General features: G+C 44.0%; 1 protein-coding gene, 1 long non-coding RNA gene and 1 pseudogene across 4 annotated transcripts; 1 reads left to right on the top strand and 2 right to left on the bottom strand.

Moving 5' to 3' along the window:
- Positions 1-11,838: 11,838 nt before the first annotated feature.
- On the bottom strand, positions 11,839-18,169 carry LOC124706341 (RNA pseudouridine synthase 7-like). Of its 3 annotated transcripts, none has more exons than XM_047238000.1 (12): positions 17,914-18,169; positions 17,786-17,829; positions 17,429-17,539; positions 17,068-17,168; positions 16,119-16,206; positions 15,476-15,554; positions 14,221-14,300; positions 14,026-14,091; positions 13,290-13,346; positions 13,094-13,219; positions 12,272-12,492; positions 11,839-12,129 (listed from the first exon to the last, which is right to left on the bottom strand). In XM_047238000.1, the coding sequence occupies exons 1-12, from the start codon at positions 17,996-17,998 to the stop codon at positions 12,000-12,002; spliced, it is 1,188 nt and encodes a 395-aa protein (XP_047093956.1). In that variant the 5' UTR covers positions 17,999-18,169; the 3' UTR covers positions 11,839-11,999. The 3 variants fall into 3 exon arrangements, with proteins under 3 accessions (XP_047093956.1, XP_047093955.1, XP_047093957.1); XM_047237999.1 differs by having other exon boundaries at positions 14,221-14,303; positions 17,914-18,166; XM_047238001.1 differs by having other exon boundaries at positions 14,221-14,303; positions 17,462-17,539; positions 17,914-18,166.
- Positions 18,170-38,818: 20,649 nt separating this feature from the next.
- LOC124647808 lies at positions 38,819-40,113 on the bottom strand (annotated as a pseudogene).
- Positions 40,114-45,970: 5,857 nt separating this feature from the next.
- Positions 45,971-51,041, top strand: LOC124706527. The gene is made up of 2 exons (XR_007004455.1): positions 45,971-46,131; positions 50,675-51,041. It is a non-coding gene; the product is annotated as an uncharacterized LOC124706527 (long non-coding RNA).
- The last annotated feature ends 21,048 nt before the right edge of the window (positions 51,042-72,089 follow it).

The raw sequence follows: 72,089 nt of genomic DNA, 5'->3' as shown, positions 1-72,089 counted from the left end.
GATGATACCTACATGTTTTATGCACACTTTATGTCATATTCGTGCATTTTCCGGAACTAACCTATTAACAAGATGCCGAAGAGCCGGTTCCTCGTTTTCGTTGTTTTTGGTTCCAGAAATCCTAGTAAAGAAATATTCTCGGAATTGGACGAAATCAACGCCCAGGTCCCTATTTTTCCCGGAGCCTTCCAGAACACCCGAGAGCCGCCAGAGGGAAGCCCTGGGGGCCCCACACCACACCTCGGCGCGGCCGGAGGGGGGCCGCGCCGCCCTATGGTGTGGGCCCCCAGGCCCCCTCCGAGGCTGCCCTTCCGCCTATTTAAAGCCTCCGTCGAGAAAACCCTGATACGAAGAACCACGATACGAAAAACCTTCCAGAGCCGCCGCCATCGCGAAGCCAAGATCTGGGGGACAGGAGTCTCTGTTCCGGCACCCTGCCGGAGCGGGGAAGTGCCCCCGGAAGGCTTCTCCATCGACACCGCTGCCATCTCCACCGCCATCTTCATCACCGCTGCTGCTCCCATGAGGAGGGAGTAGTTCTCCATCGAGGCTCGGGGCTGTACCGGTAGCTATGTGGTTCATCTCTCTCCTATGTACTTCAATACAATAATCTCATGAGCTGCCTTACATGATTGAGATTCATATGATGATGCTTGTAATCTAGATGTCATTATGCTAGTCAAGTGAGTTTTACTTATGTGATCTCCGGAGACTCCTTGTCCCACGTGTGTAAAGGTGACAGTGTGTGCACCGTGTGGGTCTCTTAGGCTATATTTCACAGAACACTTACTCACTGTTATGAATGGCGTAGTGAAGTGCTTATTTATATCTCTTTATGATTGCAATGTATTTTGTATCACAATTTATCTATGTGCTACTCTAGCAATGTTATTAAAGTAGTTTTATTTCTCCTGCACGGTGTAATGGTGACAGTGTGTGCATCCGTGTTAGTACTTGGTTTATGCTATGATTATGATCTCTTGTAGATTATGAAGTTAACTATTGCTATGATAGTATTGATGTGTATTATTCCTCCTACATAGCATGAAGGTGACAGTGTGCATGCTATGTTAGTACTTGGTTTAGTCGAATTGATCTTTCTTGCACTCTAAGGTTATTTAAATATGAACATTGAATTGTGGAGCTTGTTAACTCCGACATTGAGGGTTCGTGTAATCCTACGCAATGTGTTCATCATCCAACAAGAGTGTAGAGTATGCATTTATCTATTCTGTTATGTGATCAATGTTGAGAGTGTCCACTAGTGAAAGTCTAATCCCTAGGCCTTGTTCCTAAATACTGCTATCGCTGCTTGTTTACTGTTTTACTGCGTTACTACTGCTGCGTTACTACTGCTTGTTTACTGTCCTGGGCAAAACACTTTTCTGGTGCCGTTGCTACTGCTCATATATATTCATACCACCTGTATTTCACTATCTCTTCGCCATAGTACACCTATTAGGTGTGTTGGGGACACAAGAGACTTCTTGCTTTGTGGTTGCAGGGTTGCATGAGAGGGATATCTTTGACCTCTTCCTCCCTGAGTTCGATAAACCTTGGGTGATCCACTTAAGGGAAACTTGCTGCTGTTCTACAAACCTCTGCTCTTGGAGGCCCAACACTGTCTACAAGAATAGAAGCTCCCGTAGACATCAATTTGCAATGCTCATGAGGCCATGTCAAGTCCATTTTTTAAAAAAATAATTTATATACAAACTTCACTTACTTATATATATTTGCATTTTTGCCCCATGGAAAAGCACGTACATTATCTATACATACACTACTTAAAAAGGAGGAATTTTGTCCGGTCGTTGCGTTGATTCAAACTTTTTGTTATTGCTTTGCCCTCCCACCAAATCCATTAATACTACCATGGTACTGATTCAGTTTATACCCACTCTCGCTAAGGTGCCACTCGAGAACAGTTGGTTCCTACTCGCCAAGTGCGTGAGAAGAGCCGCTAGAGGGCCTTCAACCTCTAGGAACGGTGAAGAGTGGGACGAGGCATCGTCCTAGCATGACGGTGTTGATGGCGTGTATTTCACACGTTCGTTGGGCAACCCCAAGAGGAAGGTATGATGCGCACAGTAGCAAGTTTTCCCTCAGAAAGAAACCAAGGTTTATCGAACCAGGAGGAGCCAAGAAGCACGTTGAAGGTTGATGGCGGCGGGATGTAGTGCGGCGCAACACCGGAGATTCCGGCGCCAACGTGGAACCTGCACAACACAACCAAAGTACTTTGCCCCAACGAAACGGTGAGGTTGTCAATCTCACCGGCTTGCTGTAACAAAGGATTAACCGTATTGTGTGGAAGATGATTGTTTGCAGAGAAAACGAGTAAAAACAAGTATTGCAGCAGATTTGTATTTCGAGTATTAAAGAATGGACCGGGGTCCACAGTTCACTAGAGGTGTCTCTCCCATAAGATAAAAGCATGTTGGGTGAACAAATTACGGTCGGGCAATTGACAAATAGAGAGGGCATAACAATGCACATACATGACATGATAAGTATAGTGAGATTTAATTGGGCATTACGACAAAGTACATAGACCGCCATCCAAGCTGCATCTATGCCTAAAAAGTCCACCTTCGAGGTTATCATCCGAACCCCCTCCGGTATTAAGTTGCAAAGCAACGAGATAATTGCATTAAGTATGGTGCGTAATGTAATCAACAACTACATCCTCGGACATAGCGCCAATGTTTTATCCCTAGTGGCAACAGCACAACACAACCTTAGAACTTTCTGTCACATCGTCCCGAGTGTCAATGCGAGGCTCGAACCCACTATCGAGCATAAATACTCCCTCTTGGAGTTAAAAGCAAAAACTTGGCCAGAGCCTCTACTAGTAACGGAGAGCATGCAAGATCATAAACAACACATATGTAATAACTTGATAATTAACATGACATGGTATTCTCTATCCATCGGATCCCGACAAACACAACATAGAGTATTACGGATAGATGATCTTGATCATGTTAGGCAGCTCACAAGATCCAACAATGAAGCACAATGAGGAGAAGACAACCATCTAGCTACTGCGATGGACCCATAGTCCGGGGGTGAACTACTCACTCATCACTCCGGAGGCGGCCATGGCGGTGTAGAGTCCTCCGGGAGATGAATCCCCTCTCCGGCGAGGGTGCCGGAGGAGATCTCCGAATCCCCGAGATGGGATCGGCGGCGGCGGCGTCTCGGTAAGGTTTTCCGTATCGTGGTTTTTCGCCTCGGGGGTTTCGCGACGGAGGCTTTAAGTAGGCGGAAGGGCGAGTCGGGGGCCCGACGAGGGGCCCACACCATAGGGCGGCGCGGGCCCCCTTGGCCGCGCCGCCATGTGGTGTCGCCACCTCGTGGCCCCACTTCGTATGCTCTTCGGTCTTCGGAAGCTCCGTGGAAAAATAGGCCCACGGGTCTTCGTTTCGTCCAATTCCGAGAATATTTCGTTACTAGGATTTACGAAACCAAAAACAGCGAAAACGAGAGCCGGCACTTCGGCATCTTGTTAATAGGTTAGTTCCGAGAAAATGCACAAATATGACATAAAGTGTGCATAAAACATGTAGGTATCATCAATAATATGGCATAGAACATAAGAAATTATCGATATGTCGGAGACGTATCAAGCATCCCCAAGCTTAGTTACTGCTCGTCCCGAGCGGGTAAAACGATAACAAAGATAATTTACGAAGTGATATGCCATCATAACCTTGATCATACTATTTGTAAACATATGTAGTGGATGCAGCGATCAAAACAATGGTGATGACATGAGTAAACAGGTGAATCATATAGCAAAGACTTTTCATGAATAGTACTTCAAGACAAGTATTAATAAGTCTTGCATAAGAGTTAACTCATAATGCAATAAATCAAAGTAAAGGTATTGAAGCAACACAAAGGAAGATTAAGTTTCAGCGGTTGCTTTCAACTTGTAACATGTATATCTCATGGATAATTGTCAACATAGAGTAATATAACAAGTACAATATGCAAATATGTAAGAATCAATGCACGGTTCACACAAGTGTTTGCTTCTTGAGGTGGAGAGAGATAGGTGAGGAAAGTAAAAAGAATGGTCCTTCAAAGAGGAAAGCATCGATTGCTATATTTGTGCTAGAGCTTTTATTTTGAAAACATGAAACAATTTTGTCAACGGTAGTAATAAAGCATATGAGTTATGTACATTATATCTTACAAGTTGCAAGTCTCATGCATAGTATACTAATAGTGCCCGCACCTTGTCCTAATTAACTTGGACTACCGGATCTTTGCAATGCACATGTTTTGACCAAGTGTCACAATGGGGTACCTCCATACCGCTCGTACAAAGGTCTAAGGAGAAAGCTCGCATTTTGGATTTCTCGCTTTTGATTATTCTCAACTTAGACATCCATACCGGGACAACATGGACAACAGATAATGGACTCCTCTTTAATGCATAAGCATGTGGCAACAATTATTATTCTCATATGAGATTGAGGATATATGTCCAAACTGAAACTTCCACCATGAATCATGGTTTTAGTTAGCGGCCCAAAGTTCTTCTCTAACAATATGCATGCTCCAACCATGAAGGTGGTAGATCTCTCTTGCTTCGGACAAGACGGACATGCATAGCAACTCACATGATATTCAACAAAAAATAGTTGATGGCGTCCCAGAAGCATGGTTATCGCACAACAAGCAACTTAATAAGAGATAAAGTGCATAAGTACATATTCAATACCACAATAGTTTTTAAGCTATTTGTCCCATGAGCTATATATTGCAAAGGTGAATGATGGGATTTTAAAGGTAGCACTCAAGCAATTTACTTTGGAATGGCGGATAAATACCATGTAGTAGGTAGGTATGGTGGACACAAATGGCATAGTGGTTGGCTCAAGTATTTTGGATGCATGAGAAGTATTCCCTCTCGATACAAGGTTTAGGCTAGCAAGGTTATTTGAAACAAACACAAGGATGAACGGTACAGCAAAACTCACACAAAAGACATATGGTAAACATTATAAGACTCCATACCGTCTTCCTTGTTGTTCAAAACTCAATACTAGATATTATCTAGACTCTAGAGAAACCAAATATGCAAACCAAATTAGCAAGCTCTAAGTATTTCTTCATTAATGGGTGCAAAGCATATGATGCAAGAGCTTAAACATGAGCACAACAATTGCCAAGTATCAAATTATCCAAGATATTTTAGTTACTACATGTAGCATTTTCCAATTCCAACCATATAACAATTTAACGAAGAAGAAACTTCGCCATGAATACTATGAGTAGAGCCTAAGGACATACTTGTTCATATGCTACAGCGGAGCGTGTCTCTCTCCCATAAAGTGAATGCTAGGATCCATTTTATTCAAACAAAACAAAAAACAAAAACAAACCGACGCTCCAAGCAAAGTACATAAGATGTGACGGAATAAAAATATAGTTTCGGGGGAGGAACCCGATAATGTTGTCGATGAAGAAGGGGATGCCTTGGGCATCCCCAAGCTTAGACAGCTTGAGTCTTATTAGAATATGCAGGGGTGAACCACCGGGGCATCCCCAAGCTTAGAGCTTTCACTCTCCTTGATCATATTGCATCATACTCCTCTCTTGATCCTTGAAAACTTCCTCCACACCAAACTCGAAACAACTCATTAGAGAGTTAGTGCATAATAAAAATTAACATGTTCAGAGGTGACACAATCATTCTTAACACTTCTGGACATTGCATAAAGCTACTTGGACATTAGTGGATCAAAGAAATTCATCCAACATAGCAAAAGAGGCAATGCGAAATAAAAGACAGAATCTGTCAAAACGGAACAGTCCGTAAAGATGGATTTTATTAGGCCACCAGACTTGCTCAAACGAAAATTCTCAAATTGAATGAAAGTTGCGTACATATCTGAGGATCATGCTCGTAAATTGGCTTAATTTTCTGAGCTACCTACAGGGAGATAGACCCAGATTCGTGACGGCAAAGAAATCTGGAACTGCGCGATAATCCAAATCTAGTACTTACTTTTCTATCAAAGACTTTACTTGGCACAACAAAACATAAAACTAAGATAAGGAGAGGTTGCTACAGTAGTAAACAACTTCCAAGACACAAATATAAAACAAAAATACTGTAGTAAAAACATGGGTTGTCTCCCATAAGCGCTTTTCTTTAACGCCTTTCGGCTAGGCGCGAAAGTGTATCTCAAGTAACATCAAGAGACGAAGCATCAACATCATAATTTGTTCTAATAATAGAATCATAAGGTAACTTCATTCTCTTTCTAGGGAAGTGTTCCATACCTTTCTTGAGAGGAAATTGATATTTAATATTACCTTCCTTCATATCAATAGTAGCACCAACGGTTCGAAGAAAAGGTCTTCCCAATATAATGGGGCAAGATGCATTGCATTCGATATCCAAGACAACAAAATCAACGGGGACAAGGTTATTATTAACCATAATATGAACATTATCAACTCTCCCCAAAGGTTTCTTTTTAGCATTATCGGCGAGATTAACATCCGGATAACAATTTTTCAATGGTGGCAAGCCAAGCATATCATAGACTTTTTTAGGCATAACGAAATACTTGCACCAAGATCACATAAAGCATTACAATCAAAATCTTTGACTCTCATTTTAATGATGGGCTCCCAACCATCCTCTAGCTTTCTAGGAATAGAAGTTTCAAGTTTTAGTTTCTCTTCTCTAGCTTTTATGAGAGCATTTGTAATATGTTTTGTGAAAGCCAAGTTTATAGCGCTAGCATTGGGACTCTTAGCAAGTTTTTGCAAGAACTTTATAACTTCAGAGATGTGGCAATCATCAAAATCTAAATCATTACAATCTAAAGCAATGGGATTATCATCCCCAAGGTTGGAAAAAATTTCAGCGGTTTTATCACGGGCGGTTTCGGCGGTTTTAGCGGTTTCGGGTAATTTTGCGCGCTTTGCACTAGGAGTAGAAGCATTGCCAACACCAATTATTTTACCATTGATAGTAGGAGGTGCAGCAACATATGAATCATTAGCATTGCTAGTGGTGGTAATAGTCCAAACTTTAGCTACATTTTCCTTTTTAGCTAGTTTTTCATTTTCTTCTCTATCCCACCTAGCACACGAGTTCAGCCATTAATCTTATATTCTCATTAATTCTAACTTGGATGGCATTTGCTGTAGTAACAATTTTATTTTCAATATCCCTATTAGGCATAACTTTCGATTTCAAAAGATCAACATCGGAGGCAAGACTATCAACTCTAGAAACAAGAATATCAATTTTATTGAGCTTTTCCTCAACAGATTTGTTAAAGGCAGTTTGTGTACTAATAAATTCTTTAAGCATGGCTTCAAGTCCAGGGGGTGTATTCCTATTATTGTTGTAAGAATTCCCATAAGAATTAGCATAACCGTTACCATTATTATAAGGATATGGCCTATAGTTATTACTAGAATTGTTCAGATAAGCATTGTTGTTGAAATTATTATTTTTAATGAAGTTTACATCAACATATTCTTCTTGGGCAACCAATGAAGCTAATGGAACATTATTAGGATCAACATTAGTCCTATCATTCGCAAGCATAGACATAATAGCATCAACCTTATCATTCAAGGAAGAGGATTCTTCAACGAATTTACCTTCTTACCTTGTGGAGCTCTTTCCGTGTGCCATTCAGAGTAATTAACCATCATATTATCAAGGAGCTTTGTTGCTTCACCAAGAGTGATGGACATAAAGGTACCTCCAGTAGCTGAATCCAATAAATTCCGCGAAGAAAAATTTAGTCCTGCATAGAAGGTTTGGATGATCATCCAAGTAGTCGATCCATGGGTTGGGCAATTTTTAACCAAAGATTTCATTCTTTCCCAAGCTTGAGCAACATGTTCATTATCCAATTGTTTAAAATTCATTATGCTACTCCTCAAAGATATAATTTTAGCAGGGGGATAATATCTACCAATAAAAGCATCCTTGCATTTAGTCCATGAATCAATACTATTCTTAGGCGAGAGATAGCAACCAATCTTTAGCTCTTCCTCTCAATGAGAAAGGGAACAATTTTAATTTTATAATGTCACCATCTACATCTTTATATTTTTGCATTTCACATAGTTCAACAAAATTATTGAGATGGGCAGCGGCATCATCGGAACTAACACCGAGAAAATTGCTCTCTCATGACAAGATTAAGTAAAGCGGGTTTAATTTCAAAGAATTCTGCTTGTAGTAGCAGAGTGGAGCAATAGGTGTGCATAAGAAATCATTATTATTTGTGCTAGTGAAGTCACACAACTTAGTATTTTCGGGGTTGGCCATTTTAGCAGTAGTAAATAAAACAAACTAGATAAAGTAAATGCAAGTAAACTAATTTTTTTGTGTTTTTGATATAGAGTGCAAGACAGTAAATAAAGTAAAACTAGCAACTAATTTTTTTGTGTTTTGGTATAATGCAGCAAACAAAGTAGTAAATAAAATAAAGCAAGACAAAAACAAAGTAAAGAGATTGAGAAGTGGAGACTCCCCTTGCGGCGTGTCTTGATCTCCCGACAACGGCGCCGGAAAATATGCTTGATGGCGTGTATTTCACACGTTCGTTGGGCAACCCCAAGAGGAAGGTATGATGCGCACGGCGGCAAGTTTTCCCTCGGAAAGAAACCAAGGTTTATCGAACCGGGAGGAGCCAAGAAGCACGTTGAAGGTTGATGGCGGCGGGATGTAGTGCGGCGCAACACCGGAGATTCCGGCGCCAACGTGGAACCTGCACAACACAACCAAAGTACTTTGCCCCAACGAAACGGTGAGGTTGTCAATCTCACCGGCTTGCTAGTAACAAAGGATTAACCGTATTGTGTGGAAGATGATTGTTTGCAGAGAAAACGGTAAAAACAAGTATTGCGAGCAGATTTGTATTTCGGTATTAAAGAATGGACCGGGGTCCACGGTTCACTAGAGGTGTCTCTCCCATAAGATAAAAGCATGTTGGGTGAACAAATTACGGTCGGGCAATTGACAAATAGAGAGGGCATAACAATGCACATACATGACATGATAAGTATAGTGAGATTTAATTGGGCATTACGACAAAGTACATAGACCGCCATCCAAGCTGCATCTATGCCTAAAAAGTCCACCTTCGAGGTTATCATCCGAACCCCCTCCGGTATTAAGTTGCAAAGCAACGAGACAATTGCATTAAGTATGGTGCGTAATGTAATCAACAACTACATCCTCGAACATAGCGCCAATGTTTTATCCCTAGTGGCAACGGCACAACACAACCTTAGAACTTTACGTCACTTGTCCCGGGTGTCAATGCGAGGCATGAACCCACTATCGAGCATAAATACTCCCTCTTGGAGTTAAAAGCAAAAACTTGGCCAGAGCCTCTACTAGTAACGGAGAGCATGCAAGATCATAAACAACACATATGTAATAACTTGATAATTAACATGACATGGTATTCTCTATCCATCGGATCCAGACAAACACAACATAGAGTATTACGGATAGATGATCTTGATCATGTTAGGCAGCTCACAAGATCCAACAATGAAGCACAATGAGGAGAAGACAACCATCTAGCTACTGCTATGGACCCATAGTCCGGGGGTGAACTACTCACTCATCACTCCGGAGGCGACCATGGCGGTGTAGAGTCCTCCGGGAGATGAATCCCCTCTCCGGCGGGGTGCCGGAGGAGATCTCCGAGAATCCCCGAGATGGGATCGGCGGCGGCGTCGTCTCAGTAAGGTTTTCCGTATCGTGGTTTTTCGCCTCAGGGGTTTCGCGACGGAGGCTTTAAGTAGGCGGAAGGGCAGAGTCGGGGGCCTGACGAGGGGCCCACACCATAGGGCGGTGCGGGCCCCCCCTTGGCCGCGCCGCCATGTGGTGTCGCCACCTCGTGGCCCCACTTCGTATGCTCTTCGGTCTTCTGGAAGCTCCGTGGAAAAATAGGCCCCTGGGTCTTCGTTTCGTCCAATTCCGAGAATATTTCGTTACTAGGATTTACGAAACCAAAAACGGCGAGAAAACGGAGCTGGCACTTCGGCATCTTGTTAATAGGTTAGTTCCAGAAAATGCACGAATATGACATAAAGTGTGCATAAAACATGTAGGTATCATCAATAATATGGCATAGAACATAAGAAATTATCGATACGTCGGAGACGTATCAGGTGTCGACGGCCGCCGGAAGGAGGAGAGGCGCGACGAGGGGATCGTGGAGGGACGAGATGGAGGCGGCATCTGCCATCCGTTCCTGCTCACCACGCGTGCGAGATGAGACGCTAGAGGGTCGTCGCCTCCGGGAAGGATGAACAGAGGGAGCATGCGGGACGGCGTCGACGGATGGCTAGGAGCTTGACTTGTGATGCTGGCAGAGGGCGTGGTGTAGGTGGTTGATGATTGGGAGCGCCCACGACGACGGCGCTGGTCGCAGGTTGCTCTCCTCATGGGGATGCAAGAAAGGAAGAGCATGAGAGAGGAATTATCTCAAGGTCAATCTGGCAGCCTCTGACTAACCTACAACTCCAAAGCTGACCTATCAAAATAACTAACAGCTTGAAGTTTGGATCCCTTCACTCATATTTGCTTCTTTGCGCTGGAGACGCTTATGCGGTCATGAACTTCATGTTAGTATGGAATTATTCTCTCAAATCTAAATCTCAATTGTGAATGATAGTTGGAGTATTATTTATGTGTAATACGTGGAGTGTCTAGGTTGTCCCCCTTCAACAAGTGTCTCTTTGGCAATATAACTATACAAGTGAGGAGGAAGGAGCACATGTTTTCATCAAGTGCAAGGAGGTTAACCTGGTGTGTGGTGAAAGTATGGACTATAGCATGCTGATATGACACTACATATCGTATGGAAAGTATCGGAGCAATTGAAGATTCAACTGATGACTGCTTGTTGGGATAACCAGAATAGTACCCGTGTTGGAGATATTCCTTTCTCGGTTAAAGATGTTGCTCACAAGGCTTGATGCTATTGTATATGTGTGCATTGAGAAATAAAATTTGAGACCCGTAGCAACGCACGGGCATTTGTACTAGTCAACATAGAATGACGAAGGCGTCGACTTGACGGAACGTACACAGGCGATGGGCAAAGGAAGCCACATCAGCCAACCTTGGCTTTTTTTTTCGTACGTCCAACCCATTTTATTACTGTGCGGTGGCAATCTTTGTAATTAAGTTTGAACAATAGGGATGAGTCAAAAACGGAAAAAAAAAAAAGGAGAAACCTTACTTTCTTTATTAGTAGGTAAGATACAAAGATTACTTTTTATTTAGAGCCAGTGAGCCAGTGAGGTGACGAAGAGGTGGTCCTAGCCCTATGTTAGCATAGCAGTCAATGCTATTGACCAGAATTTTCTATGGAAATAATGGAAAAATGTCCAATCAATAGCCATGTCGGATCATCAAAATTTGTCTTTTCTATGGAAATAAAGAATTTTCTTTTTTCAGCAAACTTGTGTGTGCTAATGAACACATTTTTTTTATTTTTTTTACATTTTTTAGGGGTTTTTTTCACATTTTCTTTGTTGGATGGGCCAGGCAATGCGACCCAAGAAAATAATGCAAAAAGGATGAAGATTGGCCCAATTCAAATAATGTGAAATTGGAGGAAAATGATTATGGATTTTTTAATTGCCAAACCTTTTTCCAAAAAGCTCAGAAAAATCCAATAAACCAAAATAGTTATATTGGTCTTAGGAATATAGTTTTCAGCCCAATATAATTTTGTCAAAGATCATTTTTTATAGAAAAGGTTTACATGCCTTTCATAAATCCCCATAATTAATTCATAGAAATATTAGCTACGCACATTGTAAAATTAGCTCCACCTATTAATGACAATATAATAGCACTAGCATCATAAGCATCTCAATATTTCAGCCATACTACCTGGTGGGCTACAATACAATCAGGACCTCGTTTGCTTTCTTGACTTTATCTTTAGCTGGTCCACGAATGAGCAAAGGTTACATCAGGACTTCATTTTCTTCCTCGAGACATTATCAAGGGAGGTCCAGTCAGGATATGGGCATTCGAAGCTCCAATCAGGACCAGTATATCTCACACAATGCAGCCATAATCCTTCCTCATCTCCGTCATAACTGCCAAAATAAAAAATATTACAATGACCACCTGAAGAATTCAGAAGACACCAGCCTACTACAGCTGATAATTCTCGTAAACACTTCTTCATTTGAGCCATTTATTAACAAGTGAACTTCTTAAGCAACAGTAGTCACTCACCCGACAGGAGCAAGATTTGGGCAATTCGTGCACATTGCATCAATATCAAATTCCAGATCAGCTTCAGCAACACAATCAGGATCTGATGATAACGATGAGCATGCTAGTGAGGTTGCCCTGTTTATACTTGTTCCCTTTGATGAACGCGGACAAAAATTCCCCGAAAGATACAGCTCATCATTGGCTATTGGGTAACCAATGTGTTTTAGATGTACCCTTATCTGCATTTTCACAATTTTGGCCAACAGAAATAATGCGTCAGCAATACATAGAACTCTACAAACATAACACACATACAGTAAAGAATACGCAGCACAATTGACTTTTTTTTGGAAGTAACATATCCAATATAAAGCTTGTTAAACAACCAAGTGAGAGCTTTGAATCATTTGAATGGAACTTATGAAAAAGTCTAACATTGCCAGGTTCTCCACCATGAAGGCCTTCTCCACAAGTTTTTTTTTTTTTTTTTTTTGAGGGAAGAAGGCCTTCTCCAAAAGTTGATTAAGATATGATGTGATTGACATAGTACAATGATATAACAGGTTCCGGCAGGCGGCAACCATCAGGACTCTGTGTGTAGCGGCAACCATCGTAGTGCCTTGGATCTGTCCATCTTCCACAGGTTAGATTCATGTAAAATGGGATCAGCCAACCCCCAGATCCCATCATTGTACACACGAGCATTGCGCAGCCTCCAGATTTTTGAAGGGTTAAGATGATTAAAGAGCTGGGTATTTAATTTTTATTACCGGGATATTTAATTGTGTGAATGTAGGCAGACCCATACGCAATCATAAAGGGTAAAACAGGATTAGATACCTGGTGAGTTCGGCCAGTCACAGGTTTGCACAAGACAATGCTGTGGTTCCCATCAGTGCAAATCCTCTGAAACTTGGTACATGCTTGTTTTCCACTTGGAAGGGCCTTACCAGAACCATCACAAACCTGTAGTAATGGTGAGTACAGCTTCAGTATAAGACTTTTTGGACAAAAATAATTCACAACAATTACAGACCTCCACAGTGCTCCTTCCTTCCCGTGCATTGAAGTTTACATTAGCGTCAACAGTTCGCTGCAGAGAAATTATTTTAGATAAAAATTCATGACACAGAATAAACAACCAAGCAAATAGTTTGAAAGGTTTCTTCTGTTTGTAAGGGATTTCCAGTTTTCCACTGAGAAATTCCCTACCCGGTGGTCATAACTATTAATTAATAAATAAATATTTACAAAAGAACTAGGAAATTCCCCTCCAAGTGAATGCACTTGCTTTGCATTCAAGAAGTATGAATTCTCTACTGCCGTCACGACATATCCGAGTTAGCGTTCAGCTACGAAGCTAACGGCTAAACAGAGCGGAGTTTCCTTTTGTAGAATGTTATGTAATTTACTTTCAAAGTTACTCAATTCGGTCACAAGAGATCTCTAGAAGTTTTAAAAGCTTTTGCAAAGTACAAAATTCGGCTGTACAGTCACTTCTATGTTTGTTTTTACTTTTTGGTTCCTTTTTCTTTTCCTTTCTTTCTGAGCTGGCTCCATCTTGGTGCTCCCCTTCTAATACAAACGGCTACATGCTCGAGAATAAAAAGTACGATGTTCGGAATATGAAGAACTAAACATGGGAAGTAACATAAACCTTGGACAATGCAAGAAACTGTTTAAAGTAGACAAACCATAAAATATATTCAACATATTTTAAAACGGGAATAAATTCTGCTCTTGTATCCAAAGAAAAACAACCAATACTGTACCTCGCCGTCAGGAAAGACACCAACAACTTTGGCTACATATTCTTTTTGCAGCAGATTAGCTTCAATCTATGGCAAGAGTAATTCAAATGAACAAATTGTGTTAATACGATAAATATCTCAATGCCCAGAATATAAGGCGAGTGCATACACAGAAAGAATATGTGTATAGTAATAAAAGAAGGTGACTGGTATCACCTGTTGCCTGAAAGATTCTGCTCGAGCAGCACTTTTAGCAAATATAAGGAGACCTGAAACTAGCCGGTCTAACCGGTGCACTGCTGAGAAATAATAGAGGTAGTCAAGGAATTTCAGTATGTCTACAAATAGCAGAAAAAGTACAAAGCTAGTAAGGTACAGCAGTTAACCCCCCCCCCCCTTGTGTTATAACTTTGTGCTCACTTAACTCTCTAGTAAGGGATTGCTGCTGACATGGCCAGGTTTAGGTTTGCATGACTAAAGGCCACTTAAGCAGGGGTAGGTTCTTATGTTGTTTCGGGACTGCCTCATGCTATGCCTCCTTGGCCAATCATGTGAAGCTTCAGGTCCAGGTACAGTCGTGACTTAGTCTGGTTACTCGAGGAATGCCTTCACCATGGATACTGGAGCAGGCGCTTGGGATGGAGCTGTTGGGCGTGTGCATGTGGCAATGAGTCTGAGCAGTGAGAGGTGACCTTGAACAACCGGTGAGATCAAGCCATCCCATCCCCACTCTGAATCCCTAGACACATACGGCGATAAGGCCCCTCAACAAATTGAGATTTCAAAGCACTGCAGCACCAGCAGCACAAATTGAAGCAATCCCAACGATGTTGCCTGTGTTATTCAAACTTTATCTTCCTGGGTGACTTCTAATCCAATCTACGGTTCCTTTTATCTTCCTAATTGTTCCTATCACGATCCATGAAGAAGAAGAATCAGTCCTTTGCCAGATTCATAACAGAGGAGAATCAGTGAGAGCTCATGAAACTCATGAATCATGTGGGAGGACCATAGATGGGCCATATGGAGGCTAGGTGGCATGCATGGATGCACTCCAGCATCCGTCAGGACACAGGTGCAGACCTTACATGGTGGAAATCTGAGGTATGGGTTTGGAGTCTGACGCAGTGGACAGGCAATGAACAGGCACATCTTCCAGACCTTACCACAAGAGGGAGAGGCGCCATGAACTGTCTCTGTTTTCCTGTTACAGCTGGAGGCAGGCGAGCACATAACCAAGAGAGGGGGATATGATGGTGATGATATGCCCTCTTTGCCACATAACTTCCCTATTCGCGGCGTTTAAAGATTATAAAATTGCTTATTGGATGGCAATTCGAAGTGGGTTAAGTGAAGCGAAAGTGAACGCGACAAATAGTTTGACAGAGAAAACAGGCATTTCCTGAACAACAGTTTGAGGTAGTATAATGGAAGCCATTATCCAATGATGCATAACTGGAGGAAAGGATACGAAATAGGGGTGACAATCCATGCTCAGCCTGCATAATGCCTACTACAGTGTTTTTACGATACTGTCCACAAGGATGAACCTACACAAGAAAAACACTCCTGTTTTGTAAGTACCAATAAGTGAGCGAAGCTGAACATAGCTGAACTAGACTTTGACACACTGAATACTGAAATTAGAATTCTAGTTCTTAAATGCAGCATCTTGAACATCCAGGAATCTCATCAATTGAATAGGTGCTTCGTAACTATTTATCAAAACAAATTCGCACTTCATCATGAGTTCACACATGACTACCCAAAATTAATTGCATATCATAGAAGGGTTTACCGGTTTAGTGATTAGTTTTCCCTTTTTTCTGAATCATGGTTCTAGAAATTAGCAACTACAAGAACAACAAACCATCTAATAGTAACTAAAAAAACACGTGTATAATATAACTTCAGAATTGGTAGACCCTAATTGGTTGTAGTTCAGCACTTCAGCTGTTCAGGCAACATATTTTGATGAACGAGTATCAATACTGTAATAGTATTATGCTATACAGGCAAGTTTCATGAAAAATGTTAAAAGAACAATGCTGCATAGTCTTCTTATCATTCATCACATCTTCCATGAACATTACAATCATAACTTATAAGCTTACTGGAACAGATGCCGGTTTGCAAACAGTTACGACATCAACTTCATTCTGAAGGATTACAATATTGCCACCCAAGACTGGTGGCTCATGCCTGAAAGAGCAACAACCTTAAGAATATGCCAAGTCAAACTTTGTACATAAAAAATATGCATGAGTTGAGTTCTCTATGTTAAAGCAAGAGTAAAGAGCTTCCTTGTTAAAAGCTAAGGGGATCGTGTACAAGTAATAGCTACATCAAAGATGGAAGAGACCACATAGAGAAACCTGGTGACTTAAGACCTACATAAAGGAATGACAAGCATGAATGTTTAACTGGCAATCATAATTTTCCTGAAAAAAACATTCGTTAGCACTATCCAGAGTAATCCTATTTTTAATTTAGTTCAGCTAAATAATCCCATGATCCCATGAATGAAAAAAGATAAATACAATATTGAAAAGTAAATCCATTAGTTGCTGAACTGTTTTGTTTGGATTTTCTTTGGTTTGTGTAAGAGGAAACCATGTGCAGTAATAAATTATGTTGCACCCTATTTCGGACCACTTGTTTGTAGTGCAAGAAAAAAAAATCTGAGCTACATTACTGCTCCGTTTGTTCAGGAATATATAACATTTCCAACATCACCACCAGGGCTCCAATAAGCACCACTATTTTGTATACAAGTTAAATGCAGTACATTGCTATAGAATTAATAAATGTAAATCCACTCACCAGCACATATCTCCATACAAATCCAATGGTCAGAACAAATTGACCAAGACTAACAAATTATACACATATCATACTACGAATATACACATAACTTATGTATTAGTGGTTAGAGCTAGAGAAGTTTAACTACATATATTTTCTAAAACTTATATTTTTATGAAAGCGAGAGAGTAATTAATTGAGCTAAATGGACCACTACAAAAGAATAAGCTAAATGCTACCCAAAAACCATGAACACACCTGTGCAAGAAATGGCTTATCTTTTGTGATGATTTCACAATATAGTCCGCATGAACCATTTGCTCATCCACCTGAAGCCTCCCACACTTCACTGCATGAGCCTAGCAATATCATCATTTATTTCAGATACAGAAATGAAGATATTGCCAAAGAGCAAATAAAGCTTCTCATAATTCATTGTACAAGTGCTAAAACATTGGAGGACGCTTCGCAGTTTCAAGATAGTGAAATGCGGGAAACGGCTAGAAAAATATCAAGAAGCGGGTTCTAATGATCAGTGTGCACTTGTACAACTAAAACGGAATGACTTTATGGAGAGAAAAAAAAAAGCAAAGCATACGAGCAAGGAATAGTTTGGTACAAGTATTATTAAAAGGGAATGTTGCCTGCCTACATAGTATTCACGGGGGCGCCCCTTGAATTCTTCTGTGAAGAGGTCTACAATGGTCTTTCCAGCCCATCTGTTCTTGGCCTGCAAACCAACAGTTATTTGGTAAGACCACCTGTAGCAAACCCACCTTTAATGGTATCCCATCACTGGAGCAAAATAGAAAATTAGGCTAAAACTTGAGAGTTGTGAATGATTGTGTAGTTTGATTATCCACAACTAATGGACGTACGCGGTACGCCCTAAGCAACTAGAACTGTAAGCCGAAACAGAACACACAAGATCTAACAAGCAAGACATAAAAGGTTGACGAAGAGAAGGTTGGGTTACATGGGATATGAACTCGAAGTAATAGGGCCTCACGTAGCGCCGACCTGCGAAGAGAAGAGGACCGTTCAATGGTTAAGCTGGAGCAGGGTTAGAAACTCAGAGGTGGAACAATGTGAGGTTGTGGTTACCGTTGTGGAAGATGTAGTCTTGCGCCTCTGGCGGGTTGGCCGGCGTCTGCCACACGATCCCAGCTCCCGCGAGCGTCCCTGCCATCTAAGGCGAACACTCCCCAGTTCACCGCCCGAACCTAGAAGAAAATGGCGGCGGCGCAAGACGAGGGAGAGAGCGCGGGGAGGATTTGCGGAGGGAGGTGTAGCCGTGTGTGAAGCGGTGCGGCGGTGGGGTTACGGCCGTTGGATCGCGAAAACCCTCCCTTGCGGTCGACCCAAGCGGTCTGTTTCGCGCGGAGTCCCTTTCTGGTTTGTCGTTTTTGGGAGGTAGCCTATGCAGATGGGAGACCGGAGCCCCTGCTGTTGTCGAGAGGAGGACCGCGTCGGCGTCGGCGTGAGGAGTCCCCTAGGCTGAGACTGAGAGCGATGATAATGGTCGAGGCCAGCGCCACCGCATCTGCTCGGTCGGCGGCGAACGCAAGGTGGTGGAGCGGCAGTGATTTGAGCGGGGGAGAGAAGGCGCGGCCAAGCGAGGGAGCAGGGGCAGGGGCGGTTGGCGACGGCGAGTTTGCTCGTGCGCGCAGTTGGCGGCGGCGAGCTTGCTCATGTCCTACAGGGACCCGACTTGAAGGGAAGGTGCTCGTCGGGATCCATGGAGGACGCGGGAAGGAGGGTTCACCGGGAGGAGTGAGTTGGAGCGGCGGGATTGCTGGGCAGCGCGGAGGTTGGGGACTTGGGGGCGTGGTGGCCAGCGTGCGTGCAGTTGGCGGCGGCGTGCTCGCGCTGAGCTCCTGCGGAGGGGATGGGATAGGGTTGGGTAGTGGGGCTGCACCCTCCGCCCTTTTGGGCCTTTGCTGGGCTGCACAGCGCAACTGAGAGCTGATTTCTCTTACAATTCCCTTTATTCAATTCCTTTTTAAAATAATTCGACAATTCAGTACCAATATTTATGTTAGTTTTGTTTTACAATTCTCTTTCTACAGTTCCCTTTTTTACATAATTCTACATTTCGCTTGTTTGTGTTATTTGTATAAAAAATCCTATTATTTGGACTATACTAGCTAGATCTTTTCAATTCACTTTTTCGGGCAAGTGGATTTTATGGGGGTAACGGGGTGGGGAAACCACTTGAAACTCAAATAAACTATTACTTGCAACTTATTGCAACTCAAATAAACTACACTTGCAACTTAAACAAACTACTACTTTTCATTCAAATAAACTACTACTTTTCCGATCGATCGGTAGTTTTTCACATTTACCGTTGATAAATAACGGATTGAGGGGGTTGATAAATCTGAGAGCTAAAAATGTCCGAAAAATATTCTAAATATAATTAGTTTTTTGGGTCGATAAATTTTTATATTTACTGTTGATAAATAGCTGGCAGAGCGTTTGTGAGCTAAAAATATCCCCAAATATTCTAAATAAAATTAGTTTTTCGGGTCGATAACTTTTCACATTTATCATTGACAAATAACGGGCAGAGGGGTTGATAAATTGTGAGCTATTAATGTTTTCAAAAATATTCTAAATAAAATTAGGGTTTCGGGTCGATAAATTTTCACATTTACCGTTGATAAATATAATGGGCAGAGTGGTTGATAAATTGTGAGCTAAAAATGTTTCCAAAATATTCTAAATGAAATTAGCTTTTCAGGTGGATAACTTTTCATATTTACCAATGATAAATAACGATTAAAGGGGTTGATAAATTGTGAGCTAAAAAATTCGCCAAAATATCCTAAATTAATTTTGCTTCAAGTTGGTACATATTTTCACATTTACCATTGATAAGTTGTGAGCTAAAAAGTAACCAAATATTCTAAATTAATTTGTCTTTTGGGGTCAATAATTTTTCGTATTTACGTTGATAAATAACGCGGGACGGGGTTGATAAATTGTGAGCTAAAAAATTCGCCAAAATATTGAAAATAAAATTAGCTTTTCGGGTAGATGTTTTTTCAGATTTACCGTTGATAAATAACGGGACAGAGGGTTGATAAATTGTGAGCTAAATAAGTAGCCAAATATTATAAATTAATATTTCTTTTCAGTTCGATAATTTTTCACATTTACCGTTGATAAATAATGCGGCACGAGGTTGATAAATTTTGAGCTAAAAATCGTGAAAAATAAAAAATAAAATTAGTTTTTTGGTCGATAACTTTTCACATTACCGTTGATAAATAATGGGCAGATGGGTTGATAAATTGTGAGCAAAACATGTTCTCAAAATTTTCTAAATGAAATTAGCTTTTCGGATCAATAACTTTTCACATTTACCGTTGATAAATAATGGGTAGATGGGTTGATAAATTTGAGAGATAAAAATATCTCAAAAATATTCCAAATAAAATTATCTTTTGAGGTCGATAACTTTTCGCATTTACCGTCGGTAAAGTAATGGGACAGGGGTTGATAAACTGTGAGCTAAAATATCCTCAAAATATTCTAAATAAAATGTTACCGATCTGAAATATTTGATAGAGATTTGTAAAAACAAATTTAATTGTCAAACACACTAAACTTACTTTGTCAAGAATTATAGTTGAAACACCGGGATTCGATGAACTAAGGATTCATTAGTTTGTTCGCTAGTTTTTTCTAATATATATATACGTACAACAAGTTGAAGTTTCACTTCTACCTACAGTATCGATTATATGGTACAAATAATATTCGTCCCACAAGCAGTCAACACTCCGTCTTGAGTTAGACTATTCATAGTGGGAGTAACTTAGCTAGTAACATCACACAATCCAAGGCATTTTGGTGACATGACATAGCAATGAATGAAGAAAGTGAGTGAGGTGGTAACTAGCTATGTTACCATAACATCACACACCCCAATATAAGTTGAGTCTACACCATAGTAAATGATACAATGCATGACACCACATATTAGTTACTACCCACTATGGAGGTAGTAACTTAGACTAGTAACATATGTCATGTTACTAGTCTAAGTTACTCCTCACTATGACTAGCCTTAGTTGATCAGCAAGGAGGATGTGTTGTACTCGACCCCGTGAGCTCGTGAGTTCAAACCCGCACGTGAGGCTGTCGGAAATTGACCGCTATCTAGGAACGCCCCTAAAATATAGTTGTAGTGGCTAGAAATTTTTAGGAGAAAATCGGGCGAAAACCAACAACACACTGAGCATTCCGGCCAACCTGGCTACCCACACGAAGCACACACGTCATCGAGTGGCATCATTGCCACGGCTCCGACTTCACCATCACGGCAGGGGTGACGAAGGACATGTCGCAACTTCGATCTGCTCACCATTATCATCGTTGCCACGCAGCCCACGACGCCAACACCAACCATCTTCCACGGGTCCCTCTGACCTAAGCAACTCCAAATTGATGCCCTCAAGAGGGAAGACGACACAAAAGCGCTACCATCGACCGATCACGGCGGATCTAGGGATTTCCCCGGAGCTTTACCAGACAGGATGACAAAACATCACCTCGGCGATGCCTTCAAAAAGGAAGCGGTGCCCGAAGCCGTCGCCATTGCCGGCCTCGGCCAGCTGCTGGCCGGCCAGCTACCGAGCACAAGGCGTTAGCCCGGAGCCTGTCCCTCCATCCTGCTTCGTGCTCCTGACCAGACCCACCTTCATTCCTCAATCCCCATCTCACCACGTCCGCCACACCTGCCCCGGTCCTGGGCAGCACCACCGGCCGCCCTCCGCAAGCTGCCGGAAAGGCCCAGCAGCACCTCCCAACGTGAGGCCGACCACCGCGCCCCGGACACAGCACTGCCATCGCGCCCACCCGCCGCCCGCATTTTATTTTTGCAACCCGCACGTGAGGCTGTCAGAAATTGACCCCTATCTAGGGGCGCTCGCTAAAACAAAGTTGTAGTGGCTAGTTTTTTTTTTTGAACGGAGGCAAAAGCTTTGCCTCATCCATTAATTAAGGAGAAAGTGCCCAATTTTTAGGAGAAAATCGGGCGAAAACCAACAACACACACTGAGCACCCCGGCCAACCTGGCTAGCCACACGAAGCACACACGCCATCGAGAAGAAAGACCATCGTTGAGGATGTCATCAAGTGTCATCGTCGTCACTCCTCCACGAGCCAGCGATTCCGACTTCACCTTAGACGACCGCCACCGAGACCCTCGCCGCAAATGACATCAGAGCCCATGTGAGCCTATGCCAAACAGTCAGACCCCCAAGCACGTCGAGGAGGAGGCATCTCCGACTTCAACCGCGACCTTCAAAGGAGGAAGTTGCATGCCTTGCACTGACGCAAGCACCAATCAAGTGGCATCGTTGCCACAAGTCGCCTTGCAGCTCCGACTTCACCATCACGGCAGGGGTGACGAAGGACATGCCGCAACTCCGATCCGCTCACCATTGTCATCGTTGCCACGCAGCCCACGATGCCAACACCAACCATCTTCCACAGGTCCATCTGACCTAAGCAGCTCCAAATCGATGCCCTCAAGAGGGAAGACGACACAAAAGCGCCGCCATCGACCGATCACGGTGGATCTAGGATTTCCCCGGAGCTTTACCAGACAGGATGACAAAGCATCACCTCGGTGATGCCTTCAAAAAGGAAGCGGCGCCCGAAGCCATCGCCATCGCCGGCCTAGGCCAGCTACCACGGGTCCATCTGACCTAAGCAGCTCCAAATCGATGCCCTCAAGAGGGAAGACGACACAAAAGCGCCGCCATCGACCGATCACGGCGGATCTAGGATTTCCCCGGAGCTTTACCAGACAGGATGACAAAGCATCACCTCGGTGATGCCTTCAAAAAGGAAGCGGCGCCCGAAGCCATCGCCATCGCCGGCCTAGGCCAGCTACCGGTCGGCCAGCCACCGAGGACAAGGCGTTAGCCCGGAGCCTATCCCGCCATCCTGCTTCGTGCTCCTGACCAGACCCACCTTCATCCCTCAATCCCCATCTCACCACGTTTGCCACACCTGCCCCCCGTCCTGGGAAACACCACCGGCCGCCCTCCGCAAGCTGTCGGAAAGGCCCAGCAGCACCTCCCAACGCGAGGCCGACCACCGCGCCCCGGACACAGCGCTGCCGTCGCGCCCACCCTCCGCCACACAGCACGCGGCCCATCGCGGCCCAGATCTGGCCCGGATGGCCTGCTCCGCCCGCCGCCACCATCAGCAGCACCACGAACCCGCACGGCCACCACGCGCCGTCCGCAGCCAGCCGCGCCCGCCGCCCGTCGCCGCCGCGCCCGCCGTCGTCGCCGCGCTCGAGTGAGCTCCCTATCACCAGGGTCGTGGGAGGGAAGAAAACGCCCCACCGCCACCTTCCTCGGGGTGCGCGCGGCTTTGCCAGCCCCCCTCCGGCGGCGGCAAGGCAGGGGAGAGAGGGGGTGGGAGCCTAGGGGCGACGGCGGCTAGGGTTCCCCCCTTGGGCGGCGGCGGGGGGGGGGGGTCTGTTCTTCCTCTTCGACATGTTTCACACATAGAGCTCTTGTGTTCTTGGTTGTAGTGGCTAGTGAGCTAGCTAGCCATCAATGGGAAATCAGAGAAATAAAAATTTCGCTCCTTCTTCTGTCCGTTCCTAATAATTCTTAAGTAACCAATCGTCCCGTGTATCTGAACTATTGCTGAACCTGAGTGCGTAGGTAAATCTTCAGTTGATCTTGGAAATGATTTCTGTAATGATCAGAATAGCAAAATGGAGTTAACTTTCATCTACCGCCTGGGAACACTTCTATAGAACGTTTTTGAAGTTATGTTTGGTGGACATGTAAGAATAATAAGCCTATATGAACTTGTGACTAGGTACCGCAAAGAAGTTGTACAACCGTTGTGCGTGCACATTTTATTATAAAATGTTTACGAGTTATTATTTTTATAATTTCTCATTGTGAAGCAATTTTCAATGGATAAGAGCTTCATTTATTTTTGCAAAAATATACTATATTTATTCAAATTTAGGAAAATCTAAGAAATCTTTTTATGGACGGAGGGAGTATTATGAAAGATTTTGTATTTTGCAAATGCAATTATTATGTAGTTTAATGGCTAAAAAAATGTCTCCTATAAATGATACTGCAGTTTGTAAAATTAAGACGTGCGTCGCTTTTTTTTTGGGAGGGTAACGTGCATCGGATGTGCACACTAGTAAATTTGGCCCGCGATGAGCAAGGAGGGGAGCAAAGTCCATTTAGGCCCAGTGGCCAGTGAGCTCTACGACCCATCCTGCTTCCCAGTTGGCGGTTGCAGATTCAGCATTCAGTCCACCGGGGCACTTCGACAAAGGAGAGCAGGAGCGGCCTGGTTAAGGTCACCTGATTATCGGCCAATGCTGGAACGTACTTGGGAGTCAAACAGTGTTGGGTCGGTTTCCTTGCAGAGTACATGGACCAAGTTGCAGCGAGTGAGTACCTCGCTGGCCCAGTGGAGCAAGGATACTTTTGGTGCTGTTCGGAAGGAGATTCGGAAATTGGAACGACATTTGAAATACCTTCGTTTGGCGCCTTGGAGCACTCATTCCGAGGAGATCAAAGTGGTGGAGCGAAACCTCTGTGAACTGTTCGAGAGGGAGGAAATAATGGCTCGCCAACGCTCTAGGGTCGAGTGGTTAAAGGAGGGAGACCGTAATACGGCTTTCTTCCATGCACGAGCCTCGGCTCGGCGGCGCACAAATAAAATTAAAGCGCTGGTCCGAGAAGATGGATCACGGTGCTCGGAACTGCCAGAGATCAAGGACAGAGTGGAAAAATTCTATGAAGCGCTATTTTCCTCTGAACCTTGTGATGGTACCGATCTAGTCCTTGATGCAGTAAAAGGGAAGGTCACTGATGATATGAACTTTGAACTCTGTAAGCCCTATACTGATGAAGAAATAAAGTGTGCTCTCTTTCAAATGGGTCCGACTAAAGCGCCAGGGCCGGATGGGTTCCCTGCCCTTTTTTATCAGACTCACTGGGAGTTTATCAAAGCTGAAATTTGTACTGCGGTACGAGGTTTTTTGAACGGAGAAGCTATCCCGGAGGGGTTATGTGATTCAGTTATTGTCTTGATTCCAAAGGTAAATAACCCGGATAATCTCAAGAATTTTCGTCCAATTAGCCTCTGTAATGTACTTTACAAGATAGCTTCTAAAGTTCTGGCGAACCGCCTGAAGATTATCTTACCTCATGTTATCTCGGAAAACCAAAGTGCCTTTGTACCTGGCAGGTTAATAACGGATAACGCGTTGATCGCTCAAGAATGCCTGCATACTATTCGAAAGCAACGTGCGAAGAAACCCTTCTTTGCACTAAAGATCGATATGATGAAGGCTTATGATCGTGTCGAATGGAGCTACCTTCATGGTTGTCTTCTCAAACTTGGCTTCGCTGCTCCCTGGGTTGAGTCAGTAATGCGCTGTGTTACAAGGGTTCGATATGCCGTCAAGGTAAATGGAGAACTGACAGAACCTGTAATTCCAACTAGGGGCATCCGCCAAGGGGACCCCATTAGTCCATATTTGTTCCTCCTATGCACTGAAGGTCTCTCATCCTTGTTGCATGATAGAGAGGACCTGGGACAGATTCAAGGTATCCGCAATGGTCGATAGGGGCCACCGATCTCGCACCTCCTCTTTGCGGATGATAGTATTTTCTTTGCAAAAAGTGATCAACGCAGTGTGGAATCTCTGGTTTCAACTCTGAAATTGTACTGTGATGGGTCGGGGCAGAAAATAAACCATGAAAAATCTACAATCTACTTTGGTAACCACTGCCCAATTGCAAGGAAGAATGGTGTCATGGGAATTACTGGGGTTCATAATGAAGCACTCCAGGATTCCTACTTGGGAATGCCGACTGAGGTAGGCAAGTCCCCAATTGGTTGTTTCCGCTTTCTTACTGACAAATCGTGGAAGCGGATGAATGCATGCTCTGATCGCCCTTTGTCAAGAGCAGGCAAGGAAGTTTTTCTTAAGTCTGTTATTCAAGCTCTTCCCACCTTTGTCATGAGCTGTTTTCAGATTCCAATAGCAACTTGTACCTCTTTGCGCCGGTCAATTGCTGACTTTTGGTGGGGTTTTGAAGACGGAAAAAAGAAAATGCACTGGCGGTCATGGGAATGGTTATCTGCACCTAAATCGTCAGGGGGTATGGGTTTCCGAGACTTGGTGCTTTTCAACCAGGCGATGCTTGGTAGACAATGTTGGCGGCTCCTAACTGAACCCGACTCGCTTTGCGCCAGGGTTCTGAAGGGCAGGTACTATCCCAACTGCGAGTTCTGGAATGCACCGAAGCCACGATCATCTTCGTACACGTGGAGGAGCATTCTGTTTGGGAAAAAATTGGTTCAGCATGGGGTTAGATGGGGCATTGGAGATGGTGCCCACATAAGGATTCTGAGGGACAATTGGATCCCAGGGATTCCTCCTGAGCACCTCAAGCCGCTCTTGCCGATCAACCCTCAAGCCACTATCAGTTCACTCATGGCTGATGATTCTAGGACCTGGGATGAGGACGTGGTCACAAGTTTTTTTGAAACTTCTGTGGCGTCCAAAATTCTACAGATTCCCCTGAGCAGACATGGAGGTGAAGACTTTCCTACTTGGCCTCACACCAAGTTTGGTGTATATTCTGTCAAATCAGCCTATAACTTGGCAAGATCAGAGGAGTTTGTGGCATGGCGTAGTCTGAATAAAAAGGGGCTGCCGATGAACACTTCCGCTGAGGAGAAACTCTGGAAGAAGTTGTGGAGTATTAAAGCGCCAGGGAAAATGAAAATTACTCTGTGGAGACTAGCTCATGACTATCTTCCAAGTGGTACTCAGCTCCGTCGTCGAAACATCCCGGTGGAGGGTGTATGCCTCTTCTGTGACAGGGAAGAAAGTGCAGTGCATGCCATTGTTTTCTGCCCGTATGCAGCAGAGGTATGGCGGGCGGTTAAATTGATGTATCCAATCCATTTGCTCAGGAAGCACTTCTCAACTCCTAAGGCATGGGTGTTGGATTTTCTGGCTCGATCTGATGATCGAGAGCTAGTTACGTTGGCGGTTACGGTGTGGCATTTGTGGGAGGCGCGCAATGGCGTCCGTAATGGAGAGAAGAGGAAGCACCCGGCCAGCCTAGCGGAACAGATTAAAGCCTATACTGAGATGATTCTGCTGCATCTTTTCAAGCCACTGACCAGCCATAGCCGTGAGACCTTGGCCACAACATCTCGATGGTCTCCGACACCGGTTGGCTCGGTAGTCATACATGTTGATGCAGCATTGTTCTCTTCTTCATCAAGGATGGGGGTCGGCATTGTGATCAGGAACCACATGGGCAATTTTCTGGCTGCGTGCAGCCGGTTACTTGATCAGGTCACTGTGCCCGAGATAGCTGAAGCACTCGCCATTCGAAGTGCAGTCTCCCTCGCGAAAGATGAAGGCTGGAACAATGTCATCATGGTATCGGATTGTTTATCAGTCATCCAACGGATCCGCTCACCGATCCGGGATCGTTCGATGGTTGGGGTTGTGGTTGAGGACATCAAAACCATTGCCGCAACTTTGTTGGCGGTGAATTTCCGTCATACTAGTCGTCTCTGTAATAGTTCAGCACATACTTTGGCTCGCCGAGCTGAGAACTTTGGTAGTATTTTCTATCGTGATGTTGCACCGGATTGTATCCGGGACAAACTTTGTATTGATGTTATTTGATCAATAAAGTGCTGAATTCTCAAAAAAAAAAAAAAAAAGTTGGCGGTTGCAGATTCAGCATTCAGTCCACCGGGGCACTTCGACAAAGGAGAGCAGGAGACAACTGACGCCGACACCGGGGCGGGGCGGGGCGGCGCTGGCACCAGCGGCAGACTCGCCTCACGTTTGCTCCTCTGCATTGCTCGCAGCCTCCTCTGCGCCGGGTTGATGTCGCTCGTCCAGTGTCCAACCCCTGCTGGCAGCTCCGACGCCGGTCACCTGCTCGACGGAATGCCTGACAGTGCGGCGGCCGCCAGGGAGGACCGCATCGGGGCCCTCCCGGACGATATCCTCCGTTTCGTGCTGTCTTTCCTTCCCTCGCGCGAGTCAGTGTGCACATGCGTGCTGGCGCGCCGCTGGCGCAACCTTTGGAAGTCTGTGCCCACCGTGCTCATCTACGATGAAGAACAGGCCCGGTTTGTCACTTCCTTGCTCCTCCTCCGCGACCGAGTGCCTCTCCATGAATTTGTGTTCACATCCTTTCTCAATGATGAGACACCCCAAGACGTTGAGATGTGGCTCCGGTATGCCGCGTCGTGCCATGTTAGGGTGCTTCGACTTGATGTGGAGTCATATGATACCACTGCGCGTCTGCGGATACCCAACATGACTCTCGTCTGCCAGCACCTGACAGCCTTATATTTCAGCAGTCTGAAGCTCCAGGGAGGCACTCTGGATTTCTCGAGCTGCCCGGTACTGGAGAAATTACAGATGGTCAATTGTGAAATCCACGCTGAGAAGATCCTGTGCCAGTCGTTAAGGCGTCTGGTTACGTACATGTGCATTTTCGATGCCTATGCTCGCACCCGTATCTCTTGCCCAAGTCTCGCCTCCTTGGAACTAGATGAGAATGTGGGCTTGACTCCGTTCCTTGAGAGCATGCCATCATTGGTAACTGCGTTTGTTGAGTTTGACAGAGAGTGGTCTGAACGTGAAGAGCTCTACGATCATTGTCTTGACGGTGGTTACTATGTGGGCTGTGGTGAATGGGATTGTATTCCTTGCCATCACATCGACAGGGAAGGCGATGGTTGTGTGCTTCTAGATGGTTTGTGTGGTGCTACCAAGTTGACGTTGATAAGTGCTCCTACAATGGTACGCTCTTTGACATTCTGTCTCCTAGGGTTGATTGTCACCCCATCTTGTACACGTGTATCCATCAGTAGGAGTATAGAAGCATAGGCAGAGCTACTTATGTGCATTGGATGCTTGATGCCAATTCTCCTTTTGAATCATTATATATGTTTCTATGAGGACATCACCTCATAGTTCATCTTTTAATGGAAGTACATTATGCATATGTGTTTTTAATATTGCTACTCCCATCCGATCCATAATAATTGCCGGGGATTTAGTACGACTTTGTACGAAATCCCCGATACTTATTATGGATCGGTGGGAGTAGTTGATACTTATGAGTTCTGACATTGTGCTCCCTGCCAAGAGCTTCTATTCAATTGGGTATTATTAATTCAAGTACTGACAAAGCTAGACCTTGAATAAAATTTAATTCTTTTCACTTTGTCCAGATTATTTGCACCAGGGATTTCAAATGGCGCCATATATTTAGCAACTTAAAAACATTGCATCTCAGTGAGTGGTGTCTGGCTGCTGACTTCAGTGGACTGGTTTACTTTCTTCAGCACTCACCAATTCTAGAGAGGCTTACTGTCCAACTTAGCTATTATGTGGTATGATGTGTTCTCTAATTACAACTACTTTTGTCTTTGAAGTCACCATTTACCGCTTATTGGTTTCAATTAATTTTTTTCTTTCTACAGCAACAACCTATTGATAGAAAAGATGAAACCTACGGGCCAAGAAAACAGTTCTTGGTATCGAAGAATCTCAAGGTAGTCAAAATCAAGCATAGCAAGAATGATGAAAGGATTCACCAAATTGTTGTGATCCTTGTTAGCCTTGGAGTGCCTCTTGAGAATATTAATTGCTCTGATTGTAAGTACCTATTAACACTCCTCACTGGTTATTATGTATCAGCACCTGTGTATAAAATTTGGCAATATAAAAGGGTATTATATTAATTTAGACAAAGTAATGGTTACTACTCCGTACTTTAAATTTGGAAAAAGTAGGCACTCCAACCTTTTTCTTCAGTTTTAAACAAAAATTACATATCTTTTTTCAATAAAAACCTAAAGCTAGGTTTATGCAGCACTGCGCACTGTATCATCTCGCGCCATATTGCATCCTTTTGACTGTTACTGCCACCATGCATTGCCTAGCACCCACATGGGTGTGTGTTTTTTTTTTGCGGGGAAACAAGGTATATATTAACTAAACAGAGTTACAGTCCTTGTGGACAACATCCGTTAACACTTCCGGAAAGTTTCTAAACCAAAATTGAGTGACTTTGCCTTCTCTCCTCATTTTTGCCATGATGTGTCCAGCTTCGGTCTGACTTCTGTCTATAAGTCTATTTGCTTGATAGCAATATCCCTCTCTCCAAAACATGTTTTTATGTCGCGGATGAGATGCACTAGAGATGAGTGATTGTTCTCCTTTGACAGGATCATGCACACAGTCGTCGCGCAATCCATCTCCAGATCAATTGGTTCTGATGACCAACATAAGGCTAGTTTCAGGCCTTCATTGCTTGCTGTCAGTTCAGCCTCTAGAGCTGAGGCACAGTTTTGCATGTTCCTACAGGCTGTGAAGACAACCTCCCCTTTGTCATCACGGAGTACCATGCCAGCTCCTGCCTCTCCTGCATCGGTGCATATAGCTCCCATCTACATTCAGTTTCAGTCGTCCTCTCGGCGGTTGACATGGGTATACCATATCGGGTCCTAAGTGTTGCTATCCCTGGTACAAAACCCAGGAAGGAATAGAGGAAATCCCACGAAGAAGTAGAGGAAAGCCCACAAAGAAGTCTGGAGGAATCCAAAGAAATCTCATTAGGAAAGCTAAGCCCATATCGGGTGAACCGACATGTACTGAAACTCGACCTCGAGGTGGACTCTTGGACCCAGCCCGCTATATAAGGGCTGGGAGGAGCCACCGAGAGGGGACAGATCGAGTCAGAGCAAACACCCATGTAACCCTAGTTCCACATATTGTAATCTCGGCGATTCGCCCTTGATAGTAATATTCGTCGGCTGCCTAAGTTTGGCTGACCGGTCTGTTGATTCGCCGGTGTCCTCCTTCCTGAAACCCAAATCCATCATGATGGGCATTGACGAAGTTAACCCTTTGTCAGCGGTCGCGACCATAGTTTCGTGGTCTTTGGCCCTTGATTCTTCTCCTTGCATGTCGCCATTCTTCCTGAGTATGATTTCACATGTTTGCCCTTGCAAGTGTCAGCTTCTGGAAACTGTTTAATCATTAACAAAGTGTCAACATAATTGCACAGGAAATGCCCACGCTCTCCACAACACCATCATGACCATCATACGTTGAGTCTCATTTATCCTGGCTTGCAGCTGGAGGGCCCATTCCTCCTATCTGTTGCTCCGACGCTTGGAGTGGGAAGTGATGGAACTTTGGTTTTCTACGCTCAGCGCATAGCTAGGGTTAGGTTTTGGTATTATGGTGGAGCCGCTCAGATGGCGGTAGCAGCATTGAATCAAATGATGGTACCCGGATTCAACCCCAACGATGTCTATGGCCAGCTTATAAGAGTTTCTCTCCTCCCTTTAGTATGGGATTTTTGAATGAGGTAGGCTCTCCGCTCGTAGCTAGACCATTTTAAACATAAACGCTTGAACATAGGCTGGACTGAGTGTTAGATTTGGTCTGAGTGAATGCTAACAGGCGATCACTGGGAAAGCAGAGAGATGGAATAATATGTAAATGGAAATGCAATCTGGAAAATAGAGTTAAAAGGAGTTGGTTTGTTGCTTTATTTACAAAGGGGCTGAAAACATATTTCGAGGAAAAAGGAGTTAAATTGTTAAAAGGGCCGCGTACTGGTTATAGCTGGTGACTAGGCTACTAGCTTGCACTTGGAAATCAAGAGATGGGAATTTCTCTGCTGCTGGTGCTGCTTTAAAACGTGTGGGGATTCACTCAAAGGTGGCCGGAAATCGACGGGAAAAAGGCTGAAAGGGTGTCCAAGAGATAAGAGTGCCGAAGAGAGGCTTACATTGGAAGCTCACCTCCCCGCTCTGGCCGGCCGAGGACCTCAACAGCGTCTACCCCACCATCTTCAGTTGGGAAGCCACATGGTGTCGTATCCATGTTCCACAACAATCGACGACACCTTTAACTTCTTCTTCTTCTTAAGGAAGCATTCATACATGCACTGGGTACCAATTGAAAACAAGGCATCAGTATTAGCAGCGACGGCATACGGGTGCGCGTGTTGTGGAATGAAGGTAGAAAGAGAGGAGATGCATCTCACTCACACTCATCAACCATGGACGCGGTCGACGGAGAGTACCCTCGTCGGCCGCTCGCCTCGCCTCTCCTCTCCTCTCCTCGACAAGTAAAAGTCAAAGTCTAAGTCACACACGTAACCCGCACGCGATCGGTCACGATGGGCTAGTATATATAGAAGGAGAGGTAGACAAGCAGTGTGAGTTTTGAGGGACAAGAGGCATGGCAGGAAGAAGAGAGTACTTCTACAATCTCCTCCCGTTCTTCATTCAGCAAGCGATGGACCGCTGAGATGAGGTGTGCCACGGATCGGTTACTGGACTGGTGTTGCGTCTGGTACATAGTCAAAACTAGTCATTGCCGACGGCTCTGTATTCTAGAGGTAGTTATGATACTGCATGCATGTTGGGTTGGCATACCATCTCTACTGGAGTATCTTTATCTCGCCCACATAAAACACATGATTTTTTGTGTCTCTCGGGAATGATCAAATTAATGGCACGTGATTTGTTTTACACCCATAAGTAAATAAATAGCGAGCACTGTCTTTATCTCGGCCAACAGAAAAAATCTCATGCATTGGTCCTTTTCTGTTGACATGGATCTAATCGATACACATAGAGATTTTCTATCAAGTTTAATCGAGGCTACTCCCTTCATCTCGGTTTAACAGGCACGCACGCCAGTTTAAGATAAACTTTGACTATTAATTTGGTCAACAAAATATAAATCTTATGTCTACAAAATATATATCAGTAAATTCTTATGCAAAAATCTTTACAATGATATAATTTTTGTACGTATATTTCATATTTTATTAATCAAAATAATGGTTAAAGTAATTTCTTAAACTGCGTGTGTGCCTGTTAAACCGACGGGGGGAGTACTGTTAATCTTTGAAGACCTGGATTTAACCTCATGCGAGAAAAATCACAGGCTTTTTGACGATATCGGTCAACTCACGTCGACGCCATGGACGATCTACTACAGGAAAACTACTAACGATGTAAAACAGGGCACAGAATAATTTGGTATAGAGAGTTAATGAGCATCCAATGACCTGATGCTAGCCAGATTTTCTTGTATCAAATACAAGTGCTAGTTAAACGTTAAATGATTACCAACAAAATTCGACATGACCTGCACTTAGTTCTGAACATTTACATCATATATGGCCTGTAATGATATATACAATTGACCACAGCACAAAAAATGGGAATGGAAACTACCTAGCCAGCTACCAGTTTAATGCACCAGAAATGCAAGTTATTAAGATTACACAAGGAAACTACTTCTCACAATCCAGCTGAATACAAGATGCCTTCCGGTAGCTAGGAAACAGTGACCAAGCCAGCAACAAGCATTGCACATACATGTTTCAGGCTAGGCAACATCGACCTATAGCTCCCTAGAACCTAACCGACTCCCAACAACCGTTGACGAAATACACCCATCATCCAAACTAATGCAGCAGCAGCCGCTTAAAGTTGAAATCGTAGGACCACTAATCATCCCCGCAGATCACTTCAACACTCGTGCCCATGGATGCACCCATTGACAACGTGCCCAGGCAGTTCAGCTTCTCGTCTGCAACTGCTTCTTCAGTTTGTAGCGGTGCTTGTGTGCACCAGAATAGCAAAACCCAGCAACCATGAGCAATTGATGCATGAACTTGAACTACACCAATGAAAAACTGGTTATTAGAAATTACTACAACAAGGAAAATACTACATGGCCATAACACCAAGCTACATACGTGTCCATCTTGCAAACCTTAAATAGCACTAAATGGTCATAAGAGATGACAAACTCTTCTTGCATAGTGAGAATACGCAAATAACAAAAATGAGAATTCAAAACTACTACACTGATCAATACCACACAATACCAATACAGTACTTGTTATTGTTGGTATTGGCAACATGATAACAGCAAGTTCATACCATTAACACAAAATCTTAAATTACCAGAAATACTACAGCAGGGCCTCTAATAGCTAGACCAAGATGTCAAGCTCTAAAATAATTAACTAGGTAACCACAACATAAGTACAGTTGTGGTATCGCATACCACATGGGAGCTAGATCGAGGTCAAATGGGTATAACAGTAACTCACTAGGGATGTTGTAGCCGAGTACAAGCATCACGGTTGCGGCGTGGTGAACTCGCCGGGGAGGTAGTCGAAGCCAGGGCAGCAAAGCCTAGCTACAACCTCGCGCAAGGCACAGGTGGCCACGGCCAGCACAGCAGCAGCACAGACCTTCATCTTCAGGACTCGTAACAGAAACAGCGTGCGCATCCATTTAGTACTAGAATTTAGACCATGAAAGTGGTGATTTATGTGATGCAATAGCAGCAAAATGCTTGTATGAGAGTGCTACAATTTAGGCAGTGCGGTCCTAATTTATGAGATGCAACCGGAAATAATGCAAGTGATCAAGATATATAATGCAAGCACGGATATAATTTGAAGCAAGCTCAATTCACTAGCAAGACTTGTCCCAGCTTCCCTGACTTCCATAGAGGACTGCATATCTTCCAATAGCTAATATGGGTGGGTATTAGAGAGCATACCGACAATGCCGTCAACCATGCAAACCACTCAATTCATTTGCTTACCAGAAACTCACCTAAACCGCAACGTTGAAAAAGAAGCCACCGTTGCCACGATTGCACCATGGTGAACTAACTTTACAGTGACAAGATACATGTGACAGTACTCTCGATATCAGAACGGGGCAGCCTTGGGTGTGGTGAAAAAGATCGTGACTTTCAGATAGAACTCTATATGTCTAATCAACAAACAGAGCCTGAATGAGAGTAGCATCTAGTATAGAAAGAGCATAGTCTAGTGTGACGTTCCAGACTTTAGTAACCTTAACCCAGCCCAACCATGGATCCCTCTAGAGCACACACAGAAGACGAAGTCAGATGCTCACCAGCAACAACCTTCATCTAGAACAAACAAACAACCGAGAAAAACGACAACACATTTGAGCATGCATCAAGGAAGAAGTAGCTTATAATCAGCACATAGACCCAAGTATCATTCTTCCCCAATGGATAAAAAATAACCAATGTAAACTAGTGTGACTGTGAGGGCACCAGATCCAAACAAACATCAGATCATAGCAGCACCTCCGTAAAGAAAACGTTCCTTAAAAATTGGGGGAGGGGTGCTCGCAGGCCCCTTGGCTCTTGGTCTGCGTGGTGGGTAGGCCCGAGCAGCAGGAAGTGTGGCGTGGCAACAACACCGACAAGAGGGTCGTTGTGGTTGCCATCCACTGGTGAGCCAATCCCGCTCAATCCCCATGTTCCCAAAATAGATCAGATAGGGTCCATGCTTCCTCTGCTTAACCAGAATACAGCCTGACACAATCCTGTAGGCACGGTTGATATACGGTTAAGTGATTTTTGCAGTTACCAACCTATCATGAAACTTGATCCACAACAGGATATCTAGTATCTAAGAATGAAACCATAAGCCCAAAATGATTTTACGCCACAGTAAGAAAGAAAAAGTTGAACTCTCAGCATTGATTCAGAATCAGCAAAGAAACAAGACAAGAATGTGTACTGAAATAACATCTAATTTGATTCCCAGAAGATTTCCAAATCAAAACATATATGCTCAACTTCATGCATATGAATTGCATCATTAACAGTATCATTCATGCTGATTCACTTTTGGGCGAAAAAGATTCATATCAGCAAGTACTCTTAGAGAATGGTATGGATCGTTGATCAAGGCAATATGGTTGTTCCTTATCAAGGTAATAGTATCAGGCAAGGCTTCTCGAACATATAAGAACAATTGACCAAATTAGTTCTCATTTTTCTCTTTAAACTTGTTATCTTCATTTTCAGGGAGGTCAAAAGCATACATGAATGCATAAACAGGAATTAAACAAAGACTTAATGTTTACACGGAATCTAGTCACTGCCGCATTGCACAGACGAGTCAAGTGTCATCATAATTCAAAGCACTAAACTTGATGTAACTGAGACTGCATTAATTCGTTACATTTAGTATACTGATAGAAAATAAATTCATGATTCTTCCTGCAGCCCCAGTTGACTAATCACGTAGCATCTGAAGAGAAGGTAACTGCAGAACTAAGGTCAAGTAGGCAACTAATAAAATGATCTTCTGAAGACTGCTGAACTAAGGTCAAGTGGTGGACCACCAATTGCAAAACCTTGTTGAATCGCTAAAAGAGCAACCACTTTGATACACTATCTAGTCCAGCTAGGCTCCAAGAAGTGCACCAACCCACAAGTATAGCAATACAAAATCAGCAACTAGTGTCAACACCGCTACTAAATCAGAAACCAACAGCTACAACATCACACAAGGTATATCTAGCATTAATTAGGAGGTCACAACAAACCAACAAAAGTAAATTTATATCAAATGAGTCCAAACAATGCTTGTTACAGAGCTCAGCTAAAACTGGTAAATACCTTGGGAGACAGGAAAAGTGGTTAGTGCAGTCATCTGCTACTCCAGCATGGTGGAGGGGTAAGTTTGGTTCAAAATCAGATGTACCTTTAGGAACAAAACCTCTTCCTCCAGCTTCTTGTGCGCCCGTGCCGCACTGGCATACTTCTCCTGGAAACAAGCCACAAAAATAATTCAAACAGAGAAAACAATTCAAACATGAAGACATGATATGATTATTCAGGTCGAACTTGGCACCTTGGCATACAATTTTAGCAAGATAACTAGCCAAGTATGATCAATTTAGAAGGAGTTGATCCACCTAGTCTACTAGCAACAACATGAAGAGTAGGGCTACACTGGTACATATAAACTGGAACTAGATAGCACATCAAAGTTCCACCCAAACTGAATTTGCAGTTACAATCGAACCAGTGCACTGTAACGTGAGGGAAGAATAAGATGAATTGGTCTCACCTGCAGACGTGGTGACCACCAACAGGAAGAAGAGCAAGGAGGCCTCACAGGGCCGTGCGAGGAGGCCATGGGCTGGCGATGTAAGAGTTTCGGTGAAGGCACAGGTCGGCCAACCGGGGAGCCACACCGTCGATGAGCCCCAAGCATTTGTAGACCGAAACGGGCGCCACATCAAGCTAGGGATTGTCAGGCACCCTCAAAGCTAAGACAACGATCGACACGAAGAGATCGCGACGTCAAATGATCATATGATGTGTACTTATTCATCAACTGATGCGGTGCTTGTTAATGATCGTTAATGACCACATCAAACTACCTCTCACTTTCTCCCCTCAAAACACATCCGGTGCCTACAAGGAAGGAACCAGGAAGTCAAAACACATCGGCAAAGGACATAAGAGGAATACATACAAAGTATAAAACAGGGGAAAAGATCTTGCCCCATTATTCTCAGAAAAATAGTGTACGCATATACTATTCTTCGTGTGACCATTTTCAACTTATTTTCGTCGCATCTTTGACTTACTTAAATATGATATCAAGATTGCAACCGAAGTAACTGCAAAATATAGCAGATCTATTGTTTCTTTAAGATTTTTATGTAAACAAAAACTTCGACATGTAAAAGAACAGATTGCATCCTCAATTCCAGTAAGTAGATAATAAAAGCAACAAAGAAAAATGGGTGAGTATGTATTTCTCTCTTACGCGTGCATGAGGACCCACATGAACTACCTGAATGCAAATCATCATCAAAATTTCTATATTTCAAGTTCCAATCTTTGGTACTGCCTTTGCTATTGTGTTTGTACTGTCCTGTATTTTGATACAATATAAAATGGCCCTTTTTGACAACTGAGAAATCCAGATCAAAATACAATCTAATGCACAATGAAAGGAATCGACCACCCTGATACTGAAGAAATGAAAATCAAAATAAATTCTTGTATGGTTTTATTGGACAAAAAACAATTTCAAAACTGTTGGAAGTGTAACCATCTCTATTAGTAACTAGACATGTTATTTCATCATTATCAGAAGTTATTATAGCAGAAAGTAATGAAGTGATATTTCTACTAAGGCCTCAAACAACTATCAAACAGCAGGCATATATAAATGGTTCCCAAATAAGTAAATGAAAAAATTACAGATTCTCTAGAAGACATCTCGTATTCTCGTCCCAAAACCATGAAAGGAGCCGAGCATAGACCAACAACAAATAACATCAAGGCCTTTTTTCCAAGCAAGTTGGGGTAGGCTTGATATGAAACCCAACATAAATAAAAGGAAACCAAAACAAGAAGGAGAAGGAAAAAAGACGAGCATAAACTGTTCGCCTCTATTTTGTTGTTTGCTGGGTAGATTCTTGTTCAATCGATTGGATATTATGTCATCATTTTATATTATGTCATACTGAGCTCCCATTTCTTTTTCCCATTCATTTCCTACACGAATACATATTACTCGCTGAAAAGAGAACAAAGTTCATAAAACTGAGCTCTTTATCCAAGATAAGGCATACTTATATGAAAGGCTATCACAGGCATAAGGTGCAAAAAAATACAAAACCTTTCAATACAGATGCTTAAGAGTAGAGACAAATTCATATCAACTCCATAACCTGACTGCATTGCAGATGGATGAACTAGACCAAACTGTAAGTCTGAGTGTCTGAGAAGAACTCACCAAACAATTTGGCTCTCCAAGCTGCCAACCGGCATGTACCCATACACAAGTAACCTCTTGTTTCCATGCTTGCAGAACCCGGCCAGGCTGGCGAAATTTGGGTGGGTGTGCACCGTCAACAACAACACTTCACCCGGAACTCCTTCCCCCCATACACACTCCCGCACCAGATGCTTCACCGCTACCATCTGCACATCGGAAACGCCCTGTAGGAATAAATTATCATGGTTAGCAGCAAAACAGAAATCGGGTACCAATACAGAAATCATACAAGTAGCAGAATACTGAAGAGTTGATTGGATTACATTTTTGCAGATTGCCTTCCTTTACCTAGATCAGCACAAATAAAATTCTGTCAAAATTCAATCATTAAGTCATAGTGCATATATAAACAAAGTTTTCTGATCGCTGTGAAACTAAACTTTCGTAATCACATCCAAGAAATATACATATGTGCCACCTACCCAACATATCCCTTATTTGGTCCTAATAAGTCACAGCAGAAGGGAAGAACCACCATGAGTTAGAGGGAGAACTCACAAATGAGAGCCCTGGAGGATCGATCATATATAGTTGTGGTCCATCCCTGTCATAACTTTCAAGAATAACTCCGCAACCAAAAGGGCTAAGGCAAAAGGAGTTCCAATTGTATCAAACAATCAAGTAATGTTTCGAAGAAAGCAACTAGCTTCTTCAACAAAAACATGATGGCTGTCTTACCTGAGCCACTAGTAGTGTGCACTGACAAACATAGCTAGCTACATGATCAGCTAATTCCTGTACAGGCATGGATTCTCCGTAAGTCCTGGAGGATTACAACTTTGGTTACAGTACTAGAATTTGGTATGCAATCACTAAGTCTCTGTAACTCTCACTTTTCATAATTGGCTGCCTTTGAATTTGCACCTGAGACTATCTGCCTACCATTTGCAGCTAACCCAGCCACCTCCTGAATATGAAAATAGGAATTATCTTACTTACGAAATGCAATGAGTTCCAAGAACAAGAATGGTAATTAAGTAACATAAAAGATAACAGTAATTGAACACAAGACTTCCCTCGCATCTAAGCATAATGTAATCCCAAAATAGTGCTAAAACATAGCATAAAATGTATCTTATAATATTGCTAGGCAATATAAGAGCCTGACCACCATATATGTCAAAAACAAAAACAAAAGTGGAAGATGAAAGATGGATTACCAAGCCAGAGTTGTGGTGCACGGACTCAAGTCTCCGATTCCACCCGGCAAGTATCATCTTAGATGTTATCAGCTTATCCACACCTTGCAGACTAACATCATAAGAGGTTGTCACACAAAACATGCAGAAAAGAATACCACATATGGGTAAAGTAAATTTATCAATAACCACTTACAAGGACGATTCCATCTGTGCATTTGATCCCAACGATCATCCTAGACAAAAAAAAACATCCAAATTACAGCATGAAGTCACATAGAAAAAAGGTACAAGAAAATAGTGAAGGGAACACGCTGTTTGTAGACGCCTCGCCAACTTACTCGACCTGGAAGACATGTCCATCTAGGAAGAAAGTGGTAACGGACAGATCCTACCCGGTTCCCAGGCTACTCATTGTTGTGTCAACCTCTAAACCAATATAGAGTTCTCTCCTGGAAAGCACAATAGCAACAATCATATTGAGAGTAAGCAGGACAAGCTTCATGGAACAAGCAATTGCAAGAATTATTCAAACAGATGTACTACGCAAGGCACTTTGACAGGGTTGCAAGTAGCATAGAGAACTTTCTATCGTAAAAAAACGACTAGTAATTGGGACGTGGTGTCCAAATATTTGCAAATAAAGCTAAAAAAATCCAGAACATGCTCGAGGTGTAGCACACTTGGTAAAGTATGTTACTGTAACTTAATTCAATCATCAAATCCATACACAAAATTAGATCATGTAGGAACTTAAAAATCGTAGATGTGAGAGTGCAAATCTACCACACACAAACTTATACTTCTCTATATGATCTGTACATAATCACAAGCTTTAGTTCATAGAAACTATATAAGCTGAATCCCAAATGCGTTCTTGTGATATATTTGACCAAACTTCGCAAGCATGATTAAATCCTAGATTTAGGATGCTACTGCCTAGCATATGTGTGTGATCCAATTACCTTGGGTAACAAGAACGTGTACACCTCCATCTCCATGCGCCGGTCGGCTATCCAATCCATGGCTCGTCGTCGCGTCCTTGGAGGCCTCACCGTCGTGCATAGCCCTCCGTCGGCCAGCATGCGCGCTGACGCGGGCAAGCGAGCTTGACCAAGCACCGCGTGTCGTGATACCGACACACGCGCGTGCCGGCAAGCAAGACATCCGCGACGCCATGGTTGCTGGGCGTGACGTGGCTGACAACATTAACAAAAATGAACACATTCAGTTAAGAAAACCAGGCTCAGCAGCATCAAAAGAACCAAATGGCTCCATCAGCCAACATAATGTCCTAATTCATAAACAGCATGGTGATCGTGTACATCCAATTGCAATGATTTTTATTGTTGCACTAGCCACTAACCCGGTAAATAATGAAGATTGAATAGCAGAAAAAATTAAGGATGTGAAAAACGATGCAATCTGAGATAAACAGAAATCTTGTGAACTCACATTCCAATAAGTACTTGTCTTGTAGACTGATGGTTAATATGGACCATACAGATACAGTGCAGCACACTACAATGACACTATAGTACTCAGACCATTAGCTTTATGGAACACAACTGAAAGTTCCCGCATTTGGTATGAGGGAGTGATTTCATAGTCCAGACCACTTCGCTCTCAGCACCGACTGCCGTGAAAAGCTTATCTTTCAGTCACTACACGACCTGGAAATATTTCCAGAGTGGAAGCAAGCCTAAAATAATTGTTTTGACATATACGATCGACGCTATAATTACTAGTTGCAAAACGGCAGTCTAACTTCAACTTGTGCTTCAAACTTGTCATGTGCTGGATGTAACTGAATGTGTACTCAGAGCAGAGTAAATTATCATGTGTAATCTGAAACAAGCAAACCTGCGAAGCACTAGCATCCTATGAAACAAAAGATATCCCTATTATTCCCCTTTCTAGCTGTTTTCCTATTCTTGCTAGCATTCACCCATTAGGACGGTTGCTAGTCCATGTCTGTACAACTAGTGGAAAAACTCAGCACCTTTGATAAATATGCAAGGTTCTAAGCACGAAAAGAACTCCACCGTCTGAACCCACCATCTGAATATGCGGGAATGAGAGGTCTCACCGGCTATGCGGCGGCGGCGGCGGCGGCGGGCAGTACGGAGCTGAGCCAGCCTGCTTCGACCGAGGAGGACGCGGGAAGGAGAGCGCCCTGCCGTGGATGGAAACTCCGAGCCGCGCGTGGCGAAGGAGATGGCGACCCCGGCAAGGGAATCGACAGGGGAGGATGTCCCGGAGCTGCGCCGTCTCGACAACGCCTGCTACGGTTAGCGACTAGAGGCGCGGGTGGATGCGGTGTTTGCGAGGGAATCCGCTGGAGGGGAGGATCCGGAGCAGCGCCGGCCGGCAGGTGTGGGGGAGGGCGGCGAGGGGCAGAGCCGGAGCAGCGCCGGCGCAGGAGAGCTGGAGCGCGGACGGAGAGAATGGAGAGCGAGGCGTTGGGTGATTTTCGTTTTCCTTTTTCCTTTTGGATCTTTGATTGATTGGCTGGATTCGTTGGGTGATGGCGTCCCATCGGCTTTTGAACCCACGACTCGCGTTTTCACGAGGTTGTGTATTAATGTCACGATATTAACTGGTACCTATTTAATCTAGTTCAGATTATCTAAATAAATATTACCTTGGCCACGAGCGTGCTAATTAATCGATTAGCATTAAAAGATAACTCGATGAGACGGTCATGGTCATCGATGAAGGCGATGAAGAAGAAGAATGTCAAATGCGGACATTCGACGCATGGGGTTGTTCTCGTCACGCCCACATCGTGTTAATAATTACACTTTGCTAATCAAAAGCTTTATTACTTAGCTAGAAAACGTTAGTGTTGCTTTTGAACCAAAAGCCCTAGACGTTGTGGCCGCGCCATTGAGCTCCTTCACGACGAGCGACTCGAGGGCACAACTCACTAACGCCATCTTCCATGTTCTCCGCCTCGGCTACCCCCACATTGACCTAGCCTCGATCACTTCATGGAAGTTGGATGGCCATCGATTGTAAGAATGAACCTCCATCTCGACAAACGAGAAGCGTGGTTTGAGCCTCGGGGTTTGGATCGGCAAAATGGCACCGCGTGTCGGCGTCATGATTTCTTTTCTCCAAACCCGCCGTGTTTTATGCTTTATTATTAAACGGACAAAAATTGTTTAGGTCTTGTATATGGAATTAGTAGGTGGATCGTTACTAGCTAGCTAACTGGTCGCATCAACTCCACCACGTGCAAGAAAAGAGGCACGCACCAACTCCACCACATGCCACGACCACGGGAGCAATTCCTTCACCATGGCATCCTCTTTTCCAAACTCCATATTCGAAAATCTATTCAAATTTGGCGGCCGCGTGTTTTCAAAAACTTATTCGAATTTATATGCTTTTGATTGAATTTGTAATTCAAATCATCTATTGAGACTATCGTATGGGGGGCGTCGGTTTGGGAGCAGCTCCCCAAATGAAGGATGTTGTGCCGGCGCCCCCTCATACGACAGTATCGATGTCCTGCCGGCGACTATTTAGGACGCGCCGGTGGATATGATGTAACAAAGCGATACAGATACGGATATGGAGGGGTACTAGATTGGTTTCCACCAGCTAGCCAGCTAGGTGCACGTACGTACGCTCTTGTTTTGCATCTACGTGAGTAGGTATGTAGCTGATCAAGGTATCGATCGATGGAGTACGTTTTTTAGAAAGAAAAATAAATCATGAGCTAGAGAATTAATAGATGGAGGAAAAGGAAATTAAGGAGCTAGCGGCATTGTTTTGTTTTGATGGATCGTGTCTGATTGATGGAACGTAACGTGCGTATGGAGGTGCATGCCAAGGAGATCCGTGGTTGATATCGTGTAGTAGTAGTAGAAAATAATAAAGAGCTAGGTCCGGTAATGACGCAGGAGCGCGCGGAAATATACTAGTAGTACTAATTAAGGTCGTGACTGGTTTGGATGAAAGAATTCACGCGCGCGATTATTTGTTACCTCCTGGGCAAAGGACATAAGAGGATACAAAGTATAAAACAGGGGAAAAGAAGGAAATACTAGTAGTTTGGTCGCGAAAGAAGGAAATAAAGAAGGATAGGAGGCGGCGATTATTATTCGTCTTGGATTGCAAATTTGGACCCCAGCTGGCGAACGGAAGTAATAACGACCACGTCATCGATCGACACGTCTTTTCCATGGCTCCTCGGTAACGCCCAATCGGTGCGGCTGCGGCCCCTATGAAGCTCGCGCCTACCCAGGCAGGAGACGTCACGGACGAGCGCGCGCCTTTGACCAGCAACAGCCGACGACTTCCTACCCGGCCAGGAGACGACGGACCCACCCTGCTTCCCAGTTGGCGGTTGCAGATTCAGTATTCACAGTCCACTACGCACTTCGGCAAAGGAGAGCACGACACAACTGACGCCGACACCGGGCCGCGGCGGCGCTGGCACCAGCGGCAGACTCGCCTCACGTTTGCTCTATCCGTTGCTCGCAGCCTCCTCGCGCCCCCTCTGCGCCGGGTTGATGTCGCTCGTCCAGTGTCCAACCCCTGCCGGCACCTCCGACGCCGGTCACCTGCTCGACGGAATGCCTGAGAGTGTGGCGGCCGCCGGGGAGGACCGGATCGGCCCCCTCCCGGACGATATCCTCCGTCTCGTGCTGTCGTTCCTCCCCTCGCGCGAGTCAGTGTGCACGTGCGTGCTCGCTCGCCGCTGGCGCCCGCAACCTCTGGAAATCCGTGCCCACCGTGCTCATCTACGATGAAGAACAGGCCCGGTTTGTCACTTCCCTGCTCCTCCTCCGCGACCGAGTGCCTCTCCATGAATTCGTGTTCACATCCTTTCTCAATGAGAGCGAGACACCACAAGACGTTGAGATGTGGCTCCGGTATGCAGCGTCGTGCCATGTTAGGGTGCTTCGACTTGATGTGGAGTCATATGATACCACTGCGCGTCTGCGGCTACCCAACATGACTCTCGTCTGCCAGCACTTGACAGCCTTATATTTCAGCAGTCTGAAGCTCCAGGGAGGCACTCTGGATTTCTCGAGCTGCCCGGTACTGGAGAAATTGCAGATGGTTAATTGTGAAATCCACGCTGAGAAGATCTTGTGCCAGTCGTTAAGGCGTCTGGTTACGTACATGTGCATTTTCGATGCCTATGCTCGCACCCGTATCTCTTGCCCAAGTCTCGCCGCCTTGGAACTAGATGAGAATGTGGGCTTGACTCCGTTCCTCGACAGCATGCCATCATTGGTAACTGCGTTTGTTGAGTTTGACAGAGAGTGGTCTGAACGTGAAGAGCTCTACGATCACTGTCTTGACGGTGGTTACTATGTGGGCTGTGGTGAATGGGATTGTATTCCTTGCCATCACATCGATGGGGAAGGCGATGGTTGTGTGCTTCTAGATGGTTTGTGTGCTGCTACCAAGTTGACGTTGATAAGTGCTCCTACAATGGTACGCTCTTTGACATTCTGTCTCCTAGGGTTGATTGTCACCCCATCTTGTACATGTGTATCCATCAGTAGGAGTATAAAAGCATAGACAAAGCTACTTATGTGCATTGAATGCTTGATGCCAATTCTCCTTTTGAATCATTATATATGTTTCTATGAGGACATCACCTCATAGCTCATTTTTTAATGGAAGTACATTATGCATATGTGTATTTAATATTGCTACTCCCATCCGATCCATAATAATTGTCGGGGATTTAGTACGACTTTGTACGAAATCCCCGATACTTATTATGGATCGGTGGGAGTAGTTGATACTTCTGAGTTCTGACATTGTGCTATCCAAGAGCATAAGTTTAATATTAATTTTACAATACGTGTTAGTTTTTCCCCACACTCTAGATGGTACTGCTTAATCTTTTTTCTGATTAAACAAGAAAGTTGCAAAATCTGAAACCCTGCCAAGAGCTTCTGTTCAATTGGGTATTATTAATTCAAGTACTGACAAAGCTAGACCTTGAATAGAATTTAATTCTCTTCACTTTGTCCAGATTATTTGCACCAGGGATTTCAAATGGCGCCATATATTTAGCAAGTTAAAAACATTGCATCTCAGTGAGTGGTGTCTGGCTGCTGACTTCAGTGGACTGGTTTACTTTCTTCAGCACTCACCAATTCTAGAGAGCCTTACTGTCCAACTTAGCTACTATGGGGTATGATGTGTTCTCTAATTACAACTACTTTTCTCTTTGAAGTCACCATTTACCGCTTATTGGTTTCAATTAATTTTTTTTTTCTACAGCAACAACCTATTGATAGAAAAGATGAAACCTACGGGCCAAGAAAACAGTTCTTGGTATCGAAGAATCTCAAGGTAGTCAAAATCAAGCATAGCAAGAATGATGAAAGGATTCACCAAATTGTTATGATCCTTGTTAGCCTTGGAGTGCCTCTTGAGAATATTAATTGCTCTGATTGTAAGTACCTATTAACTCCTCACTGGTTATTATGTCTCTGCAGTCAGCACCTGTGTATAAAATTTGGCAATATAAAAGGGTATTATATTAATTTAGACAAAGTAATGGTTACTACTCCGTACTTTAAATTTGGAAAAAGTAGGCACTCCAACCTTTTTCTTCAGCTTTAAACAAAAATTCATATCTTTTTTCAATAAAAACCTAAAGCTAGGTTTATGCAGCACTGCACACTGTATCATCTCGCGCCATATTGCATCCTTTTGACTGTTACTGCCACCATGCATTGCCTAGCACCCACATGGGTGTGTGTTTTTTTTTGCGGGGAAACAGGGTATATATTAACTAAACAGAATTACAGTCCTTGCGGACAACTTCCGTTAACACTTCCGGAAAGTTTCTAAACCAAAATTGAGTGACTTTGCCTTCTCTCCTCATTTTGCCATGATGTGTCCAGCTTCGGTCTGACTTCTGTCTATAAGTCTATTTGCTTGATAGCAATATCCCTCTCTCCAAAACATGCTTTTATGTCGCGGATGAGATGCACTAGAGATGAGTGATTGTTCTCCTTTGACAGGATCATGCACACAGCCGTCGCGCAATCCATCTCTAGATCAATTGGTTCTGACGACCAACATAAGGCTAGTTTCAGGCCTTCATTGCTTGCTGTCAGTTCAGCCTCTAGAGCTGAGGCACAATTTTGCATGTTCCTACAGGCTGTGAAGACGACCTCCCCTTTGTCATCACGGAGTACCATGCCAGCACCTGCCTCTCCTGTATCGGTTCATATAGCTCCCATCTACATTCAGTTTCAGTCGTCCTCTCGGCGGTTGACATGGGTATACCATATCGGGTCCTAAGTGTTGCTATCCCTGGTACAAAACCCAGGAAGGAATAGAGGAAATCCCACGAAGAAGTAGAGGAAAGCCCACAAAGAAGTCTGGAGGAATCCGAAGAAATCTCATTAGGAAAGCTAAGCCCATATCGGGTGAACCGACATGTACTGAAACTTGACCTCGAGGTGGACTCTTGGACCCAGCCCGCTATATAAGGGCTGGGAGGAGCCACCGAGAGGGGACAGATCGAGTCAGAGCAAACACCCATGTAACCCTAGTTCCACATATTGTAATCTCGGCGATTCGCCCTTGATAGTAATATTCGTCGGTTGCCTAAGTTTGGCTGACCGGTCTGTTGATTCGCCGGTGTCCTCCTTCCTGAAACCCAAATCCATCATGATGGGCATTGACGAAGTTAACCCTTTGTCAGCGGTCGCGACCATAGTTTCGTGGTCTTTGGCCCCTGATTCTTCTCCTTGCATGTCGCCATTCTTCCTGAGTATGATATCACCTGTTTGCCCTTGCAAGTGTCAGCTTCTGGAAACTGTTTAATCATTAACAAAGTGTCAACATAATTGCAGGAAACGCTTGGAGACCGCAATAGGCGGAGCTGGCTTATCATGTGTCGATTCGTTGTGAACATGCCACGCTCTCCACAACACCATCATGACCATCATACGTTGAGTCTCATTTATCCTGGCTTGCAGCTGGAGGGCCCATTCCTTCCCTGAATTTAAAACCATCTCCTTTGATGGAAGATCCCAACACTGTCTCATACTATGCCATAATCCTCTTGCTTGCGGGCAAGTCACTAGAGCATGAAGGTGTCTTCATCCTCTTTTCCACATATCCGGCACGTTCCCAGGACCTCCATCTTCCTTCTTCTCATGTTCACCTGAGTTGCGAAACCATTACGAGCCAATTTCCAGACAAAGGTTTTGTCTTTAGGGGGTGCTGCGTTTTGCCAGACAAGCTTCCATTCTTTATTGGCTCCATCCGGTCTGCTGCTTGTTGCGCCCTTGTCCATCTCTCTTTCTTGGTGTTCCATACCTAACACATATGCGCTCTTAACTGAGAAAATCCCTTTCTCATCCGGTCCCCAAGCCACAAAATCAGCATCATTTCTTCTAGAAGTTTTGATTTTCATAATCTCACTGATGTCTATGGGCTGGAAATATGTGTGCAGAAGATTAGTGTTCCAGGATCCATCATTGTTCAGCAGCTCCGATACCCATTTTAATCTGCATCTTCTCTTTGGAGAAATTGTTTTATAGTAGTCATTCCTAGGTATCCAGGGATCTCGCCAGATTCTCACATCAGTCTCGTTGCCAATTCTCCATATAACACCCTTCTTCAACAATTCCAGTCCATACTCAATGGCATGCCATGTAGAAGACGCATTGCCAGAAAATACAGTATCTATAAACGTTGCCATTTGGGTAATATTTAGCACGTAGTACCTGGGCACAAAGAGATTCACAGCCTGTTTGGTTGGGGGGAGTTACATGAAGGGAATGGGAATTGGAAGGATGTGAGACCAAATATCTGTTGTATGGTTCAGAGGAATGGGAATTAACGGCGGAAGGGGATAGGGAATTCACGAAGCCAACTCCCTCTAATCTCTTCCCTGGGTACCCCTGGTAATTCAGATGGGATAGGGAATTGAAACTAAAATACTCTGTTGCCATCGGTGGTAATCTCCGATCTGTTGTCATCGTGCTCGTCGTCGATACTGTTCCATATGTTGTAGCGGTTCCTCAACGCCATTCCCGTGTCGTGCTTGTTCCACGCAGCCAGGAATCAGTCCAGGTCTCATTCGCCGCTAGCGTGAACCTCTTCACACGCAAGTGCGACATGTCGATCAAATCGTAGCAGCTGGAGCTCCACCAGACGATGAAATACTCCTAATCCCGGACGGGGATTTCCCACCTCAACTCCAGAGGATGACGGCAAGGAGCGGACGCGGTTCCACAACTCCAACATGCTCTGCGGCCTGGGCGCTGGCGTGTGGGGGACTGTGGGAGCACGCAGTGCTATACCTGCAGCATCCTGCTCCATGGCGCCAGGAAGCAGGCCAATCTGGACGGCGTGTGTTTCACCAGACGACAGCTCCAGCGTACATAATAAAATCAGAACCCTGTCAAATTCCCACGTTAGTCCCACTACAGACCAAACATGGGATTTGGAGGACTAATCTATTTCCCAAGCCTAACCTCCTTACAAACTCCCATCTACAAATTCCCGTTCCCTTTCCTCCAAGTATCCAAACACGCTGTCAGGGTTTTGGAGAAGTCTTCAAGCTTGTCTCGCAAGAAGAGCTTGATTAAAAATCCTCATGTCCTTAAACCCCATGCCACCTTTGATTTTTGGCTTAAGCATAATGTCCCATGCCACCCAGTCCATTTTCCTTTTGCCCTTCTCCGAGCCCCACCAAAAGTCTCTGATGATCTTGGTGAGATCGTCACATAGACCCAGTGATAGTTTGTATACCCCCATCACATAGGTTGATAGTGATTGTGCCACAGCTTTAATGAATACTTCCTTTCCTCCCTGCGCCATATGATTCTTAATTTGCAAAAATCTCTTTGTTCATTTCCCTTGAAGGCTTTGGAATTTCCCTTTGGACATTCTTCCATCTGGAGTAGGTAAACAAGGTACTTGGTTTTAAAAGTTTCAGCTGTGACTTGCAGGATACTTTTAGCCTGGGCTTTAACATTCTCCTCACAAGCCTACCCAAAATATATGGAACATTTGTTTGGGTTTATTAGCTGGCCGGTGCTTCTGCTATATTTCTCTAGGACCTGCATCACACGCCTTGCCTCTGATGGGTCAGCTTTAAAGAAGAGCAGACCATCGTCTGCGAACAGCAAGTGTGATATCCCCAGGGCTCTTCGGCATATTTTCGTCGGTGTTAACCTGTTGTCTACAAAGAGAAAAAGAAAGGGTAATAGGGGATCACCTTGTCGTAGACCCCGAGAAGGCAAGAATGAATCCAGAAGGGTTCCATTTAGTTTTACTGAATATCTCACCGTGGTCACACACTCCATTATCCAGTTGATCAACCTGTGAGTGAAACCCAATCTTTCCACCGATCTTCTTAGAAATCCCCAGTCCACCCTATCATAAGCTTTCGATAGGTCTAATTTGTAAGCACACAAATTATTTGTTGCATTCTTATTATGCTCAATAAAATGGAGGCACTCAAAGGCAATAAGAGCATTGTCAGTAATCAACCTCCTAGGGACAAAGGCACTCTGATCGGGAGAGACCAGTTCACCTAGTATAGGCCTTAATCTGTTCACTAAGCATTTGGCTACAATTTTCTAAACCACCATGCACAGACTGATAGGTCTAAATTCCTTGAGCTCAACTGGATGATCTATTTAGGAAATTAACACATGGGTGTGTGTTAATTGGCCTGCAAAAAAAGTAATTTATTTTCTTATCAGTTTCATTTATAGATACATACGCCCTTTCAACTTTCTAATGTATACTAGGTTAAGTTGAATGTTGGTTATAGCCGGAAAAAAATTGAATGTTTGTTCAATATCATCCCAGAAATTTCTTGAATCGCAATCGAAGGTTTTCCATTTTATTTTGAATTGAGATTTCCTGCATTTGAGTGCCTCTCGTTAATCAATTGTACCTTCTCATTCTCTTAGACTGTCTCTTGGTTTCCACGTGCTTACTGTGTTGTATTGTTTATTCAGGCATCAACTTCTAGGAGAGGAGTAATTTCATCTGGTATACTGTCTCTTGGTTTTTAGTGACTGCATCTCCCTGAATCTGGCCATGTGAGATCGCTGTTTTCTGTCTGCCAGGATCGTGTGCATGTCCCTCTCCTGTTTGTATAATTTTTTGTAGAGTTTGGTATGCAACCTGAAATGCCATCCTAGTCCCGTTGGGCTGCTGCTCATTTCGTGAAATCTGTACAAAGGCCTGGCATGATAGCATATATGTGGTGATTGATGTCATGTTTCACATGGAAAAAAGTGTAGTAGGCCTATGTCTGACCTTAAGCAAATTTATTCAGCAACCTCATATGCATTAATAACTAACATAGAGTTGGAGATGTCATTGCTGTTGTTTGCACATTTCTTCTGGTTAGGCAACTGCAATGTTTGCATTAATATTTTGATATGTTTAGACTATCTATTAGTAATGTAATATGACATTCATGCATCCCTGGTCTTGGCTGTTCCAAGTTCAACAATAAAGAGAGAAAAGCGTCGAACAGATGCTCAAACTGGACACTTACCGGAGTGGACACATGGAGTGGGAGGTGGTACAACACACAGAGATGTGCATTGTAGGACTGCACTAGGAGTCTAGGAACCCATGATTTGGTAACAAAAGGAGTTAGTGTGTTGCTTTCAGAAGGATATGAGTTGCCAAACTCCCTCATGCAGCAACGGTAGCCATCAGAACAATGGGCGCTTGGAATTTCCCGTCTACTGCTGTGTTGCAGCTTTAAAACTTGCAGGAGTTGGAAATCGATGGAAGAAAAGGTAAAAAAATTGCCGATCAATCTGCTGCAGCATACAAAATGGAAATACTACCTGTAGTTGAACTAGTGGGATATAAACCGCTCCTCCTATCTGTTGCTCCGACGCTGGGAAGTGATGGAACTTTGGTTTTATGCCCTCAGCATAGCCAGGGTTAGGTTTTGGCATTATGGTGGAGCCGCTCAGATGGTGGTAGCAACATTGCATTAAATAATGGTGCCCGGATTCAACTCCAACGATGTCGAGGGGTCACAGTGTTTGTATCAATAGACATGCGTGTGCTCCGACTTTACCAGGTTTGATCAATGGCATGCTGGTCTTGTTGGCGACGTTTTCATCTTGTGTGCAGGTTGTTACCACCCGCGGGTACGCATGGGCATGGGCATCCCAGCAAAGTAAACGTGTGTAAAATTTGGTGATGGAAAATAAGGCATATCAGATTAGTGTAGACAAAGTAAATGACATACTATTTGGAAAACTAGACATTCCAACAGCTGCTGAAGTTAGTAAGAAAAAGCTAGGGCGAAGCAGCATTGCAAACTATATCATGTAACAGTGTTACACCATTTTTCATCCTTCTAACTGCTGATGCCACCATAGGTTACCTAGCACACAAATGCATAGGTCATGGATTCGCAAAATAGCAAGTTAAAACTTTTTATCAGTTTCATGTTAATGACACATCCTTTCAGCCTTGCAATAACTAGGTGAACTTGAGTGTTGCCATCCCAGAAATTTCTTGTACTTCGACAAAGAGTTACCTACATTTAAAACAGAAGCAAGATTTCGTGCATTCCAGGCTTTTCTTCGGGCCCTTGCTAACCAGATGTACATTTTCGTTTCTCTTAGTCGGGCCTTTCCTGTGCTGACTATTTCTTATTATTTTCTCAGGCTTCATTTTCGAGGAGTAGTTTCAGCCTTTCAGCCGGTATACTGTTTCCTACTTTTACAGACTTCATTTCCCTAAATCTAGACCCGTGAGATTGCTATATTATGTCTACCAGGATCAGGTTCCTGTCTCTATCCGTTTGTATGAAATTATGTAGAATTTGGTATGCAGCCCAGAGTATATTTAGATGTCAATCTAATCTCTCCTCATTTCCTGAACTTGGTACAAAGTCTTGGCATATATGAGGTTGATGTTATGTTTCAGATGGAAGAAAGTAAAGCAGGTGTGGTCAGGTCGGCAGCTAGCTTTTGGCACATCTTTACGCAAGTCAAGTGTGCTCTTACTCTTTGGTGTCTAGCTCAACAAGGTAACAATCACTGAGATCTTTATTCCATATCTATGAAGAAGGAACTGCGGTAGGCCTGTGGCCAACCTTAAACTGAATTGCGTTCAGAAACTTCCAAGTTAGATTGACTGTTGTAAAGTTAAGCATGAGACTGCTAGAGCCTAATTTGCTTTGCATACTCATTCTAGCTAGGCAACGGCGGCTCGATTGGAGAATTGAGCGTATAGAGTGGAAGGTGCTAGAACACACATAGATGGATATGTGTACTTGTAACTGTAGGACTACTAGGGTGGACGTTAGCATCAGAGCTAGCATCGCTATGCCTTTCTGGGGGCTTTTCAGCGAGTTGTGACGCTGCTCAATGTTTAGTCACACCTTACTTACTGGAGGAGGCTACGATCAGCTGATAAGAAAGAGTTTCTCTCCTTCCTTTAGTATGAGATTTTTCAATGAGGTAGGCTCTCCGCTCGTAGCTAGACCATTTTAAGCATGAACGTTCGAACATAGGCTGGACTGAGTGTTAGATTAGGTCTGAGTGAATGCTAACAGGCGATCACTGGGAAAGCAGAGAGATGGAATAATATATAAATGTAAATGCAATCTGGAAAATGGAGTTAAAAGGAGTTGGTTGGTTGCTTTATTTACAAAGGGGCTGAAAACATATTTCGAGGAAAAAGGAGTTAAAAGGGCCGCGTGCTACTTAGCTGGTGAGGTACTAGGCTACTAGTAGCTTGCACTTGGAAATCAAGAGATAGGAATTTCGCTGCTGCTGGTGCTGCTTTAAAACGTGCGGGGATTCACTGAAAGGTGGCCGGAAATCGACGGGAGAAAGTCTGAAAGGGTGTCCATCGGTCTCCTGAGGAATCAAGAATGCGTAAATGGAAGTGCTGCATGTTCTTATAAACTGTTAAGCATACCACTTTCACAGAGGTATGGACTTCCGCTTGTCACTTCGTACACGAAGTCTGGCAGTGAAAACCCCTGAGGAACTAATGTCCTGTTACTTACTGAGTCTCTCTCACGGTCGTACGCGATTGACGGTGACCGATGATAACCGAAGCATGAAACTCTCTGAACTTTTACTGAATGTATGTATATACCCCAAAAGATGGCTCGCGTATCCACCTCCAATTCGTTTTACTTTGCTCCTGTATAAGCAAACGACTAGATCGTTGTGATCTTATTGCAACGGGATGCTCCGTCCACTAATTCCACTAGCTTTGGACGTGGACGTGATCTTGACCCGAAGCCGTGCACAAGCGGAGAAAACGTGTTCCACGCGCTTGCTACTGCTGATCACTACTAGTCCATTGTTAGACGTTTGTTATTATGTGCGCGCCTTTTGTTTCCTGCTTTATTTTTCAGCCGCGCGAAATTAACGAAACAGACGAAGATATAAACAAGAAAACGTGGTTTCCTCCAGGTGATCAGTCGTGGTCTTATCCTGTCGCCGTTTGATACAGGTAGATGTTCGGGAGACCCGATAGCCGGCGACACATGAGAGAGTGAGGTTCTGCAATGCCTAATTAGAGCATCTTCACTTGCGCTTCCAAATAGACGCTGGTGGATGCGTTGGCAGTGTTTTATTAAAAACCCCGTCACCTGCTCCTCAATTTGGAAAGAGGATGCACACACCAATAATCACGAAAAACAGACCTTTGATAATTTTGAAATTACGTGAAATTATACAAAAGACATCGGATTTTGTAAATGGAAAAAAATCTAATGGGGGTGGTCGAAGGCGCTGAATTTGAGGACGATGTCAGTACCGTCACCAACGTCACCGTTATCCAAGCCGAACTCCTCAGAGTTGTCCTCCATCACCGGCGGGTGCCAGTGGGGGTGCCGGAGCAGGAGCAGGCCCATCGAGGTCGACGACATTGTTGTTGTCGATCGTCGACCACCACTCTGCTTGTCGATCGCTCGCCACCAGCACGTCCTTCTTGAACGACTGGTGAAGAAGCAGATGCTGCCCCGGCGCGTCCGCTGGTTCGTCGGCGCCGCGGTGTGCTGCCTGTAACTCCAGCTCTAGTTCCCACCGTTTCTTTTCCGGCTGCGGCGGCGGTGGTGGGAGAACCGGCAGGAGGATCGGCGTCATGCGGTGCTCGAGGTATAGGCGCTCGCGAGGCAGTGAATGCGCCTCCTCCTTCTTCACCGCCAGCTCCTTCTTTGGGTGGAGGGGCGCCGATGCCGAGGACGACGACCTTGCCCCATCGCAGATGACGATCCCACCGCTCCGTCTTAGAGTCGGGTAGGGCGCCGATCGCTACCAACCACCAGAGCTGGAGCCGGAGCACGACGATCCAAAGGACACTGCGGGAATCACGTACATGGCTACTGGGAAGCACACCGTGCGGCGAGACACAACAGCGGCAGCGGTTGAGGCCAGCGGCGAGGTGGCGCGACGACGACTGGCGGCGGTGGCGGTGGTGGCGCGGGTGGTGCATGCAACGGGGAGCTCCGGGCTGCGTGGACTTGTGTGTTCTTGGCTGCCCCGAGGCTCCTGTATATAAAGGCTCGTGATAAGTGAGGCCATATGATCTCCGAATCCTAACTGGTCTCACGGTCAAACCTTTCCATACTCAAATTGGACCCAATATGCAAGTCCCAATGGAATTTGAAATGGAAGAGGAGACTCCTCCTCCACCTCCAATCCCACTGGAGGGAGGAGGAGTCCCTCCCACTCGGCCAGCCGGCCCATGGGGCGCGCGGGGCCCACCCAACCTTAGGGTGGTGCGTTCCCCCTTCGGAAGTTTTCGGTACATCCGAAATTTCCGGAACCATTCCGATATTTTCCATATATGTTCCTATAGGTTTGCTGTCATTCCGGAACCATCCGTGATATTCCCAAAACCATTCGGGACTCCGAACACATCGCACTAAATATCTCTCTTACCCTAGTGACATCATACCTTAAGTGTGCGACCCTACGGGTTCGCGAATATGTGGACATGACTATATTCATAGCCAATGGTTAATAGAGGGATCTGGAGATCCATAATAACTCCCATATATTCAACGATGATCTTATCAAGTGAACCGCTTATGTGATACTTATATAATTCCCATGTCCTGCAATATCTTAGTTACCCGAGATATGATCGTTGGTATATCCATACCTTGTTCTTATCTCGTTACTGAGAAGTACTATTTTTTCGCTGTAATACCACACCCTCTTGTGACCTAGTCACATGTTTGCAAACATAGAGTGCATATTACCGAGAGGGCCCAGAGAATATATTTTCGTTACTTGGATGGACAAATTCCACTCTTGATAACATACAACCCAATAAGTATCTTATGGAACACATGCGAGATAGCTTTATAATTACCTAATTACGAAGCTATGCATTCTTCCAATGCCCAAGAGTTGTATAATCTCATGGTCAAAGGAATAGTATAGATGACAATGAAAAAGCTTCGCAATCGGAACTATGTAACACGATCAATTGCTACGCTTTGGTTAGGTCAAGTACATCATATTATTCTCAATAATAATATGACCTCACTAAGTGACACCATGTCCATGGTTAAGGAAACCAATAACCAACACTTACTTAACGAACTAGTATAGAGGCATACTAGGAACACTTCATTTGTTTCTCCACACAAGTATTATGTTTCCAAATAATACAAACAAGCATGGTGGGCAAATAATATCATGAACATGAATTGATGATAATAAATATCCTTTATTATTGCCTCTTGGGCACCAATTTCAACAAAAATAGGGTCCAAAAACACCAATCTAGCGATAAGCCAGTAATGTAGCTAGAAAAGAAAGCAGGCTTAGGTATAACCACGAAGGGACCATATCTAGGATGCACGCGCGAAATAATCCTACATTGAACACCGCAGAACCGCATATCTATGAACAATGAAGCCTAAAAGCTTGGATTAGGGTCTTACCTCCATGGATGTCCTTGTCGAGCAGAGCTTGAACCGAAGAAAAAGGGGTCCGTGTACGCGATGACCAAGATGGCATCCCTGAATTGCCGCTCCTTAGTCCTGGTCGCGGTGGTCTTCGATCTACCGATGGCAGTACAACCGTCGATGGCGAGAGGAGAGAGAAGGGAGAGGAGAAGGCGAGTGAGAACGGGCGAGAGTGAGAGGGCAGAGTGGGCTGTGAGGGGAATTATGGCGTGTCTTCTCGAGATGTCGCGGCGTCTCCCGCTCTTCCCGATGTGTGCAACATTTTCCCTCCTCTAGCTCGCGTTCGCCAGCGCCTAGCCGCGAAAAATAGCCGAATCGAATATATATGTACGAACTTGCCTATATAAGTTAAATATCTTTAAATTTCGCTTATGTCTGAACGAGTTTCGCCTTGTTTTATCTATATTCGACGCTTTTGTCAAAAGTTTGCATCCATCCTACGCTCGCCGCTAGAAAAAATGGGCCTCCTCAAACCAAAAATTACATCCATCCGGCGCTAAATAGCGCCGGATTTCGGCTTGGGAGCCCCAACGGCTGGAGATGCTACACTATCGACAGCTATTTAGGAGGCTGCAGTGATAATGCTATTACTAGCTAGTGTGCCACTAGCTATTTAGTTTAAATTTCATTGAAACGTTTGTATATAAGACTAAATTTAACTAGAATTTCAGAAGTCCTTTAAAATTTGTTTTTTTAATAGAGTTTTCTAACGGGAGCGTCCATGTGGGATAGCTCTCACCAAATGAAGGAGACAGATGTCAGCATAAGACACTATCAGTAGCTATTTATGAGACCGCAGTGAAAATGCTATTAGACTAATCACAATGGGAAATAACATACACTAGTATCATGCACATGATACTAGTTTATGATACTAACCTCACAATGCATAGTATCATAAAATGGTATCATAGTATTATCATATTTAATATTTTGTAGCAAATGTGTGTACATGATGTGTTTGCTATTAAGTTTTCTAGTTTTACGTCTTCATGATACTGGTATCATATTATGATACTGCTACCATCTCTCACCTCATTAATTGGTGTCTCGCGTCGATTTTCTGCCAGCGTAGCGTACGTGATACTACTTATGATACTCTCATTGTGACTAGTCTTACTAGCTAGTATGCCACTAGCTAACTACATCTAGAAGCCCTCGCTCGTTATCGGGTGGGCCAACACCAATCAGGCACCACATTTCTTTTCCTTTCTAAATGATGATGGAGCCGGACTAGCAACACCATTCCGTGATAATTTCGCACATGTTCATCGTGATGACAGGGAGCGACAAGGAGGAAGCACGGAAAAATGGGTCTCAATCCATTGCATCAACCCGTCGACACGATCTGCCCAATCAATTCCCTCCGATCCAACAGCAAGAATCGAGTCGAGAATAAAAGCCCAACTAGTCCTCCCTGTTTTAACGTCATCTCGATCGAGCACTAACGACCATTCCACGTTTCTTCTCCGAAAGCTCATCCCACGCAACCCACTTGCATGTTTCTTGGCGATTAGCGATGGCGGTAGGGTCCATAGCTAAACAATGGCGATTATCATTTTCTGATGATAAACAATCGGGGGAAGGAGGAAGGCGTGTTCCAGGCTTCCAGCCTGTGTCCACATGGTGAAGGGCCCTCGAGCACGTGACGACAACGCCACTCCGCCATAAAGTAACGTAAAATTTTCTATCTCAGAGAAGAAAAAGGTAGGAAACCACGAGCGCCGTGCACGCACCGCGCGAGCAAAACGTGTTGCTGCTCCGCGCCACCAGCGAAGCTTCCACCTCCGCTCCCGGCCGGCTCAGCCGTCCGTCATGCCGTTAAATCCAATCAATCAATCGATTAAAGGTTTGTTTAACCATCATGCTTGCTTAATTATGCTTCGTGAACTCGCGCTCGTCGAGCACTCAATTCCTTGTGACACGATCCTGTTCGTCTTGCAGATTCTAAGTTCGTCAAATAGTGGGAACTACGCTAGCTTGCGATTTCATGTATTATGGAACGGAGGGAGTATGTATGGATAGCATCGGAACTTGCCCATACCAAACTGTTCTATAATTTTTGTCGTGATTTAATTTAAATTTGAGTTAAAACCAGAAGCATAATTATGGAACAAACAAAATAGAAATTATCACTATTATAGATCGGGTTTTTTAAGGATTTCTGTAGGACACGAAAGTTTTTTTCGTATGTGTGGCAAACAACACCAACACCCAATATTTTTGAACCGTGTGCGCTCAGTCCTCGTAACCCCCTGCGCGGGTGCAATGCACATGGAAATGCTTTTAGAGACGTAACATTGTATTCACACAAGGTTGATTTCGCAGAAAGGGTCAACATATATATCCACTAGCACCCCCCTCCCGCACCCACCCAGAAACCCTAGACTCCCCCCCCCCGCGCCCGTCGCCGCTGGCGGCGCCGCCGGGCAAAGGCCGCGGGGCGTGGCGGCGGCGGCGGGCTTCCCTTGTGGCGCGGCGAGGACGACGGCTGGGTGCTCCCCTCGAGGCTGCTGACATAGGCATCCCCAATGGGCCTGCCGAAGATGGTACCCGGGGTTTACTGAAGGCCCACGACCCGAAGGATAAGAAGATTCGGAAGCCCAAGATACTATTAAGGAAAACTAGAGTTGTAATATAAGTCATTGTTTGTAATCTTGCGGGATGGGTTAGAAACCCTCCCGGACTCTGTAAACTTATGTATCACGAATCCCTCGGCTCCACCTCCTATATAAGGGGGAGTCGAGGGACAAAGAAAGCATCGAATCTGTAACATCCCAAAAATTTCAAAACAAACAAAATGAATTTCACTAGTTCCAAAATTTGGAACCAACAAAAACTTTTAGTCAATTAAGTTTGATACATAGCAACCTTGCTTAATTCTTGTGTTATTGCCATGATTGCTTGTTATTAGTATTTGAAATGATCTTAAACCCTAAACCTCACCCCTCTTTTCATCACCCTAGTTAAAATAAAGTAAAAAGAAATTTAATAAGAAAAAAGCATATGTGCCTATGGCTATTTTTATAAATCTTTACCCTAAGTTCTTTCTACTTTCTTTAGAGGTTTGGAAAATCTTCACACCACCTTACCTAGTACTTATCAAACCTAATTCAAGCTGGTTTCCAAAGAAAATAAAAAGAAACTAAAAATGCCATAGAGGCATATGAGAGTAAAATAGCAAATTTGTGAATTTGAGATCCTTGACCCTAAGACTTGTTGTGAATGGGGGGATCACTCCTATATACCTTTTCAACACTCAACAACCCCTTTTGGTTCAAGCCAAGTCAATTTCAAACCCAAATGCAACATATGCATAGAGGCATATGTGACACATAGCCATTTCACCAAATTTTGCCCTATGACTTCAAACCTTGACCAAATGATGGGAAACCATCTCTCAACCTAATATAACCCTAAATTTATCCTAACCAATGTCCAAGTAAAGCAAGATCAACAATTTACAAGTTTAATGAATTTTGACACATCACCTCTTATGTGTTATGGCCATTTTTTCAAATCTTTGAACAAGACCATTTGAAATGGCTTCCATGGTTTGAAAATGTTTCTAAACTAATAATAATCACATTAGAGTCAACAAAAGTCAAATCAAATGGAGAGAAATCGAATAGGGAGAAAATCCCCAAATTTCACTCACATACACATAAGGCCAATTTTGCAAATCTTCATCCAAGGCCACCATTGCTTGATCTATGGCTTGTAGAACTACTTATATATGATAAACAAACACAATTGCATCATTGAAAACAAGAATCAAACCAAAGGAAATCTCAAAATCAACATACATGTGATAATGGTCATATTGCCATTTTATAAAATGTTCACTACTTTACCCCCTGGTTTTGACTTTTCTTCAAACTAAACTTGGACAACCAAAGCCATGTCATCCAAGACCAGGTCAAGGTGAGTAACTTTCATGTTGACCACCATGGCTAGAGTTGACTAGGTTGACCAGTATGAAGTTGACAAATAGTGTATGCAAAGCAAAGTGAAGATCAACCTCAAATTTGAAACTTTGCAAAACAACTCCAAATTGAACACAACCACCACCATTCCAACCCTTTAATTATATGATTAAGCTCCACCAAAAAGATTTCCAAATTTCAAACAAAACCTTCATGCGGCCATTGTGTCGAGCACCTTGTGTGCACAAATCTGGAAAAGTGACACATGCTATAAACCACTGGATTTTTGCCTCCACCACTTTAACCTTGTGATCATTAACCCTCCTGTACCTTCTCTGCATCATCCCAACCCAGTTGCTTCGTGTAAAGTGGAGACATGATCAACAATTTGCGACCATGCCAAGTACCATGCCAGCCACCCATGCCACTCATCTCTCTGGCTCTCCCCTCTCTCTTTCACCATGTCATCGAGCTTCTATGTACTCCCCTAAGCCCGCTCGTACCAGCCCTACGCAAAGAGACACACACATTTGTCCAGAACACGTGCGCCCAGCACCTCGCCACGGCATGCCAGCGCACGCGGTGAGCGCGCCCTGGCACGACACTGGACGCCGCAGTACACCACTCGCCCGGCACGCTCTCGTCCTTCTCTTCCTCATCCACTTGCGCGCGCGCGACTCACCACCACTCCGCTACCTCGCCTAGACATCCTCCCTTGGCCGTCGGCCGCGCTCGTCGACCGTCGCCATCCTCGAAAGCTATGCCGCACCCGTACTGCCGGCACTCGATCGTCGCCAGCCCGCCCTCGTCCTTCCCTCGCTGCCCCTTCACGCGCGCTCGCTCCGCCATGAGCCGCCGCCTACCTGAGCGCGCATCATAGCTTGCCCCTTCACGCCTCCGACCGCCAGCGCCATGGCCGCCCCTTCGCAGCACCCGTGGCACCACCCCTCCCGCTATAAATAGAGGCAGCCCAAGGCACCATTTACTTCACAACAATCTCCTCCCCTCTCACCACTGGTTCTCCTCGCATCGATAGCTAGTCCGATTAGCACCTCCACCGCCGCAATTTGACGCTCAGAGCCGCCGGAGTCCGCAGATCATCGCCATCGATCCGCGCCTCCCCACGCCTCGCCGCCGGTACCAGTCGACGTCTCGTCATCGACAACGTCGCCTAGCCTCCGCGCCAGCCCCGCGGGAACCTCCGTCACGCCGCCGACCCCTACCTCGCCGGAGCAGCACGTTCCTCTCCCCGTCGACGACGACGACCGTCGACCATCACGATCCATCTCTAATCGCAACGGTCCAGTGTCGCAGCGTACCGTTTCGGTGATTATAAGCTCACCGACGAGTGGGACCCCATGTCGACGAGGCCCGAGCCGTTCTTGGGCCAGCTTCGCTGTTCAAACCATTTCGGCCCAGCTTAGTTTCCCGCCTAGCCCAATTGTGTTTAATTCAAATATTTAGTTTCAGCAAATTTCAAATACTGATGCTTTATTCAAATTTGAATAACTTTCAAACTACTGAACCAAATTTAGCAAAATACATATCAGGCCGAGCGTCTTAATACATATGCAAAAAAATTCATTATTGGCCCACCATTGATTAGAAGATTTAGCTTGTATGAATCGCTATTGGTTTGATACGAATAATGGCAATCGTTTCAGTATGTTAAGGATACAGATGTATCCACAATTCATTTAGAGTTACTTAATAGCCTGTTTCTTATACCATATCTCTATCCCGTGAAATTCTCGAGCCGAAAGATGGATGCTCTCTGGAAAGCCCATGAAATTATCTACATTTTGCCACTGGATTCAACCCCATATCCTGTGTAGTTTTGGAATAGTAAAAATAACAAAACAGAGACTTTTCAGTATTCAAATAAATCTAGAAAATCAACCAATTTGAATTTTGAAGTGAATCCAATTGCAATAATTCACATTTAACAAACCCTAATTTACTATGTAAGAATATGATATAGGTTCTGTACATGATCATGGGCTAGATTCAAAAATTGGCTATGTAGTCAATACTAGCTCACTTAAAACTATTTCAAATTTTAGGAATTTAAATCTATGAGGTGTAGCACCTCATTTAAATCATTTTAACAAGTGCTATGAAGTAATATGATGCCCTATACTGCATAGGTTCATACTTGCTCACTTGTAGAATTTCAATCAAAATAGTATTTAACATTGACATGGTTATTTAAAGCACATGAGATGATGAATCCCATTTAAATCACTTTTCCTCAAATAATAAGTGTGAAGTGTTGACCTTGGTCAACATGGGATCATCCCTGGTTATTTGAGAAGGTTAAATCTTAAGAATAATTCAATGAGAGGAAATTATTTCTCCCAAACCAAAGAGAAACCCTAATTCCAAATTTTTTTTTAATGAGAGGAAATTATTTTCCTAATATTAAATAAGGAAACCTTAGAATAATTTTTGGATAAATGTTAAGTAGTGATGCTAGATCAATTGTGTGAGCCATTAAGGCTAACTAAGATTACTTAAGTGTTGTTTGGTGATTGTATCCTCGTATTCGTTTATAGACGCTAGTACCGGAGACTATCAGGAGGAGGAGGTATTCTACCAAGAGGAAGGAGAAGAGAACTTTGACCACCACCTCAACTAAGGCAAGATAATACTCTTGCAAGGTTCCTATGTGCAAAAGCTCTACCATGAGCAAGGCACCATTACATTTATTTTATGCTTAATGCTCCTATTTCCCAAGTTTTTACTTTACAAGCTCTACTAAATTTTGTTTTGTCAAAGTACTTTTTGATTCATGATTCACTTATTTTAGTTATTGGAGTAGTGCAAGAGCATAACACTTAGCCTAGAAGCAATCCAAGCTGCTTAGCACCCCTCATGACTAGTTGCTAGTGCTCAATAGATCAAAAGTGACTATTCTAGATGGGAACTTGTGAAATGAAATGACTTTGAAAACCTTGGAATGATGAGTCATTCTATTGAAAGATTTTGAAGGTGAATGTGACTTGTGAATGACTTGGTGAATTTTACCAAAGCTGATGGTTGGGTTCGGATGCGATACCATTCCAATTTTACAAGTACCCCCACAATACCCGAATCTGGGTAAGGCTTAGCTGGAAATTTATGTGTCTTAGTATGGGTTCCCTCTAAAACAAGCGTCATCGGGGTTATGCCGGAGGCTGCCTCTACAACAAAAGGAATGATGTGAAATGACGTGAAATGAGGTGAATGTCCGGCCCAAGCCCTGTGCAGTTCCTGAGTCGACTGTCTGTCTTCACCTGGGAGGCCAAGCTCATGGGGAGAGGTGCCTATACTAGGGTATGTAAATGAAAGGTTAGGATTGGTAGTTCGCGTCATTGCGTACGATAAATCGGGGCCGATTACCCACGACGAACTATTGCAATCGTTGTGGCACAAGTGTACAACCTCTGCAGAGTTTAACCTATTCGAATAGCCGCGTCCGCGGTCATGGACAGTTGGAAAGGCCATACTGTTCCGTCATCAGAACTTTTCTAAAAATATGAATGGTGACTTGTGATTTGGGTTGAAAGGTGACTTTGACTTTGAATCACAACTGAGTTGTGGGAATGACACTAATGTTCCCACTTGAGTTAAGTTAGGCAAATGAGGAGTTTTTTATTATTAAAAGCTTATGAAAGAAAACTGGCTTTATGCAAATGAAACTAGAGCTTAGAACCCCTTACTATAGTTGATAGTATTTACCTTAGTATTAGTTTGCGAGTACTTTGAAGTACTCACGGCTGTGTCCCTAGCTATTCAAATGGCCAGACTATGAAGAGGAGTACCAGAACCCGGAAGAAGGACAGCAGGACGTCTACGACAACTAGGATCAGTCATGACGTCAACAGTTGCCTATGGAATAGATGGACTACTACTACGCTAATTTCGCTTCTGCTATGTGTTATGTAATGGATCAATAGAACTTCTTTTATTGTAATAAGACTGGATCATGTGATCCTTTATTTGTAAGACGATTATGTGTTGTAATGAATGATGTGTTGTGATATCAATCTATTATGTCTCGCAAAAACAATATTCCTGGGATTGCGAGGAATGGCATAATAGGCATCTGGACTTAAAAATCCGGGTGTTGACAAGTTGGTATCAGAGCCATTGTTGACCTTAGGAGACCCTAGTTAGAATGGACGTCTGAAAAACTGAGTTTCAAAAACCAATGAAGGGAATATTTATAAAAATTTGTTCTCACTCTTATCCTTGAGATCTTTTTCAAAAATGAGAAAATCCATGCTCAATTTTATTTGCAATTCTACATAAAAGTTTGCACACTTGATCACGTCTCTAACTTACTCATCCTCATTGCTCACAGATGAAGTACCAATGGGAGTTTTATCAACTTGGTCCCAGAGGTGACCTAAGGTTCGAAAAGGATTTGAAGCAACTAGTGGACTATCTAGGACACCCGTATCCCGAGTTCTTCGGAATACCCCTCAACAACCACTCCGGAGAACCACCTCGGTGGGAAGTTTCTACTGATCTACGAAGAAAGCTTGGAGCCCCGGTATGGGAAACCATCTGGTTTTCTGTAACGGGAAACACTTGGAAGGAAGGACTAGTCAGAGCTATGCAAGAAGCAATTTTCCGTCTATGCAGACAAAATGAGAACAAGATCAAGAACACTCGCTTCATCTACTACCCAAGACAGGATTCTCATGGGAAGACCGATGACCATGCCACCACGTACGGAGATGAACCCCTAGGTAGCACACCGGGACTTCAAGATGTACAAAACCCGCAGGGATTTGGACAACGCCCTCGCCTCTCGCCAAGCACATTACCCGTGAAGATGAAGAATCCCATCCTGAAGAGTAGTATCACCCCGACACTTAAGTAGGTGTGAGTTGTATCGGGATCCCCTTGTATCGTAGAGCGAATGAATGGTTCTTCAAACCAATGGTGTGTTAGCTTTGTAATATGTGATGTTTGGTATGAATGAAAAAGTGTTGTTGGTTTTACCCCCGCAACACTACTCAAGTTTTCAATTTATGAGCTTTTGAAATTTTAACAAAACAAACCCTAGAAATTTCCCTCTTATCTTATCATCTACCTCAATGATCAGATGGCCCCACCAACCCGCAACGCCACCCAAGATGCCATGATGCAAGCTGCTGCAGACGATGATGGCGGACCGAGAAGCCGAAAGAGCTGAACGCCAAGCAAACCTTGCCGCACCGCAACAGATAGCTCAGAACAATCAAGGCCACGGAAACCACGATCACCCCGGATCGAAGCTGAAGAATTTTCAGAACACCAACCCACCGATGTTCAACAAGACTGAAGAGCCCCTTGATGCTGATGACTGGCTCCAGACCATGGAGAACAACCTCGAAGTTGCGGGAGTTGAAGCCGCAGAAAAAGTACTGTTCGCCACCCACTACCTGTCAGGACCTGCCAGAGCCTGGTGGACAAGTGCCCGTGCAATGAATGCGGGACAGATGATGACTTGGGAAGAATTCAAGCTGAAGTTCAGCAAGTACCATGTGCCCCAAGGACTAATCAAGAAGATGAGAGACGAGTTCCGCGAACTCAAGCAAGGAAGAATGTCCGTGGTGGAATACCGCGACAGATTCCTCACTCTGTCAAGGTACGCCCAAGATGAGACCGATACCAATGAGAAGAGGAAGGAAAGATTTCTGAACGGACTGCACGATGAGATGCAAACTGTGTTAGTGAACATTCCGTTCACTGACCTCGAAGCCCTCGTGGACTCAGCCATACAGATGGAAGGAAAGCTGCATCAGGCCAATGAGAACCGCAAGCGCGGAATGATGAACCAGAGTGGACCCCACCATACCCAGAAGTACCGCAACAACTCCTCTGGAGGATTCACCCCAAGATACAACAAGCCCCCTGCTCAGAGTTATCGCCCCAACAACAACAACAACAACAACGGAGGACCCCCGAAACCCGGAGGTAATAACAACAACAACAGCCACCACAACAACAACCACAACAGCAACAACAACAATGGGAACAACAACAACACCAACACTGGCCCGAGGACTGGAAGCAATGCCATCCCCGTCACCCCGAAGGACAAGTCAACTGTGAACTGCTATGAATGTGGAGTTGTGGGCCACTACTCCAATGAGTGCCCCAAGAAGCTCGACAAGATTGCCGCCAACACCGCTGCACCTGCCCAGCAACAGCGCCGCTTCGCCGGTAGAAGGAACCAGAACAACAACAACGGCCGTTTCTACCACATGACTGCCAATGAAACTCAGGAAGCACCCCAGACCATGCCAAGTATGTCTTCCTGTTAATCAAAATGCTCAATCTCTCTTAGGAACCTAACTTTTCGTAAAATCTCGGGACGAGATTTGTTTAAGGGGGAAGGGTTTGTAACATCCCAAAAATTTCAAAACAAACAAAATGAATTTCACTAGTTCCAAAATTTGGAACCAACAAAAACTTTTATTCAATTAAGTTTGATACATAGCAACCTTGCTTAATTCTTGTGTTATTGCCATGATTGCTTGTTATTAGTATTTGAAATGATCTTAAACCCTAAACCTCACCCCTCTTTTCATCACCCTAGTTAAAATAAAGTAAAAAGAAATTTAATAAGAAAAAAGCATATGTGCCTATGGCTATTTTTATAAATCTTTACCCTAAGTTCTTCTACTTTGTTTAGAGGTTTGGAAAATCTTCACACCACCTTACCTAGTACTTATCAAACCTAATTCAACTGGTTTTCAAAGAAAATAAAAAGAAACTAAAAATGCCATAGAGGCATATGAGAGTAAAATAGCAAATTTGTGAATTTGAGATCCTTGACCCTAAGACTTGTTGTGAATGGGGGGATCACTCCTATATACCTTTTCAACACTCAACAACCCCTTTTGGTTCAAGCCAAGTCAATTTCAAACCCAAATGCAACATATGCATAGAGGCATATGTGACATATAGCCATTTCAGCAAATTTTGCCCTATGACTTCAAACCTTGACCAAATGATGGGAAACCATCTCTCAACCTAATATAACCCTAAATTTACCCTAACCAATGTCCAAGTAAAGCAAGATCAACAATTTACAAGTTTAATGAAGTTTGACACATCACCTCTTATGTGTTATGGCCATTTTTGCAAATCTTTGAACAAGACCATTTGAAATGGCTTCCATGGTTTGAAAATGTTTCTAAACTAATAATAATCACATTAGAGTCAACAAAAGTCAAATCAAATGGAGAGAAATCAAATAGGGAGAAAATCCCCATTTCACTCACATACACATAAGGCCAATTTTGCAAATCTTCATCAAAGGCCACCATTGCTTGATCTATGGTTTGTAAAACTCTTATTTATGATAAACAAACACAATTGCATCAAAGAAACCAAAATCAAATCAAAGCAAATCTCAAAATCAACATACATGTGATAATGGTCATATTGCCATTTTATAAAATGTTCACTACTTTACCCCCTGGTTTTGACTTTTCTTCAAACTAAACTTGGACAACCAAAGCCATGTCATCCAAGACCAGGTCAAGGTGAGTAACTTTCATGTTGACCACCATGGCTAGAGTTGACTAGGTTGACCAGTATGAAGGTGACAAATAGTGTATGTGAAGCAAAGTGAAGATCAACCTCAAATTTGAAACTTTGCAAAGAAACTCCAAATTGAACACAACCACCACCATTCCAACCCTTTAATTATATGATTAAGCTCCACCAAAATGATTTCCAAATTTCAAACAAAACCTTCATGCGGCCATTGTGTCGAGCACCTTGTGTGCACAAATCTGGAAAAGTGACACATGCTATAAACCACTGGATTTTTGCCTCCACCACTTTAACCTTGTGATCATCAACCCTCCCGTACCTTACCCAGTTGCTTCGTTTAAAGTGGAGACATGATCAACAATTGGCCATGCCAAGTACCATGCCGGCCACCCATGCCACTCATCTCTCTGGCTCTCCCCTCTCTCTTTCACCATGTCATCGAGCTTCTATGTACTCCCCTAAGCACGCTCGTACCAGCCCTACGCAAAGAGACACACACATTTGTCCAGAACACGCGCGCCCAGCACCTCGCCACGGCATGCCAGCGCACGCGGTGAGCGCACCCTGGCACGACACTGGACGCCGCAGTACACCACTCGCCTGGACGCTCCCGTCCTTCTCTTCCTCTCCCACTTGCGCACGCGCGATCACCACCACTCCAGTACCCTCCTAGACATCCTCCCTAGCCCGCGGCCGCCTTGTCACCGTCGCCATCCTCGAAAACCTGCCGCACTCGTACTGCCAGCACTCGATCGTCGCCAGCCCGCCCTCGTCCTTCCCTCGCTGCCCCTTCACGCGCGCTAGCTCCGCCTAGCCGTCGCCTACCCGACGCGCATCATAGCTTGCCCCTTCACGCCTCCGACCGCCAGCGCCATGGCCGCCCCTTCGCAGCACCCGCGGCACCACCCCTCCCGCTATAAATAGAGGAGCTCCAGGAACCATTTCTTCACAACATCTCCTCCCCTCTCACCACTGGTTCTCCTCGCATCGATAGCTAGTCCGATTAGCACCTCCACCGCCGCAATTTGACGCTCAGAGCCGTCGGAGTCCGCAGATCATCGCCATCGATCCGCGCCTCCCCACGCCTCGCCGCCGGTACCAGTCGACGTCTCGTCATCGACAACGTCGCCTAGCCTCCACGCCAGCCCCGCGGGAACCTCCGTCACGCCGCCGACCCCCTACCTCGCCGGAGCAGCACGTTCCTCTCCCCCGTCGACGACGACGACTGTCGACCATCCGATCCATCTCTAATCGCACGGTCAGTATCGCCAGGTACCGTTTCGGGGTTTTAAAGCCACTGACGGGTGGGACCCCATGTCAGCAGGCCCGAACCGTTACTGGGCCAGCTTCGCTGTTCAAACCATTTCGGCCCAGTTAGTTTCCCGCCTAGCCCAATTGTGTTTAATTCAAATATTTAGTTTCAGCAAATTTCAAATACTGATGCTTTATTCAAATTTGAATAACTTTCAAACTACTGAACCAAATTTAGCAAAATACATATCTCTGGAAAGCCCATGAAATTATCTACATTTTGCCACTGGATTCAACCCCATATCCTGTGTAGTTTTGGAATAGTAAAAATAACAAAACAGAGACTTTTCAGTATTCAAATAAATCTAGAAAATCAACCAATTTGAATTTTGAAGTGAATCCAATTGCAATAATTCAAATTTAACAAACCCTAATTTACTATGTAAGAATATGATATAGGTTCTGTACATGATCATGGGCTAGATTCAAAAATTGGCTATGTAGTCAATACTAGCTCACTTAAAACTATTTCAAATTTTAGGAATTTAAATCTATGAGGTGTAGCACCTCATTTAAATCATTTTAACAAGTGCTATGAAGTAATATGATGCCCTATACTGCATAGGTTCATACTTGCTCACTTGTAGAATTTTAATCAAAATAGTATTTAACATTGACATGGTTATTTAAAGCACATGAGATGATGAATCCCATTTAAATATTTTCCCTCAAATAATAAGTGTGAAGTGTTGACCTTGGTCAACATGGGATCATCCCTGGTTATTTGAGAAGGTTAAATCTTAAGAAGAATTCAATGAGAGGAAATTATTTCTCCCAAACCAAAGAGAAACCCTAATTCCAAATTTTTTTTTGAATGAGAGGAAATTATTTTCCTAATATTAAATAAGGAAACCTTAGAATAATTTTTGGATAAATGTAAGTAGTGATGCTAGATCAATTGTGTGAGCCATTAAGGCTAATTAAAGACTGCTTAAGTGTTGTTTGGTGATTGTATCCTCGTATTCGTTTATAGACGCTAGTACCGGAGACTATCAAGAGGAGGAGGTATTCTACCAAGAGGAAGAGCAAGAGAACTTTGATCACCTCAGCAATCAAGGCAAGCTAACACTCTTGCAAGGTTCCTATGTGCAAAAGCTCTACAAGAGCAAGGCACCATTACTTTATTTTATGCTTAATGCTCCTATCCCAAGTTTTTACTTTACAAGCTTTACTAAATTTTGTTTATCAAAGTACTTTTTGATTCATGATTCACTTAGTTTAGTTATGGAGTAGTGCAAGAGTAGCAAACTTAGCCTAGAACAATCCAAGTTGCTTAGCACCCCTCATGACTAGTTGCTAGTGCTCAATAATCAAAGTGACTATTCTAGATGGGAACTTGTGAAAACCAATGACTTTGAAAACCTTGGAATGATGAGTCATTCTATTGAAAGATTTTGAAGGTGAATGTGACTTGTGAATGACTTGGTGAATTTTACAAAACTGATGGTTGGGTTCGGATGCGATACCATTCCAATTTTACAAGTACCCCCACAATACCTGAATCTGGGTGAGGCTTAGCTGGAAATTTATGTGTCTTAGTATGGGTTCCCTCTAAAACAAGTGTCATCGGGGTTATGCCGGAGGCTGCCTCCACAACAAAAGGAATGATGTGAAATGACGTGAAATGAGGTGAATGTCCGGTCCAAGCTCACAGTGCGGTTCCAGTGCCGATCGTCTGTCTTCACCGGGAGGCCAAGCTCATGGGGAGAGGTGCCTATACTAGGGTATGTAAATGAAAGGTTAGGATTGGTAGTTCGCGTCATTGCGTACGATAAATCGGGGCCGATTACCCACGACGAACTATTGCAATCGTTGTGGCACAAGTGTACAACCTCTGCGGAGTTTAACCTATTCGAATAGCCGCGTCCGCGGTCATGGACGATTGGAAAGGCCATACTTGTTCCGTCATCAGAACTTTTCTAAAAATATGAATGGTGACTTGTGATTTGGGTTAAAAGGTGACTTTGACTTTGAATCACAACTGAGTTGTGGGAATGACACTAATGTTCCCACTTGAGTTAAGTTAGGCAAATGAGGAGTTTTTGATTATTAAAAGCTTATGAAAGAAAACTGGCTTTATGCAAATGAAACTAGACCTTATAACCCCTTACTATAGTTGATAGTATTTACCTTAGTATTAGTTTGCGAGTACTTTGAAGTACTCACGGCTGTGTCCCTGGCTATTCAAATGGCCAGACTATGAAGAGGAGTACCAGAACCCGGAAGAAGGACATCAGGACGTCTACGACAACTAGGATCACTCCTGACGTCAACAGTTGCTCGTGGAATAGATGGACTACTACTACGCTAATTTCGCTTCTGCTATGTGTTATGTAATGGATCAATAGAACTTCTATTATTGTAATAAGACTGGATCATGTGATCCTTTATTTGTAAGACGATTATGTGTTGTGATGAATGATGTGTTGTGATATCAATCTATTATGTCTCGCAAAAACAATATTCCTGGGATTGCGAGGAATGGCATAATAGGCATCTGGACTTAAAAATCCGGGTGTTGACAGAATCATTGTCTCACAAACCCTAATTTTTACATCGTCGAGTACTTTTCGGCTGAAACCTTCTGAAGGAACTGCAAGACAAAATAGCCCGAGACCTACTGCAGCAGTGCAAGATCCACCAAGAGCAAGTGGGGTCAGAGACACGGCGACTCAG

The sequence above is a fragment of the Lolium rigidum genome, chromosome 4 (assembly GCF_022539505.1).
Source record: "Lolium rigidum isolate FL_2022 chromosome 4, APGP_CSIRO_Lrig_0.1, whole genome shotgun sequence".
Classification (NCBI taxonomy): domain Eukaryota; kingdom Viridiplantae; phylum Streptophyta; class Magnoliopsida; order Poales; family Poaceae; genus Lolium; species Lolium rigidum.
The sequence above is the reverse complement of the archived record's forward strand: the minus strand, read 5'-3'. Positions and strand labels throughout refer to the sequence as shown.

Excerpts from the sequence above, each read along its gene's own strand:
- LOC124706341 (XM_047237999.1), bottom strand. The coding sequence starts at position 17,998 with ATGGCAGGGACGCTCGCGGGAGCTGGGATCGTGTGGCAGACGCCGGCC. Across the intron at positions 17,830-17,913 it reads AGACTACATCTTCCACAACG|GTCGGCGCTACGTGAGGCCC; the intron begins GTAACCACAACC and ends TTCTCTTCGCAG. Across the intron at positions 14,304-15,475 it reads TGGATTGTCACCCCTATTTC|CAGTGCACCGGTTAGACCGG; the intron begins GTATCCTTTCCT and ends ATTATTTCTCAG.